Source organism: Trematomus bernacchii, unplaced genomic scaffold, assembly GCF_902827165.1.
Source record: "Trematomus bernacchii unplaced genomic scaffold, fTreBer1.1, whole genome shotgun sequence".
Lineage (NCBI taxonomy): Eukaryota > Metazoa > Chordata > Actinopteri > Perciformes > Nototheniidae > Trematomus > Trematomus bernacchii.
Genome location: NW_022988082.1, coordinates 623,727 through 695,815, shown reverse-complemented (window position 1 = coordinate 695,815; position 72,089 = coordinate 623,727). Strand labels below are relative to the sequence as shown.

Genomic DNA, 72,089 nt, shown 5'->3' with positions numbered 1-72,089 from the left:
CTTCGCTCTACATCGGCCAATTGGCTTGCTACTCCTTCACCGTAAGTGGTACCACAAATGTATATTTATATTACAATGTACTTTAAGATTACGTTGAACCTTTATTGAAGTCAGTTTTCCACTCTGTTTTATATTCTTTAATACACACAGTACAAATACACACAGGTATGTAGAGCCAGTGCACTTACGCCTTTCCCTAACCTAACCCTAAAGTGCGAATGGCAATGAATGGGTTTGAGGAAGTGTGAATGTGCCTGGACTCATGGACACAGAGGCAGAAATCCCTCGTCTCATGCTGGCTGTGTAATAATAATAATAATAATACATTACATTTATATAGTGCTTTTCTTGGTGCTCAAAGCGCTTTACAAGCAAGTAAAGAAGAAAAAAAATAACAACTAATGATACTGCAGAACAGAAGTGTTGTTGCTCTGGAGTTTGTTTGATTGTGCAGTAACATTTATTGAGTAAAAAGTAAACATTGCTTCAACTCAACAAAGAATCGTACACACATGCAGACTAAATAGCCCACACTCAGTACAGACAGTTTGACACTCAGATGGCAGATAAAAACATACACGAACCACAAGATTCTTAGAAGATGGCCAATGATTTGACATTTGTGCTGAGGGGTTGCACGTAGGAATTATCCTCTGGAAACCATGAAGTGTGTAATACATGGCAATAATTCAAGTGGGACAAAAGTGGTGACCAGACCAACATTTCGAAAGATATAGCCAGGGCATTTGCTCTGTCATCAATTCCAGCACATTTCTCAATATTCACTTCCCTTTTCCCTTTTATTTCATTCTTTCTCACAGTCAGCAATAAGTCAATGCTCGCTAAACTGTGGATTACTTTTCATTGTTTTAAAACAAGAAACGTTCGATGACCATATCTCTAAAAAATTCATGAACCGTTTTCTTACTCAAACTTAACCAGAATTCAGTCTCGCCACTCTATTTTGCACATGTTTTCGTCTTAGAGTGTGGAGACTGAATTCTATAAAGCAAACAATCTCTTAGAATAAAAAAAGCTATTTCTTCTTTCTTCCAGGTAAGGACTCTCCCATACCTGACCTTTCTATTAACATCAGCCCCGGTGTTGCTTCCTCCACCCAGACTGCAAAGACTCTGTGTGACACAACAAACTTTCCCTCACTGCTAACATGGCTCCTGCAGATACAACAACAACATCAGAAGGATACGACCTCTACTGACCTTAAGGTGATGCAAGTCCTGGTCCAGGCTCTGGTCCTCTCACGCCTTCACTACTGCAGCTCCCTCCTGGCTGTTCCACCTGTGCCATCCTCTTCCGGACCCTGGTGCTGGCCCACCCAGCTGTGGATGGATCAGCCCCTTCCCACAGCCAGGCCTTGGTCAAACCATACACACCAGCACGTGCACTTCGCTCTACATCGGCCAATTGGCTTGCTACTCCTTCACCGCGAGTCGTACCACAAATGTATATTTATATTACAATGTACTTTAAGATTACGATGAACCTTTATTGAAGTCAGTTTTCCACTCTGTTTTATATTCTTTAATACACACAGTACAAATACACACAGGTATAGGTGCACACATGCACATGCATTTAGAGAGATAACAGACCAAAGTAGCTGCCAGTCTGTTTGGAGCCAGGGAGCAGTTGGGGGTTTGGTGCCTTGCTCAAGGACAACTCGACAGGGCCCAGGAGGGAAACTGGCACGTCTCCTGCTTCCAGCGTGTCTGATGTGCTGCTGAGCAACACTGGAGCCCCCCAAGGAACTGTGCTGTCACCATTCCTGTTCACCCTCTACACCTCAGACTTCCGCTTCAACTCCGGCTCGTGCCACCTACAGAAGTTCTCCGATGACTCCTCCATCGTCAGCTGCATAACAGATGACAACGAGGAGGAGTACAGGGTGGAGAACTTCGTAGGCTGGTGTGACAACAATCACCTCCAGCTCAACATCAGCAAGACTAAGGAGCTGGTGGTTGACTTCATGCGGAGCAGGAAGAGGCCTCTGACCCCCATCACCATCAGGGGGAAGGATGTGGAGGTGGTGAACAGCTACACGTTCCTGGGAGTGCTCCTCAACAATAAACTGGAGTGGAAACACTGAAGCTCTCTTCGGGAAGGGGCAGAGCCAGCTGTTCTTCCTGAGGAGGCTCAGGCTGCTGCAGATGTTTTACCAGTCTGTGGTGGCCAGTGTGCTCTTCTTTGTTGGGGTGCGCTGGGGGGGAGACAACAACAAAAGGGACACTGACAGGCTGAACAAGTCGTGAGGAAGGCTAGCTCTGTAGTTGGAGTACGAGGAGGAAGCTCGACAGTAGTGCTGTAGCGACGCGTCGACGACTGTTTCCACACATTCATGTAAATATATCTAATATGTATATATGACCCAATATGTATATATGCTCATTTTAGTTCATTTCTTATTTCATAGTTTTTCATCATTTGAATTTTTACCTTTGATTGTATCTTTAATTTTATTAACCTGTGTGAATCTGTGCTGTCCTGTTTGTCATCCTTACCCTGTTGCTGTTAGAACCACTGAATTTCCCCACGGGGATTAATAAAGGTCCATCGTGTAGGCGTGTGGTGCAGTGGATAGAGCCTTGGTGTTGGGATCAGAGGGTCACAGGTTCAAACCCCACTGCAGTCAGCATGTCGTTGTGTCCCTGAGACACTTCACCCCAAAGTGCTCCTGTGGGGATTGTCCACAGTATTGAGTATGTTAGTAGCTTTGGATAAAAGCGTCTAACAAGTAACATGTAATGTAATGTGTCGAGACCAAGCGGCAAACTCTGGGGAAGAGCCGGGACGCCAATGCGGAAGTGCCACAAACTGCAGTTCATATATTGGCCGATAGGCGCTGACTGCAGAAAGGAGCAATTTCCATAGAGCCCCATGTTAAAATGCCCAATTTCACAGCCTAAAAAAACATGTTTCTACCTATGGATCCAATAAATATTATTATGAATATAGTTAGATTCCACCTTCATGATTATGGATCTGTGAGTGAATTGTTTTCTAACACGACCCTTTTATTTATATTAGGTCTTAAAGTTTTTGCATAAATTAGGGCGTGGTCACATTGAGTGACAGCTCTGTCAGGTGACTGCTGCTGTTAGCTTTTTGTCTCTCTGCTAGCTGCTCCGTCCGTGAAGCTACAGGGACTCTGCCTGGTCAGTTCATCCAGGGAACACAACTTGATCCCGGCCGTGTTTGTTTGTTCTTCATGCTTATATATCGGACTATTGTGACTCGCTCTGCGGTTAAAACAGACGGTGCATGAATGCCGTTTTGCGGTAAGTGAAATTCGAGTACTTTATTTATGTGTTTATGATTTTAATCAGCTACGTAATGAATGTTAAGGCTTGGGTTACCGTGTAAGCGAGTGGTAGCTACATCGGTGCTAACGATGCTAATCGTATCCTCCAAGTTAACTTAAAACCATAGACTGTATATATAAAGGTTAAAATGAAATAGACAAGTGTTAAGCGTTAAGTGAGATAGTACTGTAGAACAAAAGGCTTCTGTTTGAGGTTGATAAAATAAGGTCATCCTTGTAACTTAGAGAGATATTTTATTATGTAGGTAGGAACTGTATGCATCGCTAAGGTTAATTTAAATTGGCTATGCTCAAGTATGTAGACAAGCTAACGTTGAAGTAGTGTATGTGAAATCAACCTCACAATAAGATGTGTGTATATTACAATTATTAATGTCATATTTCAAGATGATTACTTAGATATACTTACAATATGGTTGGTTGAGCTGGAGTTCATTATTGAGCTTACACGTTAACGTCACAGTCATCTGAAGAACGAACCCAAACCTTGTTGTTTTTATTAATTGCATTACCAAATTGGTATCAAATAAACAGTAACACAACAGCATTGGTAACACAACTTCCAAAGTTACAGTAAAATAAAAAGAACCCTGACTCGGACAATACACAATCCAACATGTTCAACAGAAGAGAATAAGTTATATTGTTTGTACACATGGTTCTTTACATATATATCTGTTTGTTTAAAGTTTCCAGGTGATGCAGACAGGATGGACCAGAGAGTGAGAGACAGAACTGGACTCCTCACAGCAGTGAACTTCAGCACAGGTACAAATACTCTTTTTTCATACTGTACAAAGAATCAAGAAAGATATTGGTTTAAATAAATGAAGTATTGACTTTAATACACTGATATACATTCCATTAAACAATACTAAATACTAGATCACCTACACATCAGTGAAGTTGAGGGTTTTTTTCCATGCAACGGGTTACATTTAGATGTTAACAAGCAATATGACTGTCAGCTTTCTAATTTAAGGTATTGAAGGCAAAGCTATTAGTGACAACTGCTATTTATCTCTCAATATTGTCTGTAAAAAACGTGGTAAAAGTTATGATTTCAGTGAGAGAACAGAGCAAGCTTCTACAGTTGCACTAAGTTTTGATAACAGTTAAATATTATTTTGATAATAAAATATATTTCAATGTTGATGAATGTCATACTGTTCATTCATAATCTGATTCTCTTTGTAGCTCACTGTTGAAATAAAATAAAACATTACAATTACAAAATAATTATATCTACAGCCCCTAAACACAAGCACACCTCTTTCATAAATAACACACTTGTTCTGCAATAATATGTTTTATGTTTCCTGTAATTTTTGTTAGGAAAGGACATGCCTGAAAGACACGACTCAACATTTTCTCCTTTTCTGAGGGTCAAGAAGAACATCCAAGAGGAAAATTAAAAGCTGATGTTATGAGATTTTAAGACCAGTACAGGACATTCACTAAGAAACTACTTTTATTGTGAAGTCAGCTGATCGAATGCACCTATTTCCACATCTACACTCCATCAGCTGATTAATTCTATTTGCCTCACTTTATGAGCTTCACAACATGTACCTTGTACCGCAGAGTTTGCAACGCAAATAAATGGGGCCAATCTTCAGTCGGATGTGAATGTGTAATCTAACATTTTCAGTAAGAATAATGGACAAAAGGAGTGCAAATACAAATTCAATTTATTGAAATCTGAACCAAAAGTTAATCAAACATGTTTTAAATAAAAAAGCACATATGGACAGAAGGTGTAAACCTATTAAATGTATAAGTAAACACATTTAGTCAAATAAAGTGATAGACAAGGCCTGTGCAGTTGGTATCAGCTATGCCCAGCATGGGCTCCTCCATCAGGCCTGGTCCTTCTCGCAGAGGAACGACCCTCAGTCCTCTCCAAACCAACAGACTGGACGTCCATCACACGGAGGTTTCTCCCTGAAGTCTCTGCAGCTCTCTGGACACCACGCTGTCTCAATCCGTCCACACTGAATATGAGAGGGGAAAATGAAAATAATAAATGCTTTAGACAATAAGAAATATAAAGTTGACTGTTGAGTTGCTCAGTTTTTTTAGATTGTCAATACTATTACTGTATAACTAATATCTCAGGTTAAGAGGCACCTTCAAATAAAGATTGGTCTTTAAATACATTTTGTCTTTTGAATTGTTTGTCTAAAGTCAAGGATCTATAACTGGTACTTATAGTTTTAATGATACAGTCTGGTTATAATGCTGTTTGGAGGAGGCCTCACAGGTAAGAGCACTAACTAGCTACCATCACATGCACCTTAGCTTAACTTAAATGTATTAAACGTATAATTAAGTGATAGCAAAATATAAATAACTAATGTCATGCAAACATATTAATATTTGCTTGATTCCAGTGTTGCATTTAGCACATTGCATACAAACGTTAAGGGATTTTAAGATTCTGAAGTATTATGCTAAAAACTCAATAACTTAGATTATTATTTATAGTTTTGCTGAATAGTTTCATGTCCGCTTACCTTAGAAACGTAAAATGTGACGGCAGTGTGCTGATGGGAAAGCATGTTAGCTTAGCTTCTTAGCTTGAGCTAGCTCTGTTACTTCCCAGCTGGAGGCAGAAGGTCCCGCCTCGGCTCCGCCTCTTTGTCCTTATTTGGAGCAGGCGGGAGTTAGACTCAGACGTCACTGTCGAGCCGTTAGTGGCCGACTCCGCCTACTAAGGGCTTCTCGGCAACTCTGCAGAATCCTATGGGTGACGTCACGGACCCTACGTCCATTTATATATACAGTCTATGGTCGAGACACGTTGGCCTTTTTAATAGCAAAAAGTGTATTAAAGCTGTTATGGCAGAATCCTTATTACAGCATATTTCTGTCATATTCATTAAGGTCACATGGTAAGCTATATCATGTGTGTTATTGAGTTGGGTCACACAGAGTTAGAGAGACAATGGTCGTTCTGAATTATCGATAGATGTATTCATTTTAAGTGAGCTGATGCCGAGGTCATAGGAAGTGCGAGAGGCTACTCAGAGATATTACAGTTAATAATATAGTTTGTTGGTTAATTACTCCTAAAGACATCATATATATATATATATATATATATATATATATATATTTCAACATATACAAGTATAGCTTTCAGAGAGAAAAACATGTGACGTTTGTGTGGTTGGCTGCATGATCAAATGTGTGTGTGTTCATTACAGTGGCTATATATGCTGTGTGATACTGGTGGGGGGCATTTCTGCAATTGGTTGCTGAGAAGCAAGGTAAATGTTTCCCCATTGTTATTTGTTGTTGCGCAACTGAATAATAATTAATCTCAACCATGTCTGTGTTTGTGTTTTATTGATCTCTCTCTGTGTTAACATTTAAGATTGGTGAGCCATAAATTGCACTAACAAAGCCTTTCTCAAATATATACGTGTAAGGCATGCACCCCCTTCTTCAAATTTGAATGGAGTCTCGGTTAGGGGGCCGTAGCTCGTGGTAACGGCTGGAATAGCAATGCGACTTCAGAGGTGGGGAAGCAAGCTCTCAGTGTTTCCTGGATCTGATGTAAGCTCCTTTATCCCAGTAACAGAAGATAATGGTTCTCTATGTCAGTGGTACCTAACCGGGGGTACGGAGACCCCTAGGGGTACTTGAGGGCAGAGATGGGGTCGTTACAAAAAAAAGTAATATATTACACTACTTCGTTACTCTCTACATAAAGTAACTCGTTACTTTACTCGTTACTTTACTCGTTACTTTACTCGCAGGGCCGGCCCGCCCCTCCCTACAGGCAGATCACGCAGACTGCTAAAGTTTCAAATGTTCTCTTTAGTTCAGTTTCCATTGTCGCATAAGACTGATCCAGATAGCTCTGACCATGGCTGTCCTCTGTCTCCTGCTATCTGTATTTTGCGCAGTATATCTCTGAACGATGCGATGGTGATTCCACTGTGCAAATGGGCAACATTTTCTCTACTATGAAGGATGCTACAAGCCTGTCCATCTCTGCTTTGGTTACCGGTCCTCCACATTCTAATATTTGCTGCTTCGGAGTCGGCGGCGGCGCACTCACAACATCCTCACTCTGGGTTCGGGGGTCCTTAGCTATTAGCTTCACCTTAGCATGTGTTCTTTGCAGGTGTTTGTTGAGGTTTGACGTGGTGTTTCCAGCAGTGGATAACAGCTTCTGGCCTGGACACAGTTTGCACCTCACCGTCACATTCCTGTGAATGATTACGTACATATAAACCTGCGGCGGAAACCCATCTTGTCTGTCAGTGTGATTATGACTGATTTTATAAAAGTAACAAAGTAACGCATGTCGGGGCAATGTTAGTAACTGTAGTGTGATTACTGAATTATAAAAGTAGCGCGTTACACTACTCCGTTACCGACAAAAGTAATATTATTACAGTTGGTACAACTCTGCTTGAGGGGATGCAGGGGCTAAGTTATTAGGGATTGCAATATATTTCCACCCAAAATATTTTTGGGGATAAATCAAATCAAATCAAGTTTTATTTATATAGCACATTTAAAAGCGATTTTTGGTCGAGCCAAAGTGCTGTACATGTAATAAAAACACATTACTACAATCACCGTAAAAGACAATAATTTACAACAGAAATATAAAAAACAAAAACACAGGGAATAGTCAGGAGTCGTGCTCCGCTCTGACTAGAAGGCCAGGGAGAAGAAGTGTGTCTTTAAAAGGATTTAAAAACCCCTAGTGTCTCGGCCGACATCACATGGAGGGGCAGAGTGTTCATAAGCCTGGTGTCCTGCCCCCAGAAAAACCAAAGCTTATAAAGACAAGCAAGCTCAAGTGTCTCATTAAAAGCTCTTAACAAAATGTGTTGAAACTGCTAGAAATGAGTCTTAATATTATTATTTTCCACTCATAATAAGTGTAAATGTCAAGTTTAAATGCATTTGTAATAAGGGTGAGTTACTGTATACCAGTGATTGTCATTTAGGAGCAGTTGGGTTGAATATGATTACAAAGGGTTTAATACAAGAAAAAAGGTTGGTCATTCATCACAGATGAGTGAGGGGGTACTTTGACCAGCTCAAGGGGTACACGGGACAAAAAAGGTTGGGAACCACTGCTTTATGTCACCAAACAGAGGGCCAGAAGGAATTCAGGCACATTACTCAATGAATGTGACCAAGGTTGTGTGCTCTGTAATAGGGTGCTTCCATTATGCCATGAACTCAATTGCGCCTTCATTTTGAACGACAGCTTTGCAGTGATGGCTCTCATTTTTCCAGGCATATCCAGTCCCTGCATGTACCGGAGCTTCTCCATAACATTGCAGCCACCATGACCTAACACTTTGTTTTCTCTCTCTCTCTCTGTGTAAGTCGCTGTGATTTTGTACTGATTTCAGTGTTCTTATAGAAGACCCTGCGATGCTGCAGAGCCCCTCGCAGCAGACTAATGTTGGCAGCTACAGACCACTTCTGCTAATGTAATGTTATTAACTGTTCCAAATAGAGCAATCTCCCCTTCATGTTCCCTCCTCCTTGGTGTTCCGCATGTGCTGAAATCCAAACCAAGTCCTAACTGTAGCTAGGTTTTGAGGGTTAGGTTCTAGTCTGATAGGTAGATGCGTTTCTCCTGTTGTCTGTCTAGCATACAATACAATTTGCTGTGAACATACAATCATATATAATACAAATTATTACTGAAAACAAAACATACCTCACTGTTTCATTTCATAATATTTTTAATTTTTTTATTACAACAGTGCCAGAGTAAACATGAGTTATGTCATTAACAAAACAGAACAAATTTGTGACCAGAGAAAGTACAAAAGCACATTTCCTGCAGAAAATGCATTTCCTGCAGAAAATGCGTGTGAATGCTGTAAACTGTGAACATGTGTGGCTGAATTTAGCTGAAAATGCAGAAAAAGCTGAATATGTTATTAGCTGAATGGTAGCTGCTTTTAGCTACAAAAATGCAGAAAAAGCTTAATATTTAAAATAAAAGGTTTAAAAAAGGTATAAACAACAACATGTATAGCCTTGATGTCCTGAAATAGCTGAATAATGTAATAGTTGAATGGTTTCTGCAGCTGAAAATAGGCTGAAGGAGTTAAATATCAGATGTAAGTAGTAGTGAATGAATTTGTATTAAGAAGAGAAAAGAAAGTAAAAAGGCTTGGGAAAGCAGCAGATTATTTTGACTGCAAACTTTTCGACTAAAACCATACGTCACCAATAATGTATAAAATATGTGGAACCTGTTGAAGTCAGTATGAAGTCTCCATCAGACAGACATAGGCTGAGACAGTCTGTTAAAGTCCAGTCTGTTTGTCAGTGTTCGTTTCTGTGCTGAGCACCTAATCATAACAAATAATCATAACACCTGTGTGAGCCCAGATATCAAAGCTTTCAATCTGCCCAGCAACACCATGGTTACCAGCTGCAGCACTGAGTGCCATTAAGAATGCATTGAGGATTATATCTGACAATTTTGCCACCTGTTCAAAAACTATCGCTCCTATCAAAAAATTAACAGACCGTGAGCATCAGGGAACCCCAATGAACTGATATATGTTTTTCTTTTGGGTTTTGTGTGGTAAATGTGAAGATGAGAGCAGTTTGTCTAAAGTGTACTTCTCTCTGTTCTGAAGAAAAATCTGGATGTTTTTAACATGGGAATCTAGGTGGACTTTTTGTCTCTTCATGCCCTCAAGAGGCATTTTGTTTAATATTTTTTCTTAATTATTTTTTATTTTCCAACCTAGAAGAGGTTCTCCTACGTTTTTCATGAAAAATTATGTCTGAGGAGTGTAGGGTTTGGGAATTATGGCAGGTTTAAAACATTTTTTGGGGCGAATTTCAAGCACCCCTCCACTCTGTTTTGAGATCAAAGCACTCTAGACTTAACGAGCTGCTCCATCCACACTAATGTTAAAATCTGAAGAAAGCCTCTTTACCAGGCTCCAAACTAAGTTAAATATCTCAAAAAGTGTCAGATATCAAAAATCTGAATAAGAATTGAATAGCTGAAGGTCTTGTGATCATTTTAAAGTTGGAATGAAGTCTCAAGCTGAAAGTATGTGGAAGGAGAAGCATTTGGCGTAAGGTGTAGTTAAAGAGGATTTGAAGAGTCGTCCCATTGACTTCCATGTTAAAAAAAGAGTTTAAAAAGCTGAATATTTCAAAAAGTATAGAATATTTTTAAAAAGTTGAAGGTTTCCCATCGATTCCTGAAAAGGCTGAATAGTTTAATATTTGAATGGTTTCTGTAGCTGAAAGTAAGCTGAAGTTATGGAGAGCCAAAGTATTGGCTGAAATAATAATAAGGGGAAGAATAAAGATTTGAAGAACTATAGTGGAATGCTGTAAACAGCATTCGCACTAATTAAGAATGAACGAGGTCAAATGATTTTGAAAGACATGGTATACATGAATTGCATTCCAAATGGTGACTCTTTTTGCAGCGACAACATTTTACAAGTCCTTAACAGGCGTACAAATTATATCTCTGTAATATTGGGCTATTCAAGGAAAGATAGGACATCTCTCTGGAATCTGAGGTCTGCGGACCAGTTCCTAGTTCTCACAGGGGGCTGTCCCGTTAAGACAGGTCAGGGGGGGGGCAGTAATCTCAGGTCTGCTGCTGCCTGCTTCTTCAGTGCCTTGCAAACTGGAACGTGATTATTAAGCCTCTTACACACCAAACTGACACCAAAGAACACCAAGGAACGTCGGGACGCGTCGCGTCACGTCTCCTGCGTCTTGGCCATGTTTCGCACTGGAACACACCGCAAAGACTTCAGCCGACGGCCAAGTTGCACGTACGAACTGCGCATGCGTGAGTGGCAATAACTCTCCTTACCAGCAGACGGCGGTAGTGTGTATTCGTCATTCAAAAGAGGCAACAACCGGAAGACAGACTGCGTGATATAAACAAACAACAAATAGCGTGTGCGGTCCATTTTCACTCTACAACGAGAAGCTCATGGGGCTTTCCCGAACCTGTGTCGAGAGCTGGAGTTAAATTAAATCTCAGATTTGCCTTCTTAATAGTTTGTTTGGGTCCCTCACTTCCGTTTCGCTTCTCATGCACTGATTTGCTAAGCTGAACAGCCAATCAGAGTGATTTCTTTTTCTTTCTTCAACATGTCGAATCGGCGGCGGAAGGTGTCGGCCGAAAAGACACGACGGTGCAGTACACACCAATATGAGTAGGGCGACACGACGCTCATCGACGGCCTCTATCAACATCTAATCGGCTTGGTGTGTAAGGAGCTTTAGGCGAGCAGTCTGGGCATTGACAGCTGTAACTAAAGGTGTTCCTGTTCACATGTGAACTGTGCTTTTAAAAGGCCTGTTCTAACAGCACACTTCTTTCTGTAAAACCCCATACTCCATGAACACCGAGAACACCATGAACACCATGAACACAGAGAACACCATGAACACCTTCAGATTCAGAGAGCCAGTCAAAGCTCAGTGTCTGCGTGCAGCATGAGTTAGAGGTGAAGATTTCCTCATCGTGACCACTGCTAGTCCACACATTTGGATAAACTGGTTAATACAGGACATTCAAGTTTTTCAGTGTGAAAATTAATTCTTGAAGTTGGCCTAATTAGAAATCCACTTACTAGCTACTATAGGTGCCTTAAATCGTATTATAAGTCCTAACACTTAAAGGGCCCATGTCATGCTTTTCCGGTTATTACCCATCCCCTTGTGTGTTATGAAGGTTTTTATGCATGTAAACGGTGTGCAGAGTCACAAACCCTCAAAGTACACCCTGTAGCGAGTAAAACTCTAACACAGAAAATACCTCCCCAAAACGCCTCGTTGGAGATACGTCATTGTCCATTTGATTCTTCCATTTCGTTCCGGGTACGGCATGATGTCAAGCGGTACCCGGAACGAAATGGACCAATCTGTGGAGCCGTTACGTTAAGCCCCCGCTGATTGGTCCAAATTGACCAATCCACGGACTTCCTCACACACACATCTGTGTGCAGGGAGCAGACAGCTCTGCTGATTTCTCCTCCCTGGCTGCAGGCTGATAACAGACAGTTGGGATCGCGGCGAAATTCTCTCTGCAGACCCATTCTCACAGCGTTTATCAACCTTTTTCTTACTCAATATCAAGCCACACTTATTGTTTTACTTCGGCTGTGACTTTGTGTGTGCTCAGGATGAGTTTGGCTGTGTTTGGCTATGTATCCTAAACAAGGAAACAACACCTCCACGGAGCTCAGCGCGATTCACAATGTCCCGACCAATCAGAGCACACTGTGCTCACAGGGAGGGTGGGGGCTGGAGCTATTGGAGCTACAACGAGCCGTTAAAGGCAGAGAGTGAAATTCAGTGAATACACGTAGTTTACAGAGATGCTGTATGAGAAACCAATGTGAGTTTGGAGAAATGCACAATATAAATCTATTCTAGTAGACCTCAACAATGGAATTATGATCAGTGGAAATGGCCATGACATGGGCCCTTTAACTACTGAGCTTGGTTGTCAACAAGTCCTAAACAAACTCCATCCGATGATAAATGTTAAACGGACTGCATTTCTATATTGAATGTGGTAACAGCCAAGGTGTGTGTAAAGGAGGAGGAATCAGTTATCTGGTGTATATGACTTTTTTTATCTCTGTGTCACAGCAGACAGTCCCCACTTCCTGCACACATGGCTGGACTGTGCATCCTGTTCCACAGTTTTTGGCCACAAAAGTGTGATGTAATAGTTTTACCACAGGACAAAATCAGAATGAGATGTCCTTTCTTTAAGGTTGTTAATGTTAAACAGTTGTTATTTCTTCCCTAATGTTTGCTTTTAATGCAGCCCACTATATTGAAGTATTGAATCATTTGGCTGACGTGTAATGAAATATTCAGCTCTTGACAGACATGCATAACAACACTGACAACTGACACGTCTCCTGCTGAGATATCAGGCAGCTCTGTGGAGAAGTCATACGTACGAGCAGATAGACAAAGGGGAAGCACACACACAGGTGATCAGTCACCTCTGGAACAGAAGGGGGGCCATTGGCTGATCAGTTCAGCTTGGGGGGGATGAGTGCTGTGGGGGTCTCTTGTTCATCAGGGCCGAGGGACTGTAAAAGACAGAAGCAGAATCAGCACCATGCCATCACTTCTCCTCATATCAGAAAGTTGTGACTATAAAAATATATGTTTATGAGAAGAGGGGGAGGTGCTTACGACAAGGTGCTCTCACTGATTTGTATTATTAAGTAACGCTAATATAAGTGAAAACTGTATTTGTTTGCAATGGCTGGTGCAAACTGGCTGCCTTTAAATAAGCGGCCCTGTCATTTCATTTCGTGAAAATATTTATATACGGCTGATTTGTATTTTTTCAACACAGCTTTTCAAATTGCCTAGGGTGCATTCACACCAGCCTTTTATAGTCCGGTTGAATCGAACCCTGGTGCGTTTAGCCGCTTGGTGCGGTTCATTTGGGTCGGTGTGAACACAGTCCGAGACCTCTTAAGTGAACTAAACAACCGGACTCTGGTCCGCTGAAATAGGTGGTCTCGGAACGCTTGCTTGCGAACTCTGGAGCGGTTCATTGCTGGTGTGAAGGCAGTCCGCACCAAAACATAGGAAGCGTAGTATTTACGTGTCACAAGAACGCAGATGTCTTCAAAAATCTTTAGCGAAAGAGTCTTTCAAGACATCCGCGGTTGTTTAGTTAAAGAGTGAAGCAGAATTAAGTGTTGAACAGTGTCGTGTAAAGTAAAAATGCTCCGTCAACTACATAAAATTAAGAACACCTGTCGTCGGTGAAACGCCCCTCCTTACTGCAGAACGTCTCTCATTATATGTGTTATAATGTTTTTTAACGGACGTTGTCTGATTATATAATCATATGCGCGGGCCGCTCGTGTCTGTTGATCTCCAAATTAACAGCAGCATGAGAATAACCTGCCGAAAGTGCTGATGCTCCATGGCGGAGGCTCCGGTAGAAATTGCCGGGATTTGCGTTTTTATCCCCTTAATGTCTGACCAATGCATTTCCGTGCACATGACTTGTTTAAAGTTTATAGTCCGTTTGAGTTTTGCCCGTGTGAACGCAAACCGAACCTTCTGAAAAATGAAACAATGTAACAAACTGTGGTCTGGTGCGCACCAGAGAAGCAGACTATTAGGTGTGAATGCACCCTTAGTCTACTTGGCTGTGTGTGACTGTATACCACGTTTACAATATACCATCTTTTAATTGACCTTTGTACATTTAATCATCACATTTTGTCTTTCGTCCGATTGTACTTCTTGATGACCTTTGACAGAGCTCTGGCTGTATCTTAGCACTGACACTGCTGAGGTATTATCCTCTTGTATGAAGTCTTTGCTCGTGAGGTGAAAGTGTTGCAGCCTTACAGCGTACGGTCCGAAGCCATGTCTCTGCCTGAAGAGCAGGAAGCAGAGGACGGCAGAGATGGCCGTCTGGGCCAGGGTGAAGACGAGGAGGGACGCCTTCACTCCTCTGCTCAGCCTCTGTTGGAAAGACACACAGCGCTTCATCGACTTGAGTCCCCAGCTCAGACTGTCCTAATGCCAGAACACCTACACCATACCACTGGCACTTCCTAATACTTTAACTTTCCACTTCACTTTAACCCCCTGGACAATCATTTATATTTTTCAGTTAATATCCTCAACAATGTTTTCTATATTTGCCATGATTAGGACGTTTTTAACCAAAATGGTGGAGCTTGTTATTGAAGGAGGTGTTGTTTTTCTTCTATGCTTCACACCAACCACACAGCACCTCTACATGGCAGTCATCACCCACTGAGTGTTGGAAAATGTGAGACCTTAATGTTAACTTCATGTTTGTGGATGCATTAAGAATGAATGGCAGTGTGACTGTTACTATTGAATGGTGAACTAGGAACAGGCAGGGCTACATTATTAAAGTTCAGAGTATGAATGTCTGCTCTCTCTGGTGGCTGAGTTTCTCTCAAACAGCAGGAAGAGAGGTAGACAGTGAAAATACCTCTGCCCGTCCAGGTAGCATTATAGTCTACTTACCATAGAGCATTACAGTTCATTAAAGTTAAACCCTTTTATTGTCATTATACAAAAAGTACAACGAGATTCAGAGTCCATTGTGGGTCCACAACTGAGACCTTATACATCTATCAGTCTAAAATGGAGTAGGCAATAGTACAGCGGAGAGCCAAACACTGGAAGCATCCTGACTCTCCCAGTTAATTAACTGTCTGCAATCAAATGAAAGATGTGTTTATTTTCTTAAGGATACAGCGATTGCTTTGCTTTGTGTGTTCATGCTTATAGATTAAGTTAACTTGTTAACCTATAGGTTCAGGAGCAGGGCCTAAACCCCGTCTCTAATCACAGCCACCCCTATTTATATCCGGCCAAACTTCCTGCCACTGCCTGTCTCCATTCTCTCAACGACAGACAGGCAGACCGTGATTCACGCCGCGCGTCGTCACGGTTCAAACAAACTTTAAACGCTACTATTAAAATGATTTAAACTCATCACGGATCCCGATCTGCTGATCAACTCGCCGGAGTCAGACGAAGATCTCTTCGACATCGGCTATCCGCCATCCACGGCACAGCAGTCGGATCACAGCCAAGCATCTGAACGGAGCCGCTTGCGCTCTGCAATCAGTGTCCCACACACCAGCCGTCTCTTCCACTCAAGCTCCCCCAACGAAATACCTCCAACTCCAGATAGATCCCAGGCTTCGTCTCCTCCGCCAGCAAGGACAAACAATCGGGGCCACAACAGGCACAGCCAGCTCCAATCTCCCCACCACCGGCAGCCTGCCTCATCCACAGCCCCCGGCCAATCACCACGGCGCACTCGACACGCCTCTCGGACGAATCTGCAAACGGAGCTCGAACTCAGGAAGTGGACAGACTTCAACGTTTCCTGAAAGAACATGGCATCCACTTCCATCAAAACGACAACAAGGCAAGACTGTTCAACCTCCACAAGCCTACAGCAGCACACCGGTAACAACAAGACCCACCGCTCTTCCCGCTTCAGAGTCAACCACTGCGCGCGCGCGCCACGACTTGTGACGTCACCGGCCTCCGTTCTCCTCCATGGACACAGCCTGAGTCACCAGCACCCTTAAACCCCATAATTGACGTAGAGCTGTTGAGGGCTGGACCGGTGATATACAAGCAAAGTTTGGGGGGCGATCGCACCGTTTCCATTGGACTTACAGTGACATCGTGCTTCATGGTGAGTGGTCTGTCGCCATGGCAACGGCATTTGATGACACCCCATAATACGCTTAGATGCGTTGATGGCTGCATCGTTACCAAACCTGTGAAGTTTTGGGCCGTTTGAAGCATTTTCACTGAAGTTATGAGAAAACCGTGTTTCATGGCGAGCATTGTGTCGCCATGGCAACGGCATTTGAAGAAATCTCAAAACTGTCTCGTAGATGTCTTCACGGCTGGACTGTTAGCACACATGTGAATTCTGAGCACTTTTTGAACATTTTCATAGGAGTTAAAGGGACATCGTGTTTTATGGCAAGGGATTCCATGGAAACGGCATATGGTGAGATTTCAGATTTGGCATAGAGCTGTTGAGGCATGGACCGGTGATATACAAGTGAAGATTGGGGGACGATTGGACCGTGTCCATTGGACTTACAGCGACATCGTGTTTCATGGCGAGTGGTATGTCGCCATGGCAACGGCATTTGATGACACCCCATAATACGCTTAGATGCGTTGATGGATATTGAGGAAGAGGAAGATATTGAGGAAGATGGAGAGAGGAAGATATTGAGGAAGAGGAAGATGGAGAGAGGAAGATATTGAGGAAGAGGAAGATGGAGAGAGGAAGATATTGAGGAAGAGGAAGATGGAGAGAGGAAGATATTGAGGAAGATGGAGAGAGGAACATATTGAGGAAGAGGAAGATGGAGAGAGGAAGATATTGAGGAAGAGGAAGATAGAGAGAGGAAGATATTGAGGAAGAGGAAGATAGAGAGAGAGAGAGAGAGAGAGAGAGAATGAAATGAACAGTTAGAACTGACTCTTGATCCCTCTCTCTCTTCTCTTGAACGGCATATGATGACACCCCATAATTGACGTAGAGCTGTTGAGGGCACGACCATTAACCATTATCTGAAGTCTGCTGCTCTGAGCATGTCAGTTGGAGTGATGACATCATCGTGTTCCATGACACAGGTGTTTATAGTTGAGCTAACGAGCTCTGTAGAGATCAAAGGTTTACATTGTTCTGAATGAGAGATAAACCTGTTACATGTGAACGTTTTGTGGAAGAACGATAACAGATATCTGTGAAATTTCAAAACGTGAAGCATGTCAAGGAAGTTGAGTATCTGAAGTGTAATTTTTGTGTACTTTCGGGTTAATAATGTGGCTTTTTTGGCAGTTTAACTAAAGGTGTGCGGCTGCTGCTGTGAGGAAATATCAGCCTGAAATTACAATGGGTTTTAATGGAGACATGTTGAATGTTTTTGTCACTTCATGCCCTCAAGAGGCATTTTGTTTAATTAGTTTTGCTTAATTAGTTGTCATTTTTCAAGCTACGAGATGTTTTCTTACATTTGTCATGAAAAATTATGTCTCAGGAATGTAGGGTTTGGGAATTATGGCAGTTTTAAAAAAATATATGAAGGCAAATTTCAAGATTTGCTCCACTAAAGCTGTGACATCACGCACTCTAGTTAATGTTAAAATCTGAAGAAAACCTCTTTAACCTGTTAAGCCCGAGAGACCCCGGTACCGGGGCACTGCCGCAACATCTTGCAGGAAACAGTGTCTGAGGGCATGTTCATTTAATAAAACTATGAATGTTTTATATCCATGTAACGGGAAGAAACTCATCCAACTGATCATTTTTATTTTTTTTTCAAAAGAAAACCCACACTGAGCCTCTGAATTAGCAACGAGCGAAAAATGCTAACACCTTACTGCACCGAAAATCACTCACAAAACCTTATTATTTATCTTTTCACCACATCCAACACATCGATTCACATCGTGAGGTGACACAGAATCTATTGACACCGACATTACCACTGAATTATACGTATTTGCGACGTTATAAGCAAAAACGGACATCAAAACAGGTGACTTTATGTAGCTAAAAATGCTAACATTTTTACCTTGGCTCTGTAGTCTCTCCAAAGTGGTCTTCAATGGCATTAAAACGATAAAAACGCTGCTGAAGTTAATCCATAGGTTAATCGAATGTGTCTGTGTCCCTTTGAAATGATTTCTGATAATCCATAAGCAATAAAACTGCTTTTCCGTTTCCAGATGTCAAAGCTAGAGATAGGTTCACTCTGATTGAAAATTACATGCGAGAAGCCCCCACCTTTTCTCTTCACAACATGTGTGTGTGGGGGACTCCCCCTTCGATTCTATTGGCTCTAACGGTCAGAAAGAGGTGTCAACCATCAAAATCGAGCAAGGGGGGCCAGAGATATGGAAAATCCACCCAAATGACCCCAGAAGTGGCTTCTTTTTGCTAAATCTCTCTAAAAAGGTCAAATGTCACTTGTTTTGCATCAATCTTGATACAGGGTACTTATTATATGTTGTACTTTGGATTCCTAAAGCTTTTAGTCTACTAACCCATCATCCAAGGGTAGTTTTCACTATAAGTAAAAAAGAATTTTTGGACGGACACTATAATTTACAGTTTTTTACTATGTAAAATCTGAATTTTCTTTAAAATAAAAAACATCTATATTGATTCTGACTTTTCTACATCCAACTCACAGGTTTATCATTACTTTGAGAAAAAAGATTATTAATTTAACCCTTTTAGAAGGGAAGATATGGTCATTTGTTCTGGGAATGTCATTTTCGAGCCTGAGACCTGAAAAACAGGCTCAGGGCTTAACAGGTTAACAAGGTCTGAACAATGTTTAATATCTCTAAAAGTAAGAATCAGATTTAAAAGTTGTGTTACACGAATAGTGTCAGAAAGATGTGTAACATTTTAAAGTTGGAATGAGGTTTCTGAGTGAAAGTATGAATGAACAGTTAGCAGTTGAAGTCGCATGAAGATTTGTTGAAGTCTGAAGAATGTCTCCATTGACTTCCATGTTAAAAATTTGATGAATTATGGGATGTCTCTGGAATTATGAAAGTTATGAATGATAAAAGTAATAGCCTGTGATTCCCGACCGAGCTGAACGTTTTGATGTTTGAACGGAGTTTCTGCGATGTTGAATGTGGGAGAAGAAGAGGGCCAAAATAAGTCGGCGGAATAATAATAAGAATTTTGTCCGTAGCATAACATATAGTTCAGGGGTGGGCATTTTACGGCCCGCGGGCCACATCCGGCCCGTTGGCCGGCCTTGGCCGGCCCGTGTGAGGTTGATCATAAATTATAACATAATGAAAAAAACAGCAACCTTTTCAAAATAAAAGCGTAAATACTTTTCTAACGGTGTTGCTTTTATTTTGAAAAGGGCACTGCTGTTTTTTTTATTTATTTACGTAAACGCGCATGCCGTGAACAGCTACGAGTGATGCTGGCCGGCTAGTCCTCGAAATGTCCGCTCAGGGCAAAAAAAGAAAGATCGATACTGAATGCCGCATTTTCAACAAGACATGGACCGCTAAGTATTTATTTACAGAAGTGAAAGGTAAAGCTGTGTGTTTAGTTTGTGGTGCGCAGGTCGCTGTGTTCAAGGAGTACAATTTGAGTCGCCACTATGCTACCAAACACGCAGATAAATACAAGAACCTGTCTGAGGAAGAGCGGGCAAAGGGGTCGGATGCTTTGCTCGCTAAGCTGCAAAGCCAACAACACATTTTCACAAAACATTCCACATCCAGAGATGCAGCTGTCAAGACGAGTTATGTCTTAAAAGTTAACCGTTTTCGGACGGAGAGTTCATTAAGGAGTGTTTGAAAGTGCCGCTCTCCCGACGCACTGTTATGAGGAGAATTGAGGACATCGCGGGAAATTTGGAGCTTCAGCTGCAGAACAGAGCGGTCAACTTTGACTTTTTTTCCTTGGCTTTGGATGAGAGCTGCGATGTACGTGACACTGCCCAGCTACTCATCTTCTTACGTGGGATAACTACAGACTTCAAAATCACGGAGGAGCTGGCAGCCATGCAGTCAATGAAAGGTACAACAACAGGGAGTGATTTGTTCACGGAGGTAAATGCATGTGTGGAAAAGTTGGGACTGAAATGGGACAAGCTGACAGGCGTGACAACGGATGGTTGTCCAAATCTGACAGGGAAAAATGTTGGACTATTGAAGAGAATGCAGGATAAAGTGACAGAAATTAACCCTGATTAGAAATTGGTATTTTTGCATTGTATTATACATCAGGAAGTGTTGTGTAAGTCAGTGTTAAAAATTAACCATGTTGTTGATGTTGTAACTAATATAGTTAACTTCATCAGGGCAAGAGCATTGAATCACAGACAGTTTGTTGCACTTTTGGAGGAAAGTGAGACTGATTATCGTGACATACCCTACCATGCAGCTGTCAGGTGGCTCAGCCTGGGCAAAGTGCTGAAAAGAGTATGGGACCTGAGAGAAGAGATTCAAGACTTCTGTGTGAAGAAAGGAAACGACATCCCACAGCTTTCAGATGCAGACTGGATGGCAGACCTTGGTTTTGCTGTAGATGTGACTGCACTAATGAGTGAACTAAATGTCAAACTGCAAGGCAAGGGCCTTTTTGTGCATGACATGTACAGTGCAGTGAAGGCTTTCATGAGAAAGCTGCAGCTTCTCTCAAGCCAAATGGAGGACAACATTCTCACGCACTTGCCAACACTGAAGGAAGCCACACCATCAGCTGATCACCTCCAGAGGTACTCATCCATGTTAGAAGCACTGCATGGTGAGTTTTCAAGGCGATTTAAAGACTTCAAAACAGTTGAGAATAAAACATGATCTTTTCCCCATTTACATGCCATGTGGATGATGCACCCAGTGATGTTCAGCTTGAACTCATTGACCTGCAGTCTGACACACTTCTGTCAGAGCACTTTAGGTCAGTCTCACTGCCTGAGTTTTACGCTTCCCTGAAAGAGGAGAACTTTCCACACATCAGGAGACGTGCTCAGAAGATGATGGTCCTCTTTGGATCTACCTACATGTGAACAGACATTCTCAGTGATGAAGTTCAACAAATCCAGATACAGATCCTCTATCACTGATGATCACCTCTCAGCTGTCCTTCGCATATCCACCTCAGACATTGAACCAGATTTCCGTGCACTTGTTCAAGCCCAAGACAGACTGGATTTTTCTCAATGAACAAGTAAAATGAACTAAAAAACAAAAATCAAAAGCACTCATTTCTTTTTGTATAAAGCTGATTCATTTCTTATCTTTAACATACTGTAAAACACCTTTTCAGTATTGGTATATTGAGCAGAATTAAGTTCAACTTATTTTTGATTCGGCCCCCCAACACAGCTCGAGTTTCTGAAGTGGCCCCTTGTAAAAAATAATTGCCCACCCCTGATATAGTTGAATGCTGTATCAGCATTCCCACTAATTAAGAAAATGTAACACCCTTTTCATCCCGGTTACACTTTTCATTTGCCCTGTACGATGGGCTCTGTAAGTGATGAAAATGGGGGATGTTGGCTTATCAGGCGCCCGCAGCTCACAGCCAAAGTGCGAGCGTGGGAGCGAGCGAGGGAGAGAAGGAAGGGCGCAGCGGCACCGGTGCTGTTGCTATTAGAATCTGGTTCTAGCTGCTCTAACGGATATAAGAAGAAGATGTTTCTACAATAATGTGGAGGGAGAGTCCTCTCCAGTCAGACTGAGAGGCTGATAACTACAGCTCAGTGAGGTAAAGGACTCTGAGTGTTCACTTTAGTCTAAGTTATCTCAGTGGGCAGGGCCGTCCCTGGCCAAGCGACATTGTGAGATGAGCCCCCCCCCCCCCACCGACAGGAGTGAAAAACATTTTTTTGGAAACAAACTACTTTGCAAATATAATTCCTGTTTATTATTATTATCAATACAGTGAGGTAAATGGTAAATGTGCATGTATGTCGTTCAGTATGCGTTTACAGGTGAATACGTCTGCATTTCCTGCCAAATACTAGCCTCAAAAAGATTAAAATATAATTAATGCAAATAAACTACTTCTACTAATAATAATAATCATAATCATAATCAATTCAATAATATAAATACTATATTATTTATATATATATATATATATATATATATATATATATATATATATATATATATATATATTATAATATAGGCAAGACAAAACATGCTTATTACATGCTCAAAAACTGATATTTCTAAAATCTGTATTCAAATGTAGTTCCCTCCGTCAGCAATGTATCAACAATACACACACATTTCTATCAGTATTTCTCTGTGTTGTGGTTGACATGATGATGACTGTTACGGTGCGTCCACACAGCAGCGTTAAAAAAATCTTGGAGGTGGGCGTATCTGAAGCTTGGGGATTTTTTGCGAGCAACGCGACCAACAACCAATCACATGAATCTCCCGCCCCCGACATACAAAGCAAAAAAGCCCGAAGTAAACTGGATATAAACTCCCCAAACAGGCGAAAACCTACCACTGTCTCTGCCACCTCCCTCCATGCCTGGCTCCTCCGGTTTATATCCCGGTAGGTAAATAGGGACTGGTCATAAAGCACCGGATGATTCCCTACCGCTAATTTCTCCTCCATCTTTTGGAATATGAGGAAATGACCTGCGGTATGTCTCTCCCAGCATACACGCGGTTTGATTGGCTAGCACTTGAACTGTCAGATTTGCATAAACGGGATTTGATTGGCTGACGCTTCCACCTCAGCTTCAAAAGTTGAACATTGCTCAACTTTTGAATCCTGAAAATCCTGGAAATCTCCGCTCTGCTGCCCACAATGCAGTTCGGCGAAAAGTGAGGCAAAGTGACGCCACCCCATTCAAAGTGAATGGGCAGAAGCGTTGGAAGATTTTTTTAACGCTGCTGTGTGGACGGGCCTAAGGAGTTAAGGGGAGAGGCTGAGCATCACCATGAAATGTGCAAACTGAGAACTGTGCTGAGAACTGTGCTGAGAACTGCGCACAAGCCGAGCTCATAAGCCGAGGCCCCCTGCGCAATGTGAGGCCCCATGCAGCCTGCATGATCGGCCTGTAGGGAGGGACGGCCCTGTCAGTGGGTCTCAAACGTTTTGATCACAATTTATGTAAACACATATTTCCAAGGCACTCCTTTATAATTATTGGGATTAACAGGTTTGAAATCATCCCTCCATCCCCTTTTTCCCCTACCCCTCCCCCCATCCCTACCCCATCCCTTCCCCAACACCCAAATGTTTTTCCTCCTTGTGCAACTAATTACACTCTAGCCACAGCAACACCACCCATCCATCCAGCCAGCCTCCTCAGTTTATCGCCATTCTCTCGTGTCTCCCGTCTCGCGCCAGCAGATTCTCCTCGGTAATTACGTAGATTTAGCTCAGCTACTATAGCCATCAATCATCGACACTAGCCAGCCCAGTGAAATGCAGACCAGCTTCGGTTTAGTCCAGCTTCGCAACCCATCACCTCTGAGGTCTAAGGACTTAACCCCTGCAGAGTTCACCTTAGCATTTTCTCTTTACCGCAAAGTCATCTGCTCAGTCTATCCCACACGCAGAACCGAGTTAGACGAATACCTCTTCATAGAGCTCGACATGGCCTTACGGTTCGGAGGTTCAGGTTTCTACACCTACCACGTCCACTTCGCTAGCCAAGCCGCCGGCCGCATTAAACAATTTAACCAGGGAACATACCGGGGCGCTCTGGACTCTGAGCTTCATTGCCGCATCTTCGCAGCACGTGCATCCCTTTCTTGCCAATCATGCGGAGCCCCCTCCCACCCTGCCTCAGCATGCTCAGTCAGCGCTCCACCACCTTAAACACCTCACTCACTTCCCTCTCCATCACGCAACGCCTCAGACTTCAACCGCCAGGGAGGCAGGATGGCGTGTAATAACTTCAATGAGCGAGGCTGATTTCTCTCTAACTGCCGCCTAATTCACATCTGCTCTTTCCGCGGCGGCGCTCATACCAGGAGCACCTGCCCCCACAACCCAACCTAACATTTATGGCATAAACATATTTTCCCTTTAGAGTGTAACGGAGCCCCGGTTCTGGGCAAACAGCGCGCGTATCATTCTAACTCCTCAATGGTAATGTTTAGTTGGATTTAGAAGTGAAGATGTAGTCACTCGTTCCCGGCATGTTATTTTCAAGCCACACGTTTCTGGTCCAGAAACACTTTCAGAACATCCCGCACATTTTGGGGGCATTCTCAGAACATTATTAGAGCCATTTCTCCCGTATCGGCGCAGTGTCCACAGCAGCTAGACCGGGCATCTCTTATCCAAACCATCTAGGCCAGGGGTGGTCAATTATTTTTTCCATGGGGCCACATGAGAAACTGAAAATATTGTGGAGGGCCGGGCCAAAAGGCTGAACTCAATTCTGCATAATATTAATTGTATTTCTTTATAAAAAGCAGTAAATAGCATTGTTTTGACAAGCTGGTAAGAGTATATGTTATAGTTAAGCAATGAAAAAGTGAGATTGCCTTACAAAAAAATGTCATTTATTAAATCAAATTTCCCAAAACAATGGTAAACAAAATGAACGTTTTTCACCATTTGTGACTCATATTAGTGAACATTTTCAGTCACATTCACTCAAACACATTTTGAGTTTCATTTACTGTTGGAAAGAGGTTCTTAGCATTCTAAAGACATCACAATATTGTCTTTGTACTCCAAATATTAAGCAAGATACATCATATTGAACTGTCACTAAACATCACTGAACTGTGATTTTGAGAAAAAGGCTTCCAAAGAAAGTGCCAACATTTGTAGTCTAACCACCTCATTTGGTGTTTTTAAGTTCTCTTTTCTTGTTCAGTGAGAGAAATCTAGTCTCTGCTGGGCTTTAACGAGTGCATCAAAGTCAGGTTGAATGTCTGAGGTGGAGATGCGAAGCACAGCTGACAGATGATCATCAGTGAGAGAGGATCTATACCTGGATTTCGTAAACTTCATAATTGAAAATGTTTGTTCACATATGTATGCGTGTCCATGCACTCGTTTACCTCCGTGAACAGATCGCTCCCTGTAGTCGTCCCTTTCATCGACCGCATTGCTGCCAGCTCCTCCGTAATCTTGAAGTCCGGTGTTATCCCGCGGACGAATACGAGTAACTGGGCTGTGTCGCGGACATCACAGCTCTCGTCCAAAGCCAAGGAGAAAAAGTCGTAACTTGCCACTTCACGTTGCAGCTGAAGCTCCAGATTCCCCGCAATGTCCTCGATCCTTCTAGTCACGGTTCGCCTGGACAGCGGGACTTGCTCAAATGCGGCTTTTTTTTCAGGGCATATTAGTGCTGCAGAGTCCACCAAGCACTCTTTGACAAACTCCCCCTCCGAGAACGGCTTACTGTTTTTAGCAATTTTGTGGGATATCACAAAGCTGGTCATGGTTGCTGCATCCCTGGATGTGTGAAGCTTGGTAAAAAAGCCTTGCTGCTTTTGCAGCTTAGCTAGCAAAGCTTCCGATGTCCGCGCCCTTTCAGCGTCAGTCAAGTTTTTATATTTCTCCGCGTGTTTCGTCTCGTAATGTCGACTCACATTGTACTCCTTAAACACGGCGATCTGCTCCCCGCAAACTAAACACACGGTTTTACCTCCGACTTCAGTAAATAAATACTTAGCAGTCCAATTTTTGTTGAAAACCCTGCATTCAGCATCTACCTTTCTTTTTTTAGCGGACATTTTTTTGAGGGCTAAAGTCGTCTTGTGACAAGGATCCAATAATGTGCACGTCTTGATATACGTATTGCGTCATTATGCACGTGAATAAAAAACAACTTCAAAATAAAAGCAATGCAGCTTTAGTCCATGCATGAGGTAAAGTTAGAAAATATGTTTATTTTGTAATTTCCAATTAGCCTTACACGGGCCGGTCAGAGTCAACCAAAGGGCCGTATGTGGCCCGGGGGCCGTACGATGCCCAGGTCTGATCTAGGCCCTCGGCCGCTGGTCATCCCAAGCGTACCACGCTTACATCCACAACAATCTAAACGACGTCAGACATGCACACGCTCAAGTCAGCTGCTTTTAATCCGACTGTTTTGGGGGCCTGCAATCAGCCCGAGCAGATCATGCCGGAGACGGTACCCCCACTCTGAGTCTCCCTCTGCACGGACCACAGCACGTCCCGCCAGACCAGTACATCTCATCAACCCCTCCATATCAATTCATTGTTACTTCTTGCAATAAACCTACAAACATCACACTGTTGTGGCGTGGTTCCTGCTACTAGTGAAATGAAGTTAACTTGTTAAGCTAGGTTCAGGAGCAGGGCCAGGCCTAAACCCCGTCTCTAATCACAGCCACCTCTATTTATATCCGGCCAAACTTCCAGCCACTGCCTGTCTCCATTCTCTCAACCCACCCTCCCTCTCCCTTCTACCCATACAATTCCCCTTCCTGCCTCACACCGAGCGATACACCCCTACATCCATTCATCCCTCCCTCCCTTCCCTCATCCCTACATCCCTCCATCCCTCGTCCCTACATCCCTCCATCCCTACATCCCACATCCCTACATCCATTCATCCCTCCCTCCATCCCTCGTCCCGACATCCCTTCATCCCTCCCTCACTTCCCACATCCCTACATCCATTCATCCCTCCCTCCATCCCTCGTCCCTACATCCCTACATCCCTTCATCCCTCCCTCACTTCCCACATCCCTACATCCATTCATCCCTCCCTCCCTTCCCTCATCCCTACATCCCTCCATCCCTACATCCCACATCCCTTCATCCCTCATCCCTTCATCCTTCATCCCTTCATCCCTCATCCCTTCATCCCTCATCCCTTCATCCCTACATCCCTTCATCCCAACATCCTCTGCCCTCACCATTTCTATTTAAACTGTGTATATTTTAACCATTTTAATTCTAGGTATCGTCTGGGGGCCCGCAATCAGCCCGAGCAGATCATGCCGGAGACGGTACCCCCACTCTGAGTCTCCCACTGCACGGACCACAGCACATAGTACCAGTACATCTCATCAACCCCTCCATATCAATTCATTGTTACTTCTTGCAATAAACCTACAAACATCACACTGTTGTGGCGTGGTTCCTGCTAGTGAAACATCACTTTGGTATGATGGCAATCAGTTATACTGTAAACCCAATGGAAGTTAGTGGGGGCTTTATGACTGTGTATGTCATTTAAAAGAACTTATCAACAGCCAATACTCAATATTAGTCATTATCAGTGAGCAATACTGAGCTTTACCAATGTTAGGGGTGTGTGCTGTATACTGGTGTTGTATAATACCCTGTACATATTATCCAACTTTAAATCTGATTTCACAAAAGTCTTGTAATGTGACAAAAATATAAATGATACCCACTGTGGCGTGGTGCTGCTCACTGCAGACGCCATCCGGATTCTTGACGCAGGGCACTGCAGGATTCTTGCCCATGTCCACAGAGTAGATGATTAAAGCCACCACGGACAGCAACGTGGACACCATGGTCACCATCAAACACACCCGCAGCTACACACACAGACGCAACATTATTCATTTTTTTAATTCAGTGTGTCGACAGTACACAGTATATACACACTGTTTAGCTGCATGTAGCAGCTTTTAGACTACTTATTTTGGTGACTTCTTAGAATGGCATATTTTTTGTCTTGTTTTTGTTTGGAGAACAACATTTTGCTTCCATGTATGCCAAATGTGTGTAATCATAATGAATCTTGAATGTGTATGTGTTGCCTTAAGACTCACGATCTTCATGGTGCAGTGTTTGTCCAGGACGATAGTGACCACTCCTGCTGTGATGAACTGAGACAGGAACACAACATGATGTCACAACGTTAACGTCCACAGAAGTCCTACAAGTACTCATATCTTGTAGTACAACAGTGTAGTAATACTCTGTTACAAGTAAAAGTCCTACATTTAAAATGTTAATCAAGTAAAAGTAGAAAAGTATTATCATCAAAATATAGTTAAAGTACCGACAGTACAAGTAGATTGGTCCATTTCAGAATAATATATATGATATGTTTTATAATTATTGATCATTAAAGTGTTATCAAAGCTGGTAAAGGTGCAGCTAGTTTGAATGACTTGTGAATTTACTCCAGGTGGAACTAAAGTCTGATTTAAGACTTTAGTTCCAAATCTGTAAAGTAACTAAAGGTATTAAATAAATGTATGAATGCCGCTGCGCTCAGGTGATTGAAGCCTTTCAGAGGTTCTGCTTTTTTTTTTAAATGTAAACAATATTGGCAGAAATGCAAAAGAAAACAGATGAAACAGCAAGTATGGCTCTCCGTCCCAGAGACTGACCGTCAGGCCGCTCCACCAGGGGACGCCCAGCAGCACCACCTCCGTCACCTCAGTGAAGAGCAGGGGGATGGAGTAGGACACGACCATCAGCCCCAACATCACCTGACTCACCTGCACACACACACACACACACACACACACACACACACACACACACACACACACACACACACACACACACACACACACACACACACACACACACACACACACACACACACACACACACACACACACACACACACAGCAATCTTTAAAGACAGGCCTCCAGCTGTGTATGAATCTCTCGATCAGAGTGCAGCTGTGTGATCTGTGTGATCTTTTGTTCGTGCACGTAGTGATTTTTTAGCAGTGCTGAGGCCTGTACTACGAAGCCGGATTTTCGCTTAGCGAGGTAACTTCAGAGTTAACTCTGGGTTTCCGGTCCTACGACGCTGGTTCACTTCTTACCTGGGTAGTTCTATTTCGTATAGGCGTAGCCCTCTAAGGCGTTGTGCACACGGGAACGTTTGCGTTTATGCACAGTATGCGTTTTCAAAAAAGTCTTCCGTTCACATGCATTCGTTTCATTCAAACGAACAGTACATCTCATCAACCCCTCCATATCAATTCATTGTTACTTCTTGCAATAAACCTACAAACATCACACTGTTGTGGCGTGGTTCCTGCTACTAGTGAAATGAAGTTAACTTGTTAAGCTAGGTTCAGGAGCTGGACACGCTGGACACGCTGGACACGCTGTAGTACATATGCCGGGACTGTAAGTGGCGCTGTAACTTCCGCCACAAAATACACCAAAAGCAGCGAAGAAGACCCCAGAGCAGCCCGGAGCAATGTTGCCATGGCTACCCTTCTGTTTATGCTCCGCGGTGTATTTAGCAACATGTAGTTCATGTAATTCTCCATGTCCACTTGTTGCTGATGGTTGTGGTAGAGGAGCTGTAGATTTTGCACTAATATCTGTAGCATGGTCAGTAGCAGTAGCACTAGCAGTAGCTACTGACAGGAGGAAGTGTGTGTGGCGATTGCTGGTATTCAGCGGGATATAGTCATTTCCTCAGCATATGGATAAATGCAACGGGGAAGTTAACTGAAAGAAACCGAATCTGTGGATATTGCATTGACCGACCAAGAAGCACGTCTCTGTGGAGAGGACGGCTCAGAAAGAGAGATATTCTCTACAAACACCGGGTGAGATCGCTCCTCTGTTTCCTTTTTTTGTGTGGATATAGCCTGAATAGGCCTACAAACATTTCTCTTTTTGCCGCCGACGGGCGCAGGAGCAATGAACAATAATGGCCTGGATTAGGCAGTAAAGACAATTTTGGTGTATCGCAGAGCGGACTGTTTAATTTTGTTTGTGTTTGGAAAATTGTCAATATAATGTTTAAGGAGTATATTGGGCGTTAACAATTCTGGTTTGCCTTTTATAATATTATTTCATTCAAGAACCCCTTGTGCGTTTAATTAACACAGCTATTTTTGATAGTTGATCGTTACAGATGGCTACTGGCCATGCTACAGCAGTGAGCAGGAGAGGTGGGGAAAGGTGGGGCTATCGTTATTTTTTCAGGAAATATTCGTATAGAGGTGATTACACGGACTCGTTTGACCCCCCAGAGAGTTTCGTTTGCAAATCTATCCACCTTGGGACCCGTTATCGTTTGTGGGGTCCGTTTCTATCGGCCTCGTGTAAATAATAGGGCTATACGCACGCGAAACTATGCAGATACAAGCCGTTTTCTCCTCGTGTAAACGGCACCTAAGGCTATCGCTATTGGGTAATCCCCTGCACTCCCGCGCAGCACTGAAACACTTGTAATCCACGCCCACCTGCGAGGTGGGCCCCACCTACGGACTCACTTCCGGTATAAATAGGAAGGAGGCCCGACAATCTGCTCCCTCCCTCTTTTCTTCAGCACCCCGGTACTGAAGCACTGTCGAGACACTAAAGAGCAAAGGCTCTTTTAAGAGCCACCTCGAAAAAGATCCTTAAACATGAGTACACAGGGTTGTGTGTGTTGAGTTTGCTCCTCATGCCAGACGGGGTTCATAATGAGTTATGACCGGCACTCACGATGTGAATCCTGCCTGGGGTCGGAGCACGCGCACGCAGCTCTCACCCAGCAGGTGTCATGTGCTCAGAGTCAAAACCCTCAAAGTACACCCTGTAGCGAGTAAAACTCTAACACAGAAAAGACCTCCCCAAAACGCCTCGTTGGAGATACGTCATTGTCCATTTGATTCTTCCATTTCGTTCTGGATACGGCATGATGTGAAGCCGTACCCGGAACGAAATGGACCAATCCGTGGAGCCGTTACGTTACGTCCGCGGAGCCGTTACGTTAAGCCCCCGCTGATTGGTCCAAATTGACCAATCCACGGACTTCTTCACACACACATCTGTGTGCAGGGAGCAGGCAGCTCAGCTGATTTCTCCTCCCTGGCTGCAGGCTGATAACAGACAGTTGGGATCCGCGCGAAAATTCTCTCTGCAGACCCATTCTCACAGCGTTTATCAACCTTTTTCTTACTCAATATCAAGCCACACTTATTGTTTTTACTTCGGCTGTGACTTTGTGTGTGCTCAGGATGAGTTTGGCTGTGTTTCGCTGTGTATCGCTAACAAGGAAACAACACCTCCACGGAGCTCAGCGCGATTCACAACGTCCCAACCAATCAGAGCACACTGTGCTCACAGGGAGGGTGGGGGCTGGAGCTATTGGAGCTACAACGAGCCGTTAAAGGCAGAGAGTGAAATTCAGTGAATACACGTAGTTTACAGAGATGCTGTATGAGAAACCAATGTGAGTTTGGAAAAATGCACAATATAAATCTATTCTAGTAGACCTCAACAATGGAATTATGATCAGTGGAAATGGCTATGACACCTCCTTTAATTTCAGTCAAATATAATAGACAACAGGCCAAAATGCTTCTGATGAGTTGTTGGACTCATTTCCAGTTTATGAAGCATGGGATATGTTTGGCCCATAGCCCCTGAACCTTTACATTTATTTATTTTGACAAGAAGAGAGCTTAAATCGTTTAATTGTTTACTTTCTAGTGTTTTTTTGTTGTTGCAGCATTTAACCACTGGCTTTCACAGTTGCTTTCATTTATTTATTCTTTCTTTTTATTTTATTAATTTAGAATTAACAACATTTTAATGATTTTTTAACCACAATTCACATTTTCACCATCCAATTATCACCAGAGTTGGCACATTAAGTTTTTGAATTAACATTTTAAAGTTATCCATTATTATTTTTCTCAAGAAACGATTGGTTGCTGAAGTGTAGTGGACGTGTCCTTATCCTGTTACAATCCCTCCAACATCATTCAGATTATCACATGACCAAACTGCAACAGGTGAGTGTTCCTGCAGCACAACACTTTAAAGAGTTAAACTGGCCATTTACAGCTTACCTGTGGAGTTATTACTTTTACTTCAGATGGTGCAGTACACATCTTTCATACAAATCTACAGATGGTTGCTAAGCACCAAGATATGCCAGTCTGTAAACATTGAGCTGCTGTAAGTAAAACAGAATGTTAACACATTCTGGACCTATGTTTGCAGCGGTGCGAAGAGATGAGACAACGATATTTCTGAATGCTTCCCCTTTCCCTCAAATCGTGGTCCTATCTTCAAGTGAACCAACCCAAAGCCTCCTGTGTGTGCTCACTCACCCCCAGACACTTTGGCTCTCCCCTCTGGATGGCAGCGCGCAGAGCCTGCTGTCGCTCCGTCAGCTTGGCAGCGTTCGCATCCTCCAACACCGTCACCGTCAGGTCCTGGCACACCGTCACCGCCATGCCTGCAGCCCTCAACAGACAGGAGGAATTTGGCTTTGGAAATAGAACACACATTTCCTATTTTTTGTCTGCTTTTTGTCTATATAATCATTTCATTTAAAGAAACAATTTTTTTTAAGCTCTAACAATTAAAATGTTTTTGACTGTGACTTAAATTTGACCTTGTTGACTGCTGACTGAATTATAACTATAGAGTATAAGAAACAAAAACAAAATGAAATAAAAAGCTCTTTATTAGCCCAATATTGAAAATGTTAATCTAACTTTGCTAAAACTCACAATATGTTTGAACAAAGCTTGACTTAATGAACAATATGTTAGGAAAATATTTGTTTCTTTAGGATTTTGGTGCAGCCCGGAGACCGTATTTACAGTATTTTTGTCCACAGGCATGTTGAATTCACACAGTGGGTTTCTACACAATGTTACTGGTGAAACATCCCAATGCTATTGAAAATCAAACCCAAAGGAACAGCACGTTATACTGGAAACTAACCAGGACAGATAGAGCTGCAGATCTCTTCATATAATCCCCATTAACATGAGCTACAGTAGGCTATTCCTCATGGGGTACACATATTCACACTCACACACAACAACCACATACAGACAACAACACACACACAACTGTAGGCATCCAAATAACAAAATGTGAAAAAAGTGAAACAAAAACGAGAATCCTTTCGACCATAATTAACCCAAACACGTGATTAACAACTTAAACAAATTGTCAAGAATGAATAACATACTTCTACTAAAAAATAACTAGTTATACACGGCAAACACAAATGCTTGTCTGAAACACGTGAACATCTTAGTTTGTCTGTCCTGGCATTCAGATAAAGTAAACTTCAAGAAAATAAGGTATGAAAAATAAACTGCCATTGTTTTTGAAGGTGTTCATAGTTATCAGTAAAAGTAATCACAGACAACGTTTTTGGTGTACCCCCCCCCCCCCCCCTCCCCGCGTTGCGCAGTGTTCTGCTGTGAACGCGCACACTGCGCACATTACGCACACACAATACACAGCGTATAGTGTAATAGCGTATTCGCTGTTGAAGCGACGGACCCCCCCCCCCCAGCATCACAGGCTGTTCCTAAAGACACCAAATCATGCCTACCTGTTCCTCTGGAGAGTGAATATGGAGATGAAGTGAAATCAGTCCTAAACTGTGAGTCCAGGCTTCAGTCGACCACTCCCTGTCTCTGTATGTGTGTGTGTTTTTGTGTGTTTTTGTGTGTGTGTGTGTGTGTGTGTGTGTGTGTGTGTGTGTGTGTGTGTGTGTGTGTGTGTGTGTGTGTGTGTGTGTGTGTGTGTGTGTGTGTGTGTGTGTATGTATGTGTGTGTGTGTGTGTGTGTGTGTGTGTGTGTGAGAGGATGAAGAGCTCCGCCCAGTCTCCAGTTTCCTGTGAAACTTGTTGTCGGTCCGTCTACAGGAGCCGTCAGACCGTTATTCTCCGGGCCGCCAGACCGTTATTCTCCGGGCCGTGTCGCAGTGCTCCCAGTTCGCAGACTCATCACACCGAGGGGGGGTGAGTGACGCTGCTGTTTGGACTGTCTACATCAGGGGTGGGGAACCTTTTTCCTCTCAAGGGCCATTTCAATTTTAACAACAACCTCCGAGGGCCGTACAAATTATTGACCTCTGCTTAAAAAAACTAAAATCACAGCCCATTCATTTAGCCTTTCATTCATGCTGTGCAAAGAAAAAGCAACCTCTTAATCCAGATATCTCACCATGACTCGCGCATGCATGCACGTGCACGGCTGTGGCATGACCACCAAAACATAAAGATATGGACACAAGACATGTGCAAATGCATGGGCGTAGGAAGCATCCTGAATGTGGGGGGGACATTTTTAACGGGGGGTGTGGGGGCGGGAAAAAAAATAGATTTCCTGTATTCTGGTGCATTTTAACAGGTGGTTTGATACTTTTATGTGGCTTTTATGTAGCATGAGGAAAATGATGGGTACATTTTGTAATTTCATCCAGTAGTAAAGAAAGGAAACATTTGATTATTAATTCAGAGCCGTCTTTGAATTAATAAAAAGCAGTTTAAATGCCCATTTTTTGTACATTTATATACAACAATAAATATTTGTGAGTGCATTGAGAGATATTGTTGTGGAGAGTCATTTATATATAAATCGCAAAATACATTTGTGAATCCTTCTGTGAGCATTTATTAATATTGAGACTGATCTGACTCCATACGGATGTTAAGTTCACCTAGGAATGGTATCATTGACTGATCGGGCTCGATATATGGTTAAATATAGCAGTAGGCTATCGATTTTCATAGATGAGAGTAACATCTACGTCACTTTACGGCTCCGCCCACTTTTGGGGGAAACAACGCTGTCATTTAAACGGCGATCGAGCCTGAAGCCACAGAGCTCTTCTTTTACTGTCCTTTGTTCTTAGAGGAAGTACAGAAACACTGAACTCTTGATTATTTTTAATGTTTGAGGTGCAATAAACGACACAGCAGCTTTTTGGCATGATAAAACTATTATGTTCCGCCTCGCTCATGAGAGTAACAGCTGGAGAAATTACAGCCTCGCCTACTGATTTTAATTTAATCATATATCAAGACTGATTGTCGATTTCCAATGATCTAATGTAATTGTTTGCCTGACTGGCCATCGTAATCGAGCTCTTTCAAGATCCAAAAATCCACGGTTTTCAAAAAACTTCAGAATTTGTATTGACAGCCATTCAAATGACAGCGTTGTTTTCCCCCAAAAGTGGGCAGGGCCGTCATTTTTGCCCGGAAGTGATGTAGGTGTTACTCTCATCTATTGACTGTATGATCAGTATGTCAGATGAACAGATCGCCACTGGGCTTTCAACTAAAGACACAGCCACACAAAAACTGTGGCATGGCTCCTTATGGGTACTGCAATTTTTGCCGGAGCGGCGTTCTGGTGCTCTCCGTCAGAACTGCACCCCTGTCAGACGAGACATATACCACGTGATGACATGCTAGGCTCGTGTTCTGTTCAAGGACCCTGACCTTGGCCAGGAAAAACAGGCACTCACTTTTTTAATTATTTTGCGGTCTAGATTTCTTTAATTTTTCTTTTTTGCGTGTGTTTATAAATTACCTCGAGGGCCATATCAAATGGTCTCGCGAGACGTATACGGCCCGGGGGCCGGAGGTTCCCCACCCCTGGTCTACATGTTGACATGTTTGAAAGGTCATGTTTAGAACAGTGAAACATGTTCTAATGTTACGGCAAGAGGCTAACGAAGTAAACATATTGATACCTCTGAGAGAGATAACCCGGACCATGCTAAAGTCAGGCATTCAAAGCGATACAAAATCATTAAAAAGTTAAAATAAAAACAAAAGCTCTCACTCTGCACAAAGGCCCATTTCAGAATCATGAATGTACATATAATTGATTCATATAATTTCATTGTAAAATGGACATGAGTAACTAAGTACATTTACTCAAGTTCTGTACTTAAATACAATTTTGAGGTATTTGTACTTTACTTGAGTATTTCAATGTTATGCTACTTTGTACTTCACTACAGTATCAGAGGTAAATGGTGTACTTTGACTCCACTACATGTATTTAATACCTTTAGTTACTTCACAGATGTGGATGAATGATATGAAATATAATCAAGTGTTAAATCAGACTTTAGTTCCACCTGGAGTAAATTCACAAGCTACCCTGCAGTATACAAAGTCATTCAAACTAGCTGCACCTTTACCAGCTTTGAGAACACTTTCATGATCAATCATTATAAAACATATCATATACATTATTCTGAAATGGACCAATCTGCACAATGACTACTTTTACTTTTGGTACTTTAACTATATTTTGATGCTATTACTTTTATACTTTTAATTGAGTTTGAGTTGACATTTTGAATGCAGGACTTTTACTTGTAACAAAGTATTCCTACACTCTGGTACTTCTACTTTTACTCAAGTACAAGATCTGAGTACTTCTACTTTTACTCAAGTTTAAGATCTGAGTACTTCTATTTTTACTCAAGCACAAGATCTGAGTACTTCTACTTTTACTACAAGATCTGAGTACTACTCCCACATGTGTTCATCACTTGTTGCAGCTGGTGAAGAAGGAGCTTATTTTTTAAGTATAGCTTATATACAACAGGAACTATACAGTGTAAGAAAAAGTTTTTAGAGAGTACTTGTCCATGGACTATACGTTGTGCATGCTGCACCTATTTTAAATATGATTAAATATCAACATAAAGCATACAAGAATCTGGGTTACTGTAACTAAGGTAACATTTTATTGTTTATTTGTTCATATTTGGCAAGAAACATGCTATACAAGAATCTTCCTCTTGGGGCCACTGGAATCTTCTTCTTCGGCATCGTATTTTACATTTTCCCACGGTTTTACGATACCGCTAACGTAAGTCAGCGGTAAGATTTTACTGCATCACACATAGGGATGGGTATCGTTTTAACGGCACTACTACTTTTATCGATACCGATAACGGTACTCTTATCGGTTCTTTTGAAAAAAAAAAAGTAAATTAAATAAAACAAATTGTAAATAATGTGAACTTACAGAACTATAAAAAACAAGTATTTACTGCAATAATACAGTGGTACAGGGCTTGAGTATTGTGTGTGCAAAGCGTCACTAATGAAACAGGAACTCTGGGATGCCTCCCACAAGTTCTTATGACAAACGGTTTATGTATTATGAGAGGGGGACACAGTGTAAGGGGATAGGCACACTATTGGCTGTGAATGTCCTCAGGCCTGGATTCTCATCAAGTCTGTCAAGTTGGGTGCAGATCAGAAGTAACAGGCACTTCCTGTTTCATGGGGAGGAAGGCCTTTGCGAGATCTCATAAAATGTTTTTTTTTTTTTTAATTATCATTAAACTGCGAATAATGTATTCACTCAAATAAATACAAAATATAATAAAATAGACATTAAGGTGCAGCATTTCGATGAATTGAAATAATCTGTATTTGAACTTTACTGTACTAGTACTCACAAAACATAAAATATTAGTTTTGGGTTTTTAATTATTATTAAACTGTGAATATTCACTCAAATAAATACAAAATATAATAAAATAGAAATTAAGGTGCAGCATTTCGATTAACTGAAATAATCTGTATTTGAACTGTTCTGTACTAGTACCTAAGCAGCCAGCTTGAAATTAGGACTTGCTTGTCATTGTATTTTCATGTTTTTTTTAAGAAAAATTAACTTGTCCACATTGCTTGCCGAAAGGGCAGATATGCTGGCACTAACAATGTCTCCTGCTGTGGAGAACACCCTCTCGCTAGGGACAGAGGTAGCAGATACAGCCAGGTAGCGCTTTGCTAACATGGCAACATAAGGATATTTGGCGTTTGTAATAGCTTTGGCTCGGTCTGAACTTTTTGCGAGTGTTGGAGGCTTAAATGCTAGTGGGAGTTGGGTTTGCACTTCAGTCTTTTTTCTTTTGGTACCGGTGATATTCATGTTCGGGTGATGCCTTTTCAAACGAGTGTGCAAATTTGATGTATTGCCAGCCGCGTAACCAATTTTAGTTGAACAATGCCGACAAATAGATTTGGTTTGGTCCACCTGTCTTTGTCCGTCATCCTTGTACGTAACTGCGAAACCAAAATGTTCCCAAACCGGAGACTTCAATGATGCTGGAGGATTTTCGAGCTCAACTTTATCTGCGTTCGCCATTTCGACAGTTCCTCAAATTACTGACTAAATTTGAACGCATCCCTGTGACCAGCTCTCATAGTATGCCTCTCGTCCAATGAAATGACTTGGTCGCTCTATGACGCGTTGAACCCAAAGTGAGCCAATTACACTGAATGCTGCGACGCAGCACCTGGGATTACTTCCAAAAAGTTGTTCACGTTCTCAATTTTTTACGTTTAACGTTATATTCGTTCGGTACACTTCGGTACACACGTGTACCGAACCGAAGGGCCCATACCAAATATTTTCGGTACAAATACGTATACCGTTACACCCCTACAAACCACCACCACAGACCTGTGACATCTCTCTGCTGAACAACCTCAACGGCTTCTTCGCACGCTTCGAAACACAGAACAGCACACCTGCGCAGAAAACAACGCCTCCACCCAACGACCAGGCTATCTGTCTGTCCCCAGGCAGTGTGAGGAGCACACTGCTAAGGATTAACACCCGGAAAGCTTCTGGGCCTGACAACATTCCTGGTCGTGTGCTGAGCTCACAGATGTCCTCACAGACATCTTCAACATCTCCCTGAGCCAGGCTGTTGTTCCCTCGTGCTTCAAGGTAACCACCATCATACCTGTGCCGAAGAAGTCATCACCTTCCTGCTTCAATGACTACCCCGCTGACTTCCACCATCATGAAGTGCTTTGAGCGGCAAGTCATGAAGCAAATAAAATGTTGTTGACTTCAGGAGAAACGACACCCAACACTGACCATTGGTGGTACTGCTGTGGAACAGGTGAGCTGCACTAAATTCCTGGGGGTGCACATCACCGAGGACCTCTCCTGGAGTAACAACACGACGTCAATCACCAAGAAAGCCCAGCAGCGCCTCTACTTCGTCCGAGTCGCCATCGAGAGCATCCTCAGCAGCTGCATCACGGTGTGGTTCGGAAGCTGCCCAGCATCGAACCGCAAGACCCTGCAGCGCATTGTGAACACAGCTGAGAGGATCATCGGTGCCTCACTCCTGGACATTTACAACACCCGCCTCACCCGCAGAGCACTCAGTATTGCTGGTGACCACACCTGCCTCTTCACCCTCCTGCCTTCAGGGAGGAGGTTCCACAGCCTGAGGTCGAGCACCACCCGACTAAAGAACAGTTTTTTCCACCAGGCTGTCAGGAGGCTGAACTCTCTCCCCATGCGGTGCTTGCTTTCTAGACCGACAACTTTTTGGTGCTTGAAACTAACCGGATTCCGGAGCTTAGAGGCGGCTACGCTGCGGTGTGAACAGGAAAAAACGGTGCTTTTCAAGCTCCAGCTCCGAACCGGCCCTGGAACCGCGTGTGAAAGGGGCATCAGACACTCAAATCCAGCACCAGACACTTTTTACGCTGCTATGGACAATATTGCAATAATGCACATGCTATGGACAATCTTGTACTAATATTTATTTTTGCACATTCAAAATATTGAAGTGACTGTTATTTTGTATATTGATTGTTGTGTTTTTATTTAGGTCTTAATGTGTGCACATGTAAAAATGTGTCTTAATGTGTATATTCATACTATTTGCACACATATTTTTATATTCTATATACATTTGTTTTTATATTTGGGATTGTGGGAAACAGTATTTCGATCTCTCTGTCTGTACACACAAACTGGAAGATTGACAATAAAGTTGACTTTGACTTTGAGAATAAGCTTTGCTAGGATTGGATTTATTCTGTAGGAGGAGTTTGAATCTTTTATTTTTTATGTAAGCAAAAAATAAAGAAATGAATCACACTTAATATAAAATGGCTGACTTCCTGTTTGGTTTAGATAATGGCCATATGTAAATATTGGCATGCACATCTCTTCAGTCTTGGACTCTTATCATCCAGCAAAACATTGGAGCATATTGGAGTCTGAAAGCTTGGGTTCCAGAAACATTCTGTCTGATGGCAAAAGGGGATTTTTCGTCGCCACGCTACGTTGAGTGGGTTCGAAGGAGATCCTCCAATTTCAGACTTGAGACTTGTAGGTACATTTCACGAAGAGGGGCTGCCTTTCAATATCTTTTGCCCCTTTCACACCAACGTGTTTTCAGGGCCGGCTCGGAGCTAGAGCCTGAAAAGTACCGTTTTTTCCTGTTCACACCGCAGCGGCGCTGCCTTTTAGCTCCGGAATCCGGTTCGTTTCCAGCTCCAAAAAATTGTCGGTCTCGAAGCAAGATTCCTGAGCTAAGAGGCGGCGTTGCTTATGTCTCTCTTACGTCGAGGCGTGCAGGAAACTAAACCCACCTCCCCTGAACATGGGTCGACTGAAGAGTCTCGTCATGCCAGCCTACAAGAAGTAGCGCTGAGCAAAGTGACTAGAAGGCAACCACACACACTTATAAAAAAAAACACACTTTATAAAGTCAGGCAACACTAACCAGGCTTCGTGTGATTCTGTTTATTTGTACCTTACTTTGACCATCCGTTCACTGTTATTGATCATTGTGGAGAGCAGGCAGACGTTTTGTTTTTGATTATAGCAGCTATCGGATGGAATCAATACATGGGCTGCACAGGTTGTCATGTCCGACTATCACAAGTAGAATCATAATGAAAAATACGCCGGTAAAATGTAGAAAACGGCTTATGCCACAATAGGATAGCAATAGCAAGTAGTCAGTTTAGCTTCGGTTGCTATGCTAACATCACCCATTTTATACCAGATAAACTTTCATAACAGCGTTGTGATGCCAAACAGCGTCAATTCAGACTGACACACATTCACTTAAGGGGAACTGGGGATATGTATCAGCTGCTTGTGTGACAGTCAGACAGTGAATACTTTAGAGCGGCCGCTGCCATGTGAGCTAACCCGGAGCTAACGGGAGAATAAACTCCCGTGGAAGAGCAGCCAGCACTGCAGCGGTCGGTAAATGCCGCTGAAACACATTAATAAACAATGAACCACGGCAGTATAAGGTTGGAGAAGTCGTTATTTAATTTAATCTGGCTTCATATGATTAAAAGCAACACGATCATCGACCCGACGCAGTTCCCCGTTGTTGTTGTTGTTGTAGTGAGCGCCGTAACACCGTTGGGGAGAAAATCAGCGACGTAAACGGTGACGTCATGACGCAGCAGCTGCAGCACCAGTCGGGCTCTGGGCGGTGTGAACAAAACGGGAGCAGAAAAGGGAAACCGGAGCTGAACCAGAAAAGCTCTAGCTCGGAGCTAGAACGGGAAAAGCGCTCGTGTGAAAGCCGCATTTGTAGGGGTCACTATTGTTGCCGACACCCAGAGATAGATACCTCCTAAAATATTATATTTTTCACCAGTTTTGACTATCCTGCCAGTAAAATCTAATTCTGCTAAATGTTTACTCTCCACAGGCGGTTCATTTTCTGGTCCAGCTTGACGGATTCAATAGGTCGGTGCTCAGGCCCTAAAAATGTATTTCAATAGTGTTCATTAAACTATCTAGCATTACATTAGAATAGAAAGATGATAAGTAAATACGGTTGTTGTGCTGTATCAATATTTGTTTTCTTATTAAATAGTAGGAATGCTCCGATCGCCAATTTATCAGCCGATACCAATCGCCGATCCGATCGAGTGGGCGGGGCCTATGGGGATCTTCCATTTAAAGTGATGTTTAAAACTCAGTTAATGGGGCTCATTCACTGGCGCTTCCACAAACAACAACCAAGATAATTATTAAATTCAAATGAAGTACATTATTCAAGTTTACATTAACTTTGGATAATAACTAGGGAGAAATGAGCGGAAGCGCTCTCTCTCTCTCCCTCTCCCTCTCTCCATCCCTCCCTCTCCTGACAGCCCGTCAGTATCTCCTGCAGCTCCCTGATCCAGTAATGAGTGACCCGACAGTGAAGAATAAATATATTTATAACTAGTTTAGCTTGTTCCAGAGGTAGATAAAATAACTAAGTGTGTTAGGTCTAACTCTTAGTGTGTGTTTTGCTCCACTCACCGGTCCGTCACAGCGGGTGGAGCTGCAGGATTTCTGCTTCACACACGTTGCATACCGCTATTTTATTGTCATTTTCGGACACCTTAAAATACTGCCAGACTGGTGAAGCCATTTTCGCGAGCTTGTTTTGCCGCGCACAGAGAAAGGTGTCATGTATTTTACGTCATCATTTTACGTCATGCGATCGGCTCTCGCGATCGGAGCATCCCTATTAAATAGAAATAGAAAAGGTGAAAAATCAAGAACATGGACAGATGCTATGCCCCCAAATCACAAAACCCACCCTGAAGAACACACAAAGGTCACGGCCACTGGCAGTCAAACACTGAAACACATCCAATAGACGTATTAATAACGCGGCAGTATTAAAGTATAGCATGGATTTAATTAGCAGGGGTATTTTGCTGTAGCTAACGTGATTAGTGTTTTAAGCTTGTATGAAGTCATACACCGGGAAAAATAGAGCTGAACAAAACTATCTAATATCTGATCCACCTTAAAGTCATTGTAACTGAAGCCCCTGAAAGCCACCACCACGTAATCAGGGTGAAGAGGTTGTGGTCATCTCACATATTCATGTTGGCTCCAAAGCGTCACTTCACTCTGATCAGACGGCAAGCAAGATGTAGCTGCACCTTAAAGGAGAGGTGTCATGGCCATTTCCACTGATCATAATTCCATTGTTGAGGTCTACTAGAATAGATTTATATTGTGCATTTTTCCAAACTCACATTGGTTTCTCAAACAGCATCTCTGTAAACTACTTGTATTCACTGAATTTCACTCTCTGCCTTTAACGGCTCGTTGTAGCTCCAATAGCTCCAGCCCCCACCCTCCCTGTGAGCACAGTGTGCTCTGATTGGTCGGGACGTTGTGAATCGCGCTGAGCTCCGTGGAGGTGTTGTTTCCTTGTTTAGCATACATAGCGAAACACAGCCAAACTCATCCTGAGCACACACAAAGTCACAGCCGAAGTAAAAACAATAAGTGTGGCTTGATATTGAGTAAGAAAAAGGTTGATAAACTCTGTGAGAATGGGTCTGCAGAGAGAATGGGTCTGCAGAGAGAATGGGTCTGCAGTGAGAATGGGTCTGCAGAGAGAATGGGTCTGCAGTGAGAATGGGTCTGCAGTGAGAATGGGTCTGCAGAGAGAATGGGTCTGCAGTGAGAATTTCGCCGCGATCCCAACTGTCTGTTATCAGCCTGCAGCCAGGGAGGAGAAATCAGCTGAGCTGCCTGCTCCCTGCACACAGATGTGTGTGTGAGGAAGTCCGTGGATTGGTCAATTTGGACCAATCAGCAGGGGCTTAACGTAACGGCTGCGCGGACGTAACGTAACGGCTCCACGGATTGGTCCATTTGGTTCCGGGTAACGCATGACCGTATCGCATCATAGCTCTGGGCGTATCGCTCCCTACGTAGCGATACCCAGGAAGTAAACAATGGGCAATGACGTATCTCCAACGAGGCGTTTTGGGGAGGTATTTTCTGTGTTAGAGTTTTACTCGCTACAGGGTGTACTTTGAGGGTTTTCACTCTGCACACCGTTTACATGCATAAAAACCTTCATAACACACAAGGGGACGGGTAATAACCGGAAAAGCATGACACCTCTCCTTTAACCTTTAAAAATACTGTTAGAGCCACTATTTTGTTTGAATGAGAAAGGCCACCTAATCGTGACGTCTGTAGTCAACCAGAGTATAAAAGACTACAATTCCCACTGCACCTCCTCTAAAGTGACATTGATGGGCATCCTGCTAGAAAGATGCCGTCGAGACACCGTTTTTAACCGTTCAACTACCATTTAAGTTATCAAGTTGTATAAGCCTTAACAAAGAAAGAAAGCAAGAAAGAATACCTAAGTTGTTTGTTATTTTATTTGAGTTTTGCCTCTTTGTTTTGACTATTGTGAAGGCCTCTTTTCTTTGTTGCATGTGTAAAAGTTTGTTATTTTATTTTGAGCAAACCCATTGCATAATATCATCCAAACCATCGGATGAGCAACTCATCAGCTGTAAGTAACACAAATATAAAGGAAAGAAAACAAGTAAAAAATGTCTGTTTAAGGCGTCTAGTGGCTTGATGGGAAAATAAGGAAGGAAGCCACGACAAAAACAATTCCATTATTTAACTCCCTCCCCCTTTCTCTCCCTCAGAACACACAGTTCTTCTCTCCTTCTCTTCCAAACTCCTCCTCCTCTCCTCTTCCTCCCTCACATCTGCAGCATTCTTGTCTTTCCTAAGAGGATTGTGACATGTGGTTTTGATGAACTCACACGCTCTCTCTGTTCCCTTTTCCCCCCTTTCACTACCTCATTCTGTTCTCTATTTCTCAATGTCTCCTCCTCTGTCCAAACAGATACACACACTGCAGAAACACACATGAATACACAAACACAAGACACTACTCAGTTTTATTGGCTTCCCACTGTCCTCCCCCTGTCTAGTGGTGTGTCTCATGATCATGTGGTCTGTCTTTGTTTTAAAAAAAACCTCTTCTCGTACAGTTTGCAACACTTTTTCTCTGGTTTTGATTTGGCAGTGTTCAAACACTATCCTCGAATGACAAACATTTTTCATCGGAAAATATTTTTTCTCTGCAGTACAACACACTTTTATAAACCATTTCATTGTATATATTTTACCTATTATAATGTGAGAACATTCAGAATGAACACACTGTATATCTGTGTACCTGTGTAAGACCATATCATTAGATCTAATCACTCAAACATTAAATTGCACAGTATTTGATTTACACACTTCCTTCCCGTAGACATGCCTACTAGAGCAATTTGGGGTTCAGAGCTCTTCACATGAAATTGGACATTATTCATGCAGTGAAACATTGTACTGTTTTTCTGCCATCCAGGGGGTATGTGCTTGGTTTGAGTATAACTGAATGGATTTGTATCTTCACTTCAGGACAGTTCTATTGGTTATCTGACTTCCTGTCTGGCAGTATGATATCCTCTGAGGGTACAGTGGCAGCAGGTGAACCCAGGTTCCATCGTCTCTACGCCTGGTTTGACCCTGAAAGTGCTGCGGTGAGATCTACACACAGTTCTGGTGGAGCCCACTTACATTTCAAGTCTAACTACTGATCAAATATAAGTGTGTGTGTGTGTGTGTGTGTGTGTGTGTGTGTGTGTGTGTGTGTGTGTGTGTGTGTGTGTGTGTGTGTGTGTGTGTGTGTGTGTGTGTGTGTGTGTGTGTGTGTGTGTGTGTGTGTGTGTGTGTGTGTGTGTGTGTGTGTGTGTGTGTAGGTGGTGACCATCCTGTTGGGGCTGTTCCAGGTGCTGTTATCTGTCCCTCTGGCTTACGCTGACCAGACTCTGCCAAAACTCTTCATACTGCCGCTGGTCTTAGGGATCCTAGTATGTATCTCGTCATTTTATGTCTTAGGATGACTTTGGGTCAGCGGGTCAAATAAAACAAAACATGAAAAGCTGTTGCAGATGGTCTGCACATTATATTTCATAAACATTTCAGTCAACATAAATCTAGGTAATTTAGAATTCTCTCAATCTCTGTCTAATGTAAGGCTGACAGCTGCACAGCTGCACCGTCTCCACCTCGCTGCTCCTTATATAGTATACTGGATCATCATTAGGACTACATCAGTCTGATCTTAAAGGTGGGGTAGGTAATTTTGGAGAAACCAGCTCGAGTGCGCTAGAATTTGAAAATACACAACCGGAGAAAATCTGCCACTTCCTTATTTTGTGTCAAAGCACTTAAGATATTCATTGCTATCGGGATGTTAAGAGCATTCCATGGAATATAACAAAAAGTGTATCTCGAGCCGGTTTCTCAAACTTACCTACCCCACCTTTAAATGTCCCATATTATACTATATTTGAACAATATATTATAGGGACATATCTATAAAAACATGTCTCTGAAGTGTTTTGCTGAAAATACCAAACAGATCACCCATTGTAGCATGCCTCATACCCCTCTATTTCAGCCCTGTTACTAAAGTGCTGATTCTGTGTCTGGCCCTTTAAATGTAACCGAGCTGCTGCTGGCCACGCCCCTTTGGAGCTGCCGCATGCAAGCAGTGAGTTCTGTGAAGAGAAGGCTGTCTACCAGCAGAAACTCAGCTAAACGCTGCCGTGATTAAACGCCATATCATGTTCCAAACCACATCAAGGATTATTTCTGAAACAGAATGGAGCTCAAACTCTTTCTCTCTCGCGGGTTTACTACAAGGACAGTACCTTTTATTTCCTGCTTCTTTAAACATATTTTCTCCAGTACAGCGTTAGCTCTGAGTGTTAGCGATGCTTGCTAATGTAAACACAGACCATATTTCTTCCAGAACACGTCCATATTGTTTCTGATACAGCAACGTTTCTGATAGGGGACGATAGGTTGGGCGAGATGTTGCCAGGAGTTCAACGTAAAGCCAGCCCAGATTTTGGTAATGTCAACATGACGCAGCAAATCTATATCAGCTCCGTTGTGCCTCCGTTTTTAGAGATGTGGGTAAGGAGGAAAAGAGAGAGGGTTGTATTTTATGATACTTTGTGAGTCTCCTTACACACGGGGACATATATTTATGTATAAAAGACATCAAAAAGTGCCTTTTGGTTAATGGGTGACCTTTAAAGTACTTTGACACTGTGGCTCTACTCCTGAGGCTGAAGGCTGAACTGAGGACAGATTTTTTTACACAGCTTTAATAAAGTAAGGTGTTAGTTGCCCAAATAAAAATAAAACATTAATATGTATCATGTTTTAACCGTCACATGCTGTATATTGACATTGTTTGAAGACTGGTAGTTTGTAGAGATCAAACTTAGGCAGTACTCACATAATGCCAGGTAGGTTTATCAGTGGCTTTCGGCACTCTCAGGTACGCCCCAGCTGCTTTAAGCGTCTTTACTACACAGATTCCTACTGATGGTATGAACATGAGGAATCATTACAGCTGCAAATAACCCTCTAAATCTTCATATGGACATGTGACTATTGTACTGCTGAAGGTTGCTCAAATGTATGGTCTATCCTTTCTTTAAAGGATAGGTATACATATATAGTATACAGTGCCTCCGGAAAGTATTCATACCCCTTAACTTTTTTCACATTTTGTTATGTTACAGCCATATTTCAAAATTGATTAAATTCATTTGTTTTCTCAACATTCTACACGCAATACCCCATAATGACCAAGTGGGAAAAGTTTTAAAATAATCTTTGCAAATTAATTAAAAATAAAAAACTCAAATATGTACATAAGTATTCACACCCTTTACTCAATACTTTGTTGAAGCACCTTTGGCATCAATTACAGCCTCAAATCTTCTTGAGTATGATGCTACAAGCTTGGCACACCTATCTTTGGGCAGTTTCTCCCATTCTTCTTTGCAGATTGTCTCAAGCTCCATCAGGTTGGATGGAGAGCGTCGGTGCACAGCCATTTTCAGATCTCTCCAGAGATATCCAATCCGGTTCAAGTCTGGGCTCTGGCTGGGCCACTCAAGGACATTCACAGACTTGTCCCGAAGCCACTCCTTTGTTATCTTGGCTGTGTGCTTAGGGTCGTTGTCCTCAGGTGAACCTTCGCCCCAGTCTGAGGTCCAGAGCGCTCTGGAGCAGGTTTTCATCAAGGATCTTCCTGTACATTGCTGCATTCATTTTTCCCTTGATCCTGACTAGTCTCCCAGTTCCTGCCGCTGAAAAACATCCCCACAGCATGATGCTGCACCACCATGCTTCACTGTAGGGATGGTGTTGGCCAGGTGATGAGCGGTGCCCGGGTTCCTCCAGACATGATGCTTGGCATTCAGGCCAAAGAGATCAATTTTGGTTTCATCAGACCAGACAATTTGTTTTTCTCATGGTCTGAGAGTACTCTAGGTGCTCCATGGGGGCTTTCATGTGCCTTTTGCTGAAGAGTGGCTTCCTTCTGGCCACTCTACCATAAATGCCTGATTGGTGGACTGCTGCACAGATGGTTGTCCTTCTGGAAGGTTCTCCCATCTCCACAGAGGAACACTGGAGCTCTGTCAGAGTGACCATCAGGTTCTTGGTCACCTCTCTGACCAAGGCCCTTCTCCCCTGATGTTCAGTTTGGTTTGGGCAGCCAGCTTTAGGATGAGCCCTGGTGGTTTCAAACATCTTCCATTTGCAAATGATGGAGACCACTATGCTTGTTGGGACGTTCAATGCTGCAGACATGTTTCTGTACCCTTCCCCAGATCTGTGCCTTGATACAATCCTGCCTCTGAGGTCTACAGACAATTCCTTGGACCTCATGACTTGGTTTGTGCTCTGATATGCACTGTCAACTGTGGGACCTTATATAGACAGGTGTGTTCCTTTCCAAGTCATGTCAAATCTATTTAATTGACCACAGGGTCACAAGTTATAGAAACATTTCAAGGATGATCAGTGGAAACGGGATGCACTTGAGCACAATTTTCAGTGTCATAGCAAAGGGTATGAATACTTATGTACATGTGATATTTCATTTGATTATTTTTAACACGTTTGTATTCAAATCTTTAAAATCGTTTTCACTTTGTCATTATGGGGTTATGGGTTTAGAATGTGTTACGACTGAATAAACGGGTTTGAACTCAAATGCACGACTCACACAGGATTTAACAAAAAAAGGTTTATTCAAACCAAAGCTCAACTACAAAACTAAATTACTCTTAATGAGGAAAAACACTAACAAAACAAAATCACTTCAATGAGGAAAAACACTAGGAGCATGAATAAGAAAATACTCAGACAAGACGTGGCTCAAAGCTCTGCTTGGGAGTATTCCTGGCAAGATACGCTGGTAGATTGTCACAAGAAAGGAAACAAACTGGCACAGGACAAAGGGAGACGAGGACAATAAATACACCAGGTAATGGGGAACAGGTGGAAACAATCAGGGGCGGGGTCGACAATCACAGGAGTGGGAGACACACAAGGAAGGGAGGTCAGAGTATCTGAAACGAGAGGGAAGGTTACTATTAAAAAATAAAGGGGAAATCACTAGACAAAGACAAAAACACTAAACCAACATAATTTGCGAGAGATGACAGTACTCCCCCCTCTAGGGACGACTCCTAACGGCCCAGGAACCTGAGGGTGCTGGCGAAAAAAGTCATTAATGAGAGTTTGATCCTCGACAAATGTTGATGGGATCCAGGAGCGTTCCTCTGGTCCATAACCCTCCCAGTCAACCAGGAACTGTCTCCCTTTGCCTCTGTTCCGGACCGCCAACAGGCGCTTGACCGTATAGACCAGGCCGTCGTCGAGCATTCGGGGGGGTGGAGGGGGTTTGGCTGCGGGAACCATGGGGCTTTCCTTTACCGGCTTCAGTCGTCCCACATGGAAAGTGGGATGAACCCTCAGAGACCTGGGGAGGTTCAAAAGCAGTAGCCATGAGGGGGAGCGGATACCTGTTCTTAACCGTAAGGAGAATAATCAATGCATGGCCTAAGGGATCCGTCCTTTTTTCCCACAAAGAAAAAACCCGCCCCAGCCGGGGAGGAAGACGGGCGGATCAGACCTGCACAAAGAGAGGTGTCAATGTACTCCTTCATAGCCTCCTTCTCAGGGCCCGAGATGGAGTATAACCTACCCTTCGGAATTGGAGCCCTAGGTAACAGATTGATGGCACAATCATACGGCCTATGAGGAGGAAGGGAGGTGGCGCTCACTTTACAAAATACCTTGGCCAGGTCATCGTAACAGGGAGGAACAGAAGTTAAATCTGGGGTTTGAGTCTTGCGGTCCAGGCTATGTTGAGTATTAGTAACCCGATCGGTACTACGTTCCCCAGAAACCCCTCCTACTGCCATGTTTCCCACACACTTAAAACAATCCTGTGAACACTCCTGCCCCCACCCCTTAATTTTACCTGACCGCCAATCAACATATGCTTGGTTAGCCAGGGAAAACCTAGGATGAGAGGATGTTGAGCAGAATTAAACAGGTGAAACGACATGAGTTCACAATGATCATCAATCATGATAGTGACAGATTCGGTCTTGTGTGTGACATGAAATAGAAGTTTGCCATCCAGAGCACTTGCTTTCAAAGGGGACGACAAAAGTTCAGTTTTAAGTCTCAGTTCATGTGCTAATCCCCAATCCATCAGGCTTTCGTCAGCCCCAGAGTCAATTAACACTTTTTGAGAGTTACTTTTTTCATGGCAGATTACCTTTATGTTGGTCAACTTGCGGGGAGGAGAGTCTGCCGTAGAAAGACGGCTCACCAATGCCCTCCCTTTCACTGGTGAGCCCCGTCTTTTACCGGGCATCCAGAGAGAAGATGACCTTGTTGGCCGCAGTAAAAACATCTTCCCTCCAGCAGGCGGCGCCGCTGCTCCTCCGTAGACACCTTGGCACGTCCCAGCTGCATTGGCCCCTCGGCCTTGTTGGGGGACGCTGATCTCTGGGATGGAAGGAAAGAGGTAGTCTCCTGAGAGTGAGAAGAGTAGGGGTGCCCTCTAGGGTGGAAATAGGGTAGTGCAGCCCTGTCCTTCTCCCGTTTCCTCTCAGCAAGTCTGTTATCAATCCTTATGGACATGGCAATGACAGAGTCTAGTTCCACAGGCAGCTCCAAGGGCGCCAGCTGATCCTTAATAGGGTCAGAAAGTCCATTAATAAAGGCATCGAACAAAGCAGAAGAATTCCAGCCACTATCGGCCGCGATGGTGCGAAATTCCACTGCGTAGTCTGACACACTGCGTCTTCCTTGACTTAACTTGTAAAGGGCCCGAGCTGCTTCTCTGCCTGGGGACGTTTGGTCAAAAATGTTCGTCAGGGAGTCCGTAAACTGTCCCAAAGACTTGCATATCGGCGAGTCACGTGACCATTCAGCCGTAGCCCACGCCGCCGCTCGTCCGGTGAGATGGGAAATCATAAAAGCCACCTTGGATCTCTCCGTGGGAAAGGCTGTCGGAAGTTGACTATAATGTAGGCTGCAATTCACCAGAAAGGGACGGCAGTCATGGGATTCCCCGGAAAACTTCTCAGGCGGAGCCAGGCGGATTGACACGGTGTGGGAAGCGGGCGCCGGGTCCGCATTCGCTTCGGGTCCGGCCGGAGGTGGGGGTGAGGGCTCAGCCTTGAGGTGAGTGAGCAGGTGGTGAACCTGCCCCGCCAGGTGGTTAATCTGGTTTGTTACAGATGACTCGAACTCCCTCTGGCTGTCTGTGACGTGCGATATTCCCTGCTGGATGGCCGTTAAATGATCCTCCTGTTGAGCGAGGCGGCCTCCCTGAGAGCGAAGCGCCGCTTTCAGCTGTTCAGAGTCGGCTGAGTTCATGTTTAGGCCAGTTCATACTGTTACGACTGAATAAACGGGTTTGAACTAAAATACACGATACACACAGGATTTAACAAAAAAAGGTTTATTCAAACCAAAGCTCAACTACAAAACTAAATTACTCTTAATGAGGAAAAACACTAACAAAACAAAATCACTTCAATGAGGAAAAACACTAGGAGCATGAATAAGAAAATACTCAGACAAGACGTGGCTCAAAGCTCTGCTTGGGAGTATTCCTGGCAAGATACGCTGGTAGATTGTCACAAGAAAGGAAACAAACTGGCACAGGACAAAGGGAGACGAGGACAATAAATACACCAGGTAATGGGGAACAGGTGGAAACAATCAGGGGCGGGGTCGACAATCACAGGAGTGGGAGACACACAAGGAAGGGAGGTCAGAGTATCTGAAACGAGAGGGAAGGTTACTATTCAAAAATAAAGGGGAAATCACTAGACAAAGACAAAAACACTAAACTAACATAATTTGCGAGAGATGACAGAATGTTGAGAAAACAAATGAATTTGATCAATTTTGAAATATGGCTGTAACATAACAAAATGTGGAAAAAGTGAAGGGGTATGAATACTTTCCGGAGCAATATATACATTTGAGCAACCTTCAGCAGTACAATAGTCACATGTCCATATGAAGATTTAGAGGGTTATTTGCAGCTGTAATGATTCCTCATGTTCATACCATACACAAATGAAAAATGTTCATAGTAATTCCTTATTTCAAACTTTAAAGCAATCACTCCTTGCATTGACAATATATTTTAATGAAAAGATCTGTGTCTTGCAGATTGTGGCGGCAGGATCCTTTACCATTGCCAACGAGAGAAACTCCAGCAGACTACTGGTATGTTCACAGCACATTTTCATCTTACCAATATCTGAAATATCATACACGCTTTTGCTTTCTTTGTATCAACATTCACTCGACAAACATTTTTAGTTAGACTCATGTGTTGCAGTGTATAACCCAAGAATAAAAACTCATAAAAATACAGACGAAGCCTTTGTGCATCTTTTGTAATATTCTTTAGTTGTAATAATATTTTGTAAGTTATTCAAATGTACACTAATACAAGTGTGTGGGTGTTCTGTGCACATTGATGGAACTCTACTGTCCCCCCCACAGCTCTGTGGTTGTGCATGCAGTAATGTTGTTGGCCTGCTGGGGGCGCTGCTGGCCTTCTGCATCTACTGCTACAGCCTGAGCAGTGCACACAGCAGGGAGCCTTGTTTTCCCGCTGCTGACCATGAATATAGACACATAGGCTCCTACTACGGCTGCCCCGGGGAACTCCTGATGGTCAGTGCTGCTTTTATTAAACTTCACTTCTCTCTTCTTTTCCAGTAGAGATAAAGAAAAGGAAAAATAAAAACCGATAATAGTGTTGCAGTGATGATGCAGATTTACGCAGACCATGAAGTTTGCATCGCAAGAGATCCATCGACAAAAAGCAACAGAATTTTTTATTTGGGTTGGAGAAATAAGATCCGTTGCACATGTTTATGATACCTACACATTTTGTTTAGCAGGATCATCATCTGTTTCCAAAAAGTAGAAATTGAAAGACAAGACATCCGAAAGCAGTAAAAAAAAAAACGAATTTCCAAACCTGTTAAGCCCTGAGCCTGTTTTTCAGGTCTCAGGCTCGAAAATGACATACCCAGAACAAATGACTATAACTTCACTTCTAAAAGGGGAAAATTAATAATCTTTTTTCTCAAAGCAATGATAAACCTGTGAGTTGGATGTAGAAAAGTCAGAATCAATATAGAATTTTTTTAAGTAAATTCAGATTGAACATAGTAAAAAACTGTAAATTATAGTGTCCGTCCAAAAATTATGTTTTACTTATAGTGAAAACCACCCTTGGATGATGGGTTAGTAGACTAAAAGCTTTAGGAATCCAAACTATAACATATAATAAGTACCCTGTATCAAGATTGATGCTAAACAAGTGACATTTGACCTTTTTAGAGAGATTTAGCAAAACAAAAAACCACCTCTGGGGTCATTTGGGTGGATTTGCCGTATCTCTGGAACCCATTGGTCGATTTTGATGATTAACACAACTTTTTAACCGTTAGAGCCAATAGAATCGAGGGGGTGAGAGTGATGCGCACGCAGTTTGCCCAAAACCGAAAGCTCCGTTACACTCTAATGAAAAATAGGTTTATTGCCATAAATGTTATGATAGATTATCAGTAATCATTTCAAAGGGACACAGAGACATTGTATTAACCTTCAGCAGCGTTTATATGCGTTTTAATGCCCTTGAACACAACTTTTGATCAGAAAACAGCAAAGGTAAGACGTATTTGCCGTTTTGGCCCCGTAAAGTGAAGTTGTGTGTTGTCTTTCCTGCCGTGAGTTTTGGTCGCACAGTGATGATACTTATACCATTGGAATATGTGGAATCTCAGCTTTCATATGATATCTAGTTTGTGCAGATTGCATGAAGTATAAACAGAGGCGAGTCGTGACATTTATACCTAGGCCCTCTGACCCCCCCCTTCCCTCGAAAAAAAAGAAGAGTTATTACGTCTCAGCGTATACTTCAGCGGAATATCAAAACAACGGCCCGGGGTGCAAAACGCATCAATGACAGCGACCCTCTACCACACAAAACAACACCATTTATCTAAACACCTATCATGACAGGGCACCCACAGCCAAGTAACAATTACAAATGAATGAAGTCGGCACGGCGGCCCACATTGAAAATGACTTAGGCCTACCTTTGATGATCATATCACTTAAACACAAAGTCCATCCTCCTGTCCTTTTGGATGAAGCACTTGATGGCGGGTCATGCAGCTGATCCTTTGCCACTCCAATTTATCATTGTAACTCAATCTTGAAAATGACTCGGTAAATAATTTCGCAACGATGTCATCACTATCACTGAAATGACATGGTCATTCGTTTTCCACAGACCTTATTTCGAGCTATTACATCCATGAGAAATCCCATTGCTTTTCTGTCGAGGGAACCCGAGCACAGCTTACTTCCGGGTTTTAGGACGCGTCACTGCACCACTTGCATAAACCTCACAGCGGGCGGAACTTGTCATAAAGTCCGCGAAAATAAAGCCCACCCATTTAGAGGGAAGATATGATTGGTCAATTGTACTGTCATTTGACATTACTCTCTCATTGAGTAGCTGGCCCTCTGTGAATGTACAGAGGGACCAACAAGCTCTCCCGTCTTCACAGTAACTCGCAGAGTCGGCATTTAACCCTTCACATTCCAACAGAAACTTAACAGGCAGATTCGAAGGATTTATTTCTTTGGAAATGTTATTTTAAATACAATTAAATCAAGTTATTTTGGTAAAACTAATGAAAAATGTAACAAAAAAAATATATAAAAAATAATATGTTAAAAAAAATGTTTAAAATATTATTTTTTTGAATATCTTAGGGCCCTGACGGCTCGCCACTGAGTATAAAATATAGTGTGATAGCACACTTTCGCTTTGTGCTAATTCAGAGGCTTGGTGTTACCCTTGTGTTTCGTTTAGCTAAAAATGGTTCATATCGTCAGTTAGTTGAGTCTCTTCCCGTTAAGTGGGTATGACACATTAATAGGTTGTTAAATGTCAAGAAGCCCTGAGACACAGTGCTTTACAGGTTATGAGAAGAATTGGGGGAAAGAATGGTGATGATGATGTGTGTTTTGATTCCCTGCAGGCCTACTGCTGGAGCATGACGGTGCTGCTGCTGCTCTACAACACTGCAGCCGCTCTGCTGCACGGCCTGCTGTCCATGAACGCCTACAGAGCACTCAAGAGAGACTGACACACACAGAACATGGAAACATTGAAACTAGTTTATTTGTTATAAGTGTCAAACCTGCAGATTTCTGGTTAAGTGGACTTGGTGACACTGTAGTGAGTTTTCTTTATATAAAACAGATCAGATAAGTTATATTCTGACCAAAGTGTGTCCTGACTTCATTGATGGTAACACAGTAAATAAGTTCTTCTTACTCAGTCAGCATACACAGTCGATGTGACGAGATTAAATAAACTAAATAGTCAATAACTGTGAGATATATTAAATATTTTTCTAGAAAATAATAAGAAAAAAAAGGCAAGGACTTAAACTCAAACCCACTCAATTTTATATGATATTCCTACTAAGAGATACCCATGATCCTACACACTGCTCCTCTCAGGTGTGTGTGTGTGTGTGTGTGTGTGTGTGTGTGTGTGTGTGTGTGTGTGTGTGTGTGTGTGTGTGTGTGTGTGTGTGTGTGTGTGTGTGTGTGTGTGTGTGTGTGTGTGTGTGTGTGTGTGTTTTCTCAGGCTCTGTAGGCGCCTTTTAATGACTGTGGGGGTGGGGGGTGCAAAAAATATAAATACATGACAAAAATGTTTCACTGTAAATATTCAAACATATTGTCCTTGTCTTTCCATACTGGCTCTAACACATATCTTTCCTCAAACCTGCTTAATGAATCTTTACGTTTTTATTGTTTATTTTTAAATTTAACAGACCCTGGAATGGAATGGCTGCCATACATGTAGAGATTGAGTGGTCTTTTCATTTTGTGCTGTATATTTCTTTCTTTTTTTACAATGTTTTAACAAATGAAAAGGGAGGCACTATGATCATCTTTATTAATCAACACAGATATCATTTTTTTGTCAACTCTAACATCACTCTAGATCAGGCATGGGCAAACTAAGGCCTGCGGGCCATATACGGCCCATTGGGCTTTTTAATCCGGCCCGCAGAATATTGGTACAAAATTGTCCAAATTATAGTAAAGACCGCATTCATTTAGCCTTTTTCCTGCAATACCTGGCATTTCAGTTGATCCCACTATGGCGCACTCTAGACACAATTGACCTTTGCTGGAGTCTGGTCTATTCTCTCAGCTGGCCCCACTCGGCAACCCGGCAAGAGCCAAGAACCAAATACGTCACGCTTACATTGGAGGGGGTCGAGATTAACCTGAGCAATAACAGTTCATGGCGAGTACAGCGAATACAAGTTGTAACAAGCAGTAGCACTGAGCAAAGTGACTAGAACGCGACCACACACTTATAAAAAACACTTATATAAAGTCAAGCAACACTAATCGGGCTTAGTGTGATTCTGTTTATTTGACCTTACTTTAATAACCATCCGTTCACTGTTATTGACCATTGTGAAGAGGCAGACGTTTTCCTGTTGTTCTGTATTATTGCAGCTATCGGATGGAATCAATACATGGGCTACATGTGGCCATCACAAATAAAATCATAACGAAAACTACGCCGGTAAAATATGCGTGTAGAAAACGGCTTATGCCACAATATGATAGCAACAAGTAGTCAAGATAGTCTGATTAGCTTCGGTTGCTATGCTAACATCACCTGTAGAATACCAGAGAAACTTTCATAACAGCGTTGTGATGCCAAACAGCTTTCAGACTAAAACACATTCACTTATGGGGATGGGGGATATCTATCTTAGCTTGTGTGACAGTCGGACAGTGAAGACTTTACAGCGGCCGCTGCCGTGAGTTAACGGGAGAATAAACTCCGGTAGACGAGCAGCACTGCAGCAGGCAGTAATGCAGCTGAACCACATTAATAAACAATGCACCACGGCACTCTGGAGAAAGGTACAAGGTTGGAGAAGTAGTTATTTAATTTAATCTGGCTTCGTATGATTAAAAACTACCCGACGCAGTCCTCTATTGATGTTGTTGTGAGCGGTGTTGCGGAGAAAATCAGCGACGTAAAATGCAGTGTGGGTAATAAGAAGGCACGTAAACGGTTACATCATGACGCAATAATTCACCTTTGAACCTAATTCACCTTTGAACCTGCATCTGTAACGAGTGGACCAAAGAAAAGAAAAGTCAACATTGAGTGCCGAGTGTTTAATGAGGAGTGGACAGCTAAATATTTTTTCACCGATCTGCTACTGGCCCGGCCCGTCTGTCAAATTTTAAAACTCATAGTGGCCCCGAGCCAAAAAGTTTGCCCACCCCTGCTGTAGATCAACAGTCGTCACAATTCTGTAATACTAATCATGTCAGAGAAGGTGCCCTGCTGTCAGTGTGAGCTTCCTAACAGCTCCTCTAAAGAGTCACAGAGGCCTGTATGCGTTGAGACTGTTCTCACTGGCGTACTGACGGGGGGGGGATCACAGGTAAGGGGACACAGGAGCAGTTTGGGCCTTGGCACCCAGCTCTACAACTCCTGTTGTTTGTAGGGAAACCGGATGATTTTTGTAAACAATAAAGATGTTCTTGTATTGATGCCTTTGTGTTGTTATTTTGAGTGTTGATGAAGCAGTTAAAATGTTAGCTTAACCTAGACCTACTGGTTATGAACTCCATTAAGGAAACATGCATTTTAGGCTTTACAAATCAATATCAGTACGTAGTTATTTCGGCATCAATTTAATACCTTTATTGCAATTATATCACATCAATAACTTTGTAGTGACCTGTAGTAAACTAGAAATTAGGGCGTTTTTTGTAAAGCAGCAATATTGCATTGACCATGATTAATGAAATGTTTTGGTATCTACGAGGAAGGGAGCTGCTCTTTCTCCCTGATGCATTCAGCTGGTTAGGCAAGAAAACAGCAACAAAAATAAAATACATAATTTACAGGGAGACGAAAATTAGCTTTTCTTCTGGTGTGAATAGCGTGAGAACACCTAAACACAAAATCACAGATAACACTGTGGTAGCGACCAGTCAATCATTAGGGAGTCCTGCCCTAAAGCACACCCTGATTTATTGTCTATTTTCCTCTAACTGGGACCCGGATTTACTGAATGAACATCGTGCTGTACTAAAGAAGGATTAAAACTGAGAACGTAAACGCATTAGGAAAATGTTTACTGAGGTAAAAAATCAATAGGGTCATTCTTCTCATTGCTACATTACATTCAGACTTCATTTGCAACCAGTGGAGTCAACTCTCCCTGGATGTAAGAAAGAATGCACGTTTAAAGCACTTTTGCAGTGGCTCCACCTTTCAGACCAGGAGGTTGCCCCCTGTTCATTGGGCTTTTTGTGTAGAGTAATTCCAGGTTCACCAAATGAAACTAAGTGTGTGGAGATGTGTGTTCATGTTGTGATGCTTAAAGTGGACCTATAGAGCAGTGGTTCCCAAACTTTTTGTGCCCAAGGCACACCAAAGGACAAGTAAAAATCTCAAGGCACACCTATTGTGCAAAATAGCCCTTATAACACGTGTTATCACTCATATCATGTAAAATATCTGTAAATGTGCATAATTATTTACTAATGCCAAATAAAAATGTGACAAAGACAACTATATTACTCATGAAATATTTATTAACGAAATATTTCAGAAATTAATTTGAAACTTTATCAAATTAGGCTTCATCAAAGCAGCAACACACTAATTTAAACCAGACAGGTCACAAAATTAAAAATGAGGCAAAGACTCAGCAGAAATTCAGCACAGAGAACTGTCAATGCAAGGAAGCTGCACTGTCCATGGGCCTGAACTACAAATTATAAATGTAACATTTCAGCAATCAGCATTGAAACATGTGCTATTGTAAATATTTTTGCCGATTTACAAATTAGTGAGATGTGCCTGTCGGGGCGCGCAGATTTTTTTAATCCTTGGTGGCACTGAGGAGAGGGCCACTCGCAAGTCCTGTTCAACAGAGAGCCGTGACCTCCTGTTGTTCTTCATGTAAACCAGAGTAGAGAACGCCAACTCACACAGGTAGGTAGTGGGAAAAAGAAGAAGTTGCTCAATCGCGTGGTGGGAGATGCTTGGGTACTCCGATACAGAAGCCAACCAAAACTGATCCAGTGGGAGCTCACTACATTTGAGTTTCAGTGTGCGGTCCACACGGAGCTCTGCGCACTCCTCTCTCTCTTTCATAGTGAGCTTTTCTGTTGGGAATTCCTGGTGGAATGGGTCTCGGATCCAGTCATAGTCCTCGATGTCAGCCACACGTGGAAAATAGTGGTCAAACCTCTCTTTTAAGGTCTGAAGGTGTTTGGCATATACAGCGCGCTCCCTAGCTGCCTGCGGCGCAGCTGATGCCAGCGGGAACATGTCCATGGAGCCCTGTTCCAAAGCCTCGCGCCACAGGATAAGTTTGCCCATGAACCCCCGAATCTTGTCTGTGGATGATAAAATGTTTTCATTCCTGCCCTGAAGCTTGGCGTTTAACTCGTTGAGATGCGCAAATATGTCTGCGAGGTAAGCCAGCCTGGCGCACCACCTCTCATCCGCGAGCTTGTCTTTATGTGGGACAGCGTGTTCACGTGAAAACTCCAAAAGCTCTTCCCGAAGCTCATAAAGACGGGATAGGACTTTCCCCCGTGACAGCCAACGTACCTCTGTGTGGAGGATCAGGCTTTGGTGGTCGGCTCCCATCTCGGCGCACAGCTGGGAGAAGAGGCGAGATTTCAGGGGCCTTGATGTGATGTAATTCACCATCTTCTCCCGTAGTATGGCTTTCCATTTCTTTGCAGAAGAAAAACGTCTCTTTGATAGAGTCAGCATCAACATATCTGACGTTTGCCAGAAGTTGGGCAGCCCCACTTATGTCAGTAGATTCGTCTATTTGTAGGGGAAATCTGCCGCTCGCCTGCAGTGCCATAAGACAGGTAACTTTCATGATACTGTCTGCTGACAGTTTTTTTCCTCTTTTCTTTCGGTGGTGGGTTGTCGGCAGTCTGCACTGGTGGTTGGTGGTTTGCTCCGCACAAGAAAGCGCTCCATTTTCCCTCTTGCGTGTTTCTCTGTTTTAATGTTGTCCTTCAGCCTTCGATGTGTCACGGTCTTATAATTCCCACCTGTGCAACTGCGTTAACAGCGAAATATGGGGTTCTGTGAGGATTTTTTTTTAAATAATTGTTTTTAGGTATAGAGTTTGCCTCTGTATTATGAAATGAGTGCATACAAAGTACTGATATAGTAAATTAAAAAATAATTATTTTTGTGTAGTTGTATATTGCAATAATAACGTATGGTTGTCACAAAATCCCACGGCACACCCGGACTTGCCTCACGGCATACCAGTGTGCCGCGGCACACCGTTTGGGAACCACTGCTATAGAGTGCCACAGTGACTCGTCCTAAAACCCGGAAGTAAACTCCTTCCGGTTCCTTCAACAAAAACCAATGCAATTTCTCCAAAAAATATATTGTAGGGCCATACCCAAAGCCATATAAAGAGAAAGTTGCCTCATCTCCGTTCACTCCAATGGACAATTTTTCTAGAGCAATGGCGGATCGTGGAGCCTCTCAATAGTTCCCGGAAGTTAGCAGCAAGGCTAGCAGCGCAGTAGAGTTGCAGCATAATACATGTAGACCGTTTGTGATGGACTTTTAAAGGTAAGACGTCTAAAGACTTATATTGCGGATATTATCAGCACATCTGAATCAAATTAACATGTGAATTAAAGCATGTTAGTAGATTATCCCCCTCTAAATGAGTAGATTTAGGGAACGATAACAGATTAGGCTAAATTACCGGATAAAGTTAGCAACACACGTTAACCATGATCAGCCTTTAAATTGTAAATTCCGTTCTCTTAATGTCATTTCGTCCAACGTTGTGGAATTAGAGAAAAGGGGCTTCTAAACGTGATTTTATCCGGGGTTGAGGGAGTTAAATATGAGTTAAATATAACATTGGGGCGTGTGATTGTGAGGATCTGCAGTACTTCCTCCTTCTTTTCCCCTTCTATGTCTGTCTGTCTTCCTGGCTGGGCGTGGCTGACCTACTTTCTGATTCCCGCCAACTCACCTCCGCTGCTGTTGTTCATCTCACTGATTGCCACTACTCACCTGCACCTGCTTAAAACCCTGGTTCCCATCCTCAGACTTCGCCAGTTCTTCGTTTATTCTTCAGTGGTAAACTATCGTCCAGGCCTACTAGCATTTTTCCTAGTAACTTTTGTGATGCTCCTAGTGAGAGGATATTCCTTCCTAACCCTGCTTTTTTCCTGTTCCAGATCCACACACCTGCCGCTCTGCTTGCTACGTCCAGCCTCCGACTCCTCGTCTGATTTCCCTCCGTGCTTCCACGCACACCAGCTCATCCAGACTACATTCGCCAGCTCTGGATTCCCGGCTCTCCTCGTCGGTGTTTCCTCCGTGCTTCCTCCGTGCTTCCACGCACACCAGCTCGATCCTGATTACATTCGCCAGCTCTGGATCCCCGGCTCTCCTCGTCGGTGCTCCCTCCGTGCATCTCCGCACCTCCGTTTCCCCTTGGTCTATCCAGCTCCACGTCTTCCTTCTCTGAGCTCCTCTCTACACCTTACCTGTGCCGTGGTCAAATAAAGACTATTGTTTGACACTTCACCACTGTTTCCGTCTAGTGTTTGCGTAGCGGGTACTCATCTCCAGTCACTTCTCGGGAAGCGTAACAGTGATTGTAGTGGGTGGAGGTGGTGAAATGAGGATATCCATTATGGAGTTCAAGCTAGTATATTATAGTTAACGTTAAATAATAAGGAAGAGAGCTATTTTTGTGATACATCGCTATTGATATGGATTTAGCGTGCATATTTGACTTCTAAACAGTAAACAAAAACGTAACTTATGAGTGAGTGTTTTTAGCAGAGCCATATAATGTCCTTGTGATTCTGTTGATTATTACCTGTCTGTATTATGTTGCAGCTCAGCTGATTTTGGATTGATGGCAAAGGGAGAGGGACTTAAGTGAGAGTGAAAACACAAGGTAAGTTTAAAATAGGTCAGCAATGTCCCATCCTATAGGTTGCTATATAGATGTATCTGTCAGGGTTGAGTAAGCAGGCAGGACCCAAATGCAGATTTCCAAGTATATTCCTTTAATCCAAGGTACGAAGTAGAACACACAACACTACCCTGTGACACACAGTCCAATACAAACAATGAACCAACAATGACAGACAGAAAAACCAGAACTAAAATACACACAAGACCAATCACACAAACAAGACACAGGTGAGGAGGGAGGAGAAAACACAGGGGCACCAGGTGAACACAATCGGGCAATCAGGCAGGAGGGAACACAGACACAGGAAGAACACAGAGACAGGAAGCAACAGGCAAGACAGGGGTGAACACCTTTCAAAACAAAACAGGAAACCAAAGACAGAAAAAGACAAGACAAAACACAACACAGACAGATCGTGACAGTACCCCCCCCTCAAGGGACGGATCCCAGACGTCCCAAAAAGTCCAAAACATTCCAGCAGGGTGAGTGGAGGGGGTCTGGAGGAGGGACGCACAACCAAGACCAACAGGGTGGGTGGAGGGGGTCCGGAGGACGAGCCCGGAAGGGGTCCCGGGCGGACGGCCCGGGGGCAAGGCAGAGTCCAAAAAGGGGCGAAGGCCACAGCGGAGGGCACTCAGGGAGCCGGGCTCGAGGGCGAACAAGAAGGCGGCGACGGGACAGCTCCGGAGGCCGGGCAGGAAGGCGCCGACGGGACAGCTCCGGAGGCCGGGCAGGAAGGTGCTGACGGGACAACTCCGGAGGACGGGCAGGAAGGCCCTGATGGGACAGCTCCGGAGGCCGGGCAGGAAGGTGTTGACGGGACAGCTCCGGAGGCCGGGCAGGGAGGCGCCGACGGGACAGCTCCGGAGGCCGGGCAGGAAGGCGCCGACGGGACAGCTCCGGAGGACGGGCAGGAAGGCGCTGACGGGACAGCTCTGGAGGCCGGGCAGGAAGGCGCCGACGGGACAACTCCGGAGGACGGGCAGGAAGGCGCCGACGGGACAGCTCTGGAGGACGGGCAGGACCCAGTATCGGCCGGACAAGAACCGGAGCCGACCGGACAGGCGCAGACGGGATCCTGGACATGACATGGACTGGTGTCAATGGGACCCCGGATGGAGCAAGGGCTGGTGTCGACTGGACCCCCAACGGAACAGGACACAGAGTTGGCAGGACCCCCGGTGGAACCGGTGTCGGCGGGACCCCTAACAGGACAGGATCTGGTGTTGGCAGGAAACCCGGCGGAGCAGTTGTCGGCGGGACCCCCAACGGGACAGGACAAGGGGTTGGCAAGACCCACAGCGGAACAGGTGTCGGCAGGACCTCCAACGATACTGGACGTGGAGTTGGCAGGACCCTAGGCAGGAGAGTTGTCGGCGGGACCCCCAACGGGACAGGACATGGAGTTGGCAAGACCCCCGGCAGGAGAGTTGTCGGCGGGACCCCCAACGGAACAGGACATAGGATTGGCAAGACCCCCGGCAGAAGAGTAGTCGGCGGAACCCCCAACGAAACAGGACATGGAGTTGGCAAGACCCTCGGCAGAGGAGTAGTCGGCGGGACCTCCAACGGCACAGGACATAGGGTTGGCAGGACCCCCGGCAGAAGAGTAGTCGGCGGGACCCCCAATGGGACAGGACATGGAGTTGGCAAGACCCCCGGCAGAAGAGTAGTCTGCGGGACCTCCAACGGGACAGGACATGGAGTTGGCAAGACCCCCGGCAGAAGAGTAGTCTGCGGGACCTCCAACGGCACAGGACATAGGATTGGCAGGAGACCCAACAGGATAAACAGCACTGGACATAGGGTTGGCAAGACCCCCGGCAGAAGAGTAGTCGGCGGGACCCCCAATGGGACAGGACACGGAGTTGGCAAGACCCCCGGCAGGAGAGTAGTCGGCGGGACCCCCAACGGAACAGGACATAGGATTGGCAAGACCCCCGGCAGAAGAGTAGTCGGCGGGACCTCCAACGGCACAGGACATAGGGTTGGCAGGACCCCCGGCAGAAGAGTAGTCGGCGGGACCCCCAATGGGACAGGACATGGAGTTGGCAAGACCCCCGGCAGGAGAGTAGTCGGCGGGACCTCCAACGGTACAGGACATGGGGTAGGCGTCGGCCGTAGAGCCAACAGGACACGGGGGGTTGGCGTCGGCCGTAGAGCCAACAGGACACGGGGGGTTGGCGTCGGCCGTAGAGCCAACAGGAGACGAGGTGCTGGAGTCGGCCGGACCACCGACAGGACACGAGGGGCTGGAGTGGGCCGAACCACTGACAAAACACGGGGAGCCGGCGTCGGCCGTAGAGCCAACAGGACACGAGGTGCTGGAGTCGGCCGGACCACCGACAGGACACGAGGGGCTGGAGTGGAATCCACAGGTGAATTGGCGGAGGCAGGAAATGCAGCAGAAGACGTCCAAGTTGAGACCTGAGCAGCAAGGTTTGACATGTGTAGAGACAAGGACTGATTGCTTTCAGCTAAGGCTCGCATCATCTGCTCATGTTGGCCCAGAAGATTTCCCTGAAGAGATATGGCGTGCTGGACCGGAACAGAGGCCGGAACCATGGCTGCTGGGGCCAGAACTGGGGCTGGAACCATGGCTGTATGGGCCGGTTCTGGAGCCGGAACCATGGCTGCTGGGGCCAGAACTGAGGCTGGAACCATGGCTGCTGGGGCCAGAACTGAGGCTGGAACCATGGCTGCTGGGGCCGGTTCTGGAGCCCAAAGCATGGCTTCTGGGGCTCGGGCTGCTAGCCTGGGCTTGCGACTCCTTCTCTTAGGAGCCTTTTGGAGGCTCCGTGGACCTCCAAAAGCCAGACGAGTGCCCGAGAACGGCTCCTGGACAGGAGCAGGAAATGGGGAAGAAGCAGGGGTTGACTCCAGACGGAACACACCGAGATGTATGGTGTCAGGTTGGGAGTTGGGAGGCAGGGGGCTAGCATGCCTGGGGCGCCGGGAATCACACGTCGAAAGGAAATCCAAAATCCAATCAGGTAAGAACTTAACTAAAGGTTGATCCACTCTTGCCACCTGGTGAGCTTCTGCCAGAGCAGCCTCTCTCTGCTGAACACTGGACGCTCCCCTCCACCTTCCATAGCAGCAAGCCAAAGAAAAGGTAACATTTTGTAAATCCACCTCAAATGGATCTGCTGGGCCCATTTCTGGTTGGTTCATTCTGTCAGGGTTGAGTAAGCAGGCAGGACCCAAATGCAGATTTCCAAGTATATTCCTTTAATCCAAGGTACGAAGTAGAACACACAACACTACCCTGTGACACACAGTCCAATACAAACAATGAACCAACAATGACAGACAGAAAAACCAGAACTAAAATACACACAAGACCAATCACACAAACAAGACACAGGTGAGGAGGGAGGAGAAAACACAGGGGCACCAGGTGAACACAATCGGGCAATCAGGCAGGAGGGAACTGAAGTAAGAAGATATGATTCTACACTGTATTGAAGTAAACATATATTGTTTGAACGGGTTTTGATAATCACTTAGAAAAAGAATGTTATTCTCACTTTTAAATTCACTGACTTAGAGATTCTGTGTTTCACACACCAACATTGATCCTTATCACCACTAAGAGCCAGATGCTGTTTCTAAGTCGTTAAAGACATCGTAAAATAGGAAAAGATCCCCTGGAAAAGGTAGGGAGGGGAGATCGGGACGGAGATAAGAATTGACTTTTGACCTTAGGGGACTTTGGAATTTCAAGTCCTGGAGAGAACTATTGAACCCGGCCAGAAGCGAATCCAGCCAGTCAGGGCACTTGGGGGAGGTGGTCAGTTTAAACAGCTCCTCCCCAGGGCTTCTCTGATTCGCTTGGGAGAAAAGTGGGAAGGAAGAATCGACAAATCTCCGCCCCAAAGACAGATAGAAATACTGACGTTTGTGTGTGTAAAATTGCTTTTTGGGTTTGGTGAGTTGGTTGACTCCGTTAATCTGTATCCGCATCGCACCATTGACAGAAGGCACTCTCTTCTCGTTCGATGGGTGGTTTGATCCCGATACATTTTGGCCGCATCGCATCACGAATCTAAAAAGTCCGGGGTACTCGAGTACTCTGTATAACTTGTATATGTGTTTGGTTTCCTACTAGAAGTAAACTCAGATAATTTGTTATAACTTTGATTCCGGTGTTTTCAATTCCTTTCTTAATTTAATAGAGATCCAGCCTCATCCAACGAACGGCGCGTAGCAGAGGTATTCTACTCCAACAAGTGGTGACTCCCGACGTTTGTGAGCGGATCTCTAGAAAGGAACACCGACAGCCAGGGGACAGAATCCAGTCCAGGGGGAGGACAAAGAGACACTGTTGACAACTGCAAGCGCGCTATAACACAAAAGGTGAGCAGACACCTGTTTTGAATATCAAAAATCTGTGATTGATTATACTAAAACTTTAGAGTTGTCAGCAGCGTTCTCAGTGTTTTTAGTCACGGTGGGAAATACAATACATATTCTAGTTAAATTAGATTATTAGTGCTTAGAGAAGGGTATTCAGTCCTGGATCTAGAGCAAAAATAGTGTTTGAGTGTGGCGGGTAGATCCCAGCCCTTCACTCACTAAATACGAAGGCTGCAAGGCTAGAAAAAGAGGGTTAAATTCCCCGCAGATCATGATAAGATTGATTAATGCGGTTACCTTGCAAGCGCTTTAATTAAAGACTACTTAGGTGTCAAAATAGGGTTAAATTCCCCGTAGGTCAATATAACATTGATGAATACGGTTACCTTACAGTGCTTTCATTAAAGACTGTAAGGCTGTAAAAGAAGGGTTACATTCCCCGCAGATCATGATAAGATTGATTAATGCGGTTACCTTTCGTGGTGCTTTAAATGTATAAAAATGTCTGTAATTGTAATATGGTGGGTGATAGAGGAGGAGAGAGACGCGACCTCCAACTAATTATTTGGAACGACCGGCTCTCATCACAAAACTGTTGTGGGGATAATCAGGCTCATTAAACGTGACGATAAAGAGATTTTGTTGACTGAGTTTTTAACTCTTGACCTGAAGTCGCAATCACCGTGAGGAGATTGTAGAAGCCTACTTCTGGAAGTCACGCTATCTGTTGAAATAAACATCGCACAAAATTTGCCTGAATGTGATATGATAAGGTATGAGAAGCTCTGTGTGATTTTTTTAAAGTCAAATCTGTGTAATACTTGAGAGACAGAGAGCAACGAGAAGGTGGTATAATGTCTGAGACCCTACCTCCACCCTAAGGAGATAAGGGCTCACAAATGCCACTTATGAGTATCCCATCTAATACTCCTAAAGGAAAACACATTGTTAGACCTGATATTCAGGGATAAGGAATGTTGGAAATAGTAATGGAAGATATTGAAAAATCTTGAACTGGATCAACCAACCATGTTAGTGAACCCTGCTAATATGGAGCTAATACATGTAGAAAGACTAGCAGCAGCTCTGGCAAAGACAATAGGTCCTAGCATGCAAGCACAGAGCGGTAATATGATAAGGGCTATTAAACTGACCCTTTTTGGAAATGGGATTTTCCGTTACATAACGGAAGACTCGATTCAGGCCTTAAAGAACGCTTTACAAACAAGTCAGGGAGTGTTAAATGTGTTGCTATGTTGCTCAAAAGGGAGCTTACACTTTTGGGAAGAGATCTATCACTTTCTCTGTCTTGAGGTGCTGCAGACTCAAAGCAGCATACAGGGTCAGAGACAGGCGTGACCTCTGGAGAGGAAGAAAATCTAAATCTGAACAGACCACAGAGCCCATTAAAAGGTTTTATGGCCTCTACACTGAGAGGAAGATCTGGAGATTGTAAGGAACTCTCCCTAAATATCCACCCCCACCCAATCACGAGGGCAAGAGTGGGCCTCTCACCAATAAACGAATCATCTCTTAACCAAGTCAGATTTCAAAATAGCCATACCTCAAGTTGTTAAGAAAAGAGGGAGATTCAAAAGGTTATCAATAATTGCCCAGTATATTAAATAAATACAAACAGACACGTATCAATATAAGTCAGATAATGTAGACGAGGTCAATCATGGAAGAAGGCTGACATTTAATGCCTGATATATAAGTAATAGTAATAATAAATATATAGCTGATATTAAATAACTGATGTATAAGGCTCGATATTTCTGAAAATAGGAACACCGTTAACGGCGTTCTATTTCAGTAAAAGGGGGAAAAGGATGGGATATACATCAGACAATATGTATGTGAGATTATTACGTTTTTAGGAGAAATTTATCAATTTAGAAATACTAGTTATGGTATTTTTTGTTTTGTTTTATTTGTTGCTTTTAAGAGAAATTGATACATTTAAAATAATCTAGCTTTGGTTATTTTTTGTTTTGTTAGTTTGTTCCTTTTTTTGTTTTATTTTTATTTTTGTTCTATTTTTGATTTTTATTTTGATTTTTGATTTTGATTTTTGATTTTGATTTTTTGAGATGATTTCAAAACCATATTTCCAGCAACTTAAGGGCTTGGTATGAGACTTCTCCACACAGGCTGCTGACGTCAAAAGGGGGACCCGAGAAACACAAGGCCAACACAGCAGATTACGTCTGGTTGGAGGGGACCTCTCATGCCGTTCGCCTAGATGGAAAGGGAGACAACTGGTACCACTGGAGCCAGTCTGCGGTCGGGAAAAACACCTGCGAGGACCCTGGACGACATCAGGACAGAGTTGGCCCTCGTCGCGAGGACCCTGGACGACATCAGAACAGATCTGGCTCTCGTCAAGGCAGTCGACCCAGGAGGCGCCATCAGCAGTCCGGAGGAGGAGGATCGGGAGGACATCTCTCCAACAGTCGACCCGGAAGCCGCCATCAGCGGGCCGGGGGAGGACAATCAGGCCACATCTCTCTAGCAGGCACCCCAGAAGCCGCCGTCAGCGGGCTGGGGGGACGAAGATATGGCAAACCAAGACGGCACAGGGAACTCCATTTCCCGCTGAAACAGGTTGATATAGCCGGTGTGGAACTTTGTCTGAACAATCAATTTTTTTATTTTTTTTGAGGAACTTTCAACTTTATTTTTATATCCCATAATGTAAGGGATTTGTATTTTTTTATTCTACAGAACTATGTGTTACCAAAAGAGGGAAAAGTATGATAATGTCTTTTCTGATTTCTGTGGCTACTTTTATTGCCATTTTGGTGACATGTGGTTGTTGTTGTGTGCCTTGTATCTGCTCACTGTGTGTTAGACTCATCAGTTCCACCATTGAGGGTAGAGTAAAGATGACTCAGCTGACAAGGACTTTGCTTTTTAGACATATTTTATTCTCCCTCCACTGTCATAATAAGTTGTTGTTGTGGACTGTTCCTAAAGGTTTAAAGTGCTCTATATCCCAACTTCTGATGGGTTTATATAAATGTTGGGACAGACACAGTAAGAAGAAAATTGACAGTGGTAATGTTTCAAATGCTATATGTTGATCTCGTGAGGTGAGATCAAAAGAGGGATTGAAGTAAGAAGATATGATTCTACACTGTATTGAAGTAAACATATATTGTTTGAACGGGTTTTGATAATCACTTAGAAAAAGAATGTTATTCTCACTTTTAAATTCACTGACTTAGAGATTCTGTGTTTCACACACCAACATTGATCCTTATCACCACTAAGAGCCAGATGCTGTTTCTAAGTCGTTAAAGACATCGTAAAATAGGAAAAGATCCCCTGGAAAAGGTAGGGAGGGGAGATCGGGACGGAGATAAGAATTGACTTTTGACCTTAGGGGACTTTGGAATTTCAAGTCCTGGAGAGAACTATTGAACCCGGCCAGAAGCGAATCCAGCCAGTCAGGGCACTTGGGGGAGGTGGTCAGTTTAAACAGCTCCTCCCCAGGGCTTCTCTGATTCGCTTGGGAGAAAAGTGGGAAGGAAGAATCGACAAATCTCCGCCCCAAAGACAGATAGAAATACTGACGTTTGTGTGTGTAAAATTGCTTTTTGGGTTTGGTGAGTTGGTTGACTCCGTTAATCTGTATCCGCATCGCACCATTGACAGAAGGCACTCTCTTCTCGTTCGATGGGTGGTTTGATCCCGATACATTTTGGCCGCATCGCATCACGAATCTAAAAAGTCCGGGGTACTCGAGTACTCTGTATAACTTGTATATGTGTTTGGTTTCCTACTAGAAGTAAACTCAGATAATTTGTTATAACTTTGATTCCGGTGTTTTCAATTCCTTTCTTAATTTAATAGAGATCCAGCCTCATCCAACGAACGGCGCGTAGCAGAGGTATTCTACTCCAACAGAACACAGACACAGGAAGAACACAGAGACAGGAAGCAACAGGCAAGACAGGGGTGAACACCTTTCAAAACAAAACAGGAAACCAAAGACAGAAAAAGACAAGACAAAACACAACACAGACAGATCGTGACAGTATCCAACCCTTTCTCCTGTCTTTGTCTCCCTCTTTCAGCACAAGAACCCCAGGGGGATTCAATGGAGCCTGAAGACCTGCAATGAGACCCTCACCCTGCACCCAGTGGCGGCGCCAGGGTATGACTGGGGTAGGCTACAGCCATACCAAGAAATGGCTTAGCCCCACCTTAGCCCCACCATGAAAAGTGATGTTAAAGTAAGCAAATTAAATTAAATAATAAGCAAAATGCTAAATGTTGAGAACACGGATTGCGAAAATATACGGGTCGTGTCCACAACACACAAACTGCTGTAACAACAAGTGCACGTTATTGATGCAATATGGTTGAGACCATTCGGGGTTATGCTAGAAGAGGGGTGCAAGGAATAGTTTAAGTAGTGGGGGAGTTTTATACACTAAAGGTGTGGAAATTCTCTGGTGTTATATCAGCGCGGCCGCGGTCAGATCAAAATGCCTCCGAATGCAATTTGAATAGACCTACAGCCAATCAGAGCAACGCAACGTTGGATCTGCGTCATGCCTTATTGATTGAGATCAATCGAAACCGCCATTCAGTATCCCCATTGGATCTTCAACGTGTACTATCATACGTCACGTTCACAGTGATCCCTTTTTATTTACTACAAGACAAATGTGCCGTTTTATTTCATACAGTTCCATTTTGATTGAGACAGGGAAATAATCTAAACCTCACGCGTGGCGTTTCACTGTCAAGGGGGCGATATAGCGTGTATGTAATTACATTGCAAATACTGACTTGAGCCCCACCACTGTATGGGTTAGCCCTACCATAGATTACCCAACTAAAATGCCCTGGCGCCGCCACTGCCTGCACCTGAGTCTCAACTCCCAAGCCTTTCCCTGTTCCTTATTTTCATTAAACCAGACATTAAGCTTCCAATGGTGTGGTCTTCGTTTTGTGAAAAATATGATTACCTCACATATTTTGTTGCTGTTGTTGTCTTTTGTGATAGTTAAATTGCTCCTGCTGACTTGAGCCAGCCATTCTTTCCTCCTCTCTGTTTCAGTGGGGAAACTTTACATTTGTACTCCTTTCTCTGAGCGATTGGATCATCCCCAGGCAGCACAGCAAACCATGGGGGAGACTATATGCCAGGACAACACAGAGGAAAAGGCACAGACAAACTGCATGACATGCTATTCAATGTTTATTGAATTCCATTTATTTACAATGGATGTTCCTAAAACAACACATTTAACATCATCATCTTCATGCTGCTGCTGCTATTGACTCATTGTGCTGTCAGTTGACAATCATTGATAGGCACCTGTCTATCTATCTATCTATCTAAAAGAATAAAGTTTAAAAGGGTGATTTGTAAAATATCCATAAAGAAAAACTAAATCTGTTTACAGTTCTGTTTCATATGGGTGTTGAGAGATGTATCCATAGATCTCTTCATTTTGCTCTCAAAGTGCACCAGATTGATGCTTTTAACTTCAATATTTAAAAATAAATC

The 72,089-nt window shown here is 43.5% G+C and overlaps 2 protein-coding genes across 3 annotated transcripts; one reads left to right on the top strand and one right to left on the bottom strand.

Annotated features, from left to right (window-relative positions):
* Positions 1-12,945: 12,945 nt before the first annotated feature.
* On the bottom strand, positions 12,946-33,775 carry tmem176 (transmembrane protein 176). Of its 2 annotated transcripts, none has more exons than XM_034120897.1 (7): positions 33,664-33,775; positions 32,417-32,575; positions 28,724-28,834; positions 28,157-28,213; positions 27,773-27,919; positions 14,726-14,842; positions 12,946-13,437 (listed from the first exon to the last, which is right to left on the bottom strand). In XM_034120897.1, the coding sequence occupies exons 2-7, from the start codon at positions 32,540-32,542 to the stop codon at positions 13,378-13,380; spliced, it is 618 nt and encodes a 205-aa protein (XP_033976788.1). In that variant the 5' UTR covers positions 32,543-32,575; positions 33,664-33,775; the 3' UTR covers positions 12,946-13,377. The 2 variants fall into 2 exon arrangements, with proteins under 2 accessions (XP_033976788.1, XP_033976787.1); XM_034120896.1 differs by having other exon boundaries at positions 32,417-32,544; positions 33,664-33,774.
* A 152-nt stretch (positions 33,776-33,927) lies between these two features.
* si:dkey-9i23.16 (uncharacterized protein LOC571915 homolog) lies at positions 33,928-55,699 on the top strand. Its single transcript, XM_034120895.1, has 6 exons — positions 33,928-34,075; positions 45,117-45,238; positions 45,458-45,568; positions 52,278-52,334; positions 52,617-52,790; positions 55,181-55,699. Exons 2-6 carry the CDS (start codon positions 45,155-45,157, stop codon positions 55,286-55,288), a joined length of 534 nt encoding a protein of 177 aa, XP_033976786.1. The 5' UTR covers positions 33,928-34,075; positions 45,117-45,154; the 3' UTR covers positions 55,289-55,699.
* The last annotated feature ends 16,390 nt before the right edge of the window (positions 55,700-72,089 follow it).

Excerpts from the sequence above, each read along its gene's own strand:
- tmem176 (XM_034120897.1), bottom strand. The coding sequence starts at position 32,542 with ATGGCGGTGACGGTGTGCCAGGACCTGACGGTGACGGTGTTGGAGGAT. Across the intron at positions 28,214-28,723 it reads CCTGGTGGAGCGGCCTGACG|TTCATCACAGCAGGAGTGGT; the intron begins GTCAGTCTCTGG and ends TTCCTGTCTCAG. Across the intron at positions 13,438-14,725 it reads ATGGCTTCGGACCGTACGCT|TCCCTCGGCCCTGATGAACA; the intron begins GTAAGGCTGCAA and ends TGTCTTTTACAG.
- si:dkey-9i23.16 (XM_034120895.1), top strand. The coding sequence starts at position 45,155 with ATGATATCCTCTGAGGGTACAGTGGCAGCAGGTGAACCCAGGTTCCAT. Across the intron at positions 45,569-52,277 it reads CGCTGGTCTTAGGGATCCTA|ATTGTGGCGGCAGGATCCTT; the intron begins GTATGTATCTCG and ends TGTGTCTTGCAG. Across the intron at positions 52,335-52,616 it reads GAAACTCCAGCAGACTACTG|CTCTGTGGTTGTGCATGCAG; the intron begins GTATGTTCACAG and ends TCCCCCCCACAG.